Below are 72,089 nucleotides of genomic sequence, written 5' to 3' on the forward strand. Positions count from 1 at the left end.
CCCGCCATATTCGACTGAAAAAACAGACGTGAATCCGCAACGCCCTGTTTCCAGCCGATAGCTAAGAACCTTTTTAGGTTTTTTTTCAACAAAAAACATAAGGGTCGAATGACGCCTGAAATAAACAGCTGGTCAGGCCATACCATACCATACGCTCACCAAGCTCAGACGCTGGCATGTCGTCTCGGCGCAACGTGTGACAAGTCCCAGCGGAATAAATGCAGGCTATGTAAGTGAGTACAAGCTCCAAAACTCATGTTTTTCGATTCGCATGTTCGATTAATTGCGATTATTTACCTTATACATATTCATTTATATGTACAAATAAATGTATAAATAAATGTACCTGATTTTCTAAGCTTTGAGATTGTTTCGAAATTATTTTCGCGGTTCCAAAATTTCTTGTTGTATCCTATTTACATGTAACATGTACTTATTTCCATCAAAATTTCTGTATTCAATGCTTCCTGTAACTTGAAAATGAATGTTGTTACATTCGAAACGTCGTTAATAAATTGATAACAACTGATCAGAGTGTGGCAAGACCGGCTCGGCGCTCCGGAGGGGGGTGGGCCTGGGCGGCACTCAGTCGAGTGACGTTGTGGTGATCATCATCACGATTCAGTATAAATTATCTGATAACAAAACGAGTCTTTATCAAATCACAAACAATAATCGATGGATATTTAGTCTGAATTCATGGCTACGAATTTTTTGCTATCAAAGAACTCAATTCGATGATAGGCAATGAAATTCTGTTTTTATATTCTTTATGCTGGTTACGCTGGTAACGCTCCTGTTTATTCACTAATTATTATTAATCATTTAATTGCTGTGCTCGTTAAATTTGGAGAGAACCCCAACCCCTAATTCAGCATCTCCCTTCCTAGAGGCAGAAGCCGCAGGTGATGCGCTGCAAGGCTCAATTATGTTTATTTTAATTCAAAATTAATTATATAACCGCTTTTGGTCCAACGTAATTTACGCTCATAGCATTTTATTTCTGAGCCTTAGTCCTTGAATTTCTACTCATATAATAGTACTTGTTCAACCTATAAAAAGCATGTTGGATACTCAGATTTTTTTGCTGAATTTTGATCTCAAATATACATATTGGTCGCTATAATTTTGAAACCTCGTCATAGGTTCAGCAAATTTAGGTAGAAACCTTCATTGCTTGACCTGTCAAACACATTAATTTTGAACTCATGATATTAGATTCCACGAATGTTGAACCAAAACATGTTCAACTTATGCTTAAGTGATCAAAATTATTTTGAATAAATATCTGGCTAAACTTCAACATGCATGAAATCTTCAATATATGCACAAGTTTTTTTCCATTTAATATCTTATCTTAATACATAGTATTCATGAATTGCGTCATTGCATTAATATTATATATTACAACATGACCGTTGTCACGCTCATGAATTGTGGTATTGCAGTGGTATTGTCTGATGATCCAGGGGATATGGCTGAGGATTTTCCACAATACTTCATGTGCTGGAGGGACCATACTTTCAAAACTTGCCAAGTGAACGTAAGTACTTACGCTCTATTTTCTTGTCTATGTTACCGGTCCGCAAACACGCACGACGCCGGCACCATACCGTGCACCGTGTATGAGATGCCACGAACCATGATCCTGCCGCAGTGTATTAATGTCGTAAACGTATTAAAAAGATTTTAAGCACCATGATCCTGCCGCAGTATGTTAATGTCGTGAACGTATTAAAAAGATGGTGCATCATGATCCTGCGGCAGTGTATTAATGTTGTGAACGTATTAAAAATTCGTTGCACCATAATCCTGCGGCAGTGTATTGCAGTCGTGAACGTATCAAAAATAATGCCACGAACCATGATCCTGCCGCAGTGTATTAATGTCGTGAACGTATTAAAAAAATGTTGCATCATGATCCTGCCGCAGTGTATTAATGTCGAGAACGTATTAAAAAAATGGTGCATTATGATTCTGCGGCAGTGTGTTAATGTCGTGAACGAATTAAAAAAATTTTAAGCACCATGATCCTAACGCAGTGTGTTCATGTCGTGAACGTATTAAAAAAATGTTGCATCATGATCCTGCCGCAGTGTATTAATGTCGTGAACGTATAAAAAAAATTTTGCATCATGATCCTGCCGCAGTGTATTAATGTCGTGAACGTATAAAAAAAATTTTGCATCATGATCCTACCGCAGTGTGTTAATGTCGTGAACGTATTAAAAAGATATTAAGCACCATAACCCTAAAGCAGTGTATTAATGTCGTGAACGTATTAAAAAGATTTTAAGCACCATGACCCTAAAGCAGTGTATTAATGTCGTGAACGTATTAAAAAATGGTGCACCATGAGTCAGCAGCAGTGTATTAATGTCGTGAACGTATTAAAAATATTTTAAGAACCATGATTCTGCTGCAGTGTATTGCAGTCGTGAACGTATTAAGAAGATGGTACACCATGATTCTGCCGCAGTGAATTGAAGTAGTGAACGCATAAAAGACTTTTGTGCACCATAATCCTAAAGCAGCGTATTGAAGTCTTGGCGGTATTAATAACATTGTGTACTTTATGATGCTGCCGCCATCACGGCAGTGTATCAAAGTCATGAGCGAATTAAAAGATTGCACGCACAATGATCTTGCGGCCGTGTATTAAAGCCATTAGCGTATTAAAGAGATTGTGCGTATCATGATCCTGCGGCAGTGTATTAAAGGTCATGAGTGTATTAAATTAATTGGCAGAACCGCCAATCGATGTTACCGCCACCACCGCAGTGTTTTAAACTCAAGAACCTACTTATGTGATTGTTTTACATGCTACACAAGCTAGCTTTTGATTATGAAAAAATTAAAAAAAATTTCCTTTTAAGGTGTGAGTTGAAATTCAATGCCTGTACCATGGGCAATGTGCATGATCAACGCAATACTGTGATAACAAATATTCTTAATTAAAAAATCGAGCAAATTCAAAATACTCATGAATAATATTGAAGATCATCAGACGTTATTCACCTAAACTGGTCCCTGCCGTTGGTGGTCTCCTGCTTGAGGGAGAGTATGACAGGACCTAAGTCATCGTCCTGGGTAAAATAGTTCCAATGTTCACTGCCGTAGAAGTAACGCTCGTAAGTCTCCTGCTCAATGCTAGTGAGCTCGAACTGCCCGTTGCGCTCCCACTGCTCCTGGATCGACGTCTTTTGTTTCGATGGCTCGTTGATGAGTGGGACTTGACCTCCGGGGTAAACCTGAGGTGATTGATAATTATGATTAATATCTGAGGGGATCGATGATTAATGCCAGAAAAAAATCGATGATTAAAACTTGAATGAATCAATGATTAACTGATACCCGAGGGGAAGAATGTTTAGCACCTTAATATGAACACATAAAGATATCGATTATTAATTAAGACCGTAATATATCAATTAATGATTAAGTCTCTCGGTTATGCCAGCGGCAGTGGTGAGTGATGCTAGTGAATGCACTCAAACATATAAACTAGGAACCAAATAGGGACGATAATCACTATTTTAAATCTAAATAAACTTAGGAAAGTTCAATAGGCATCTCAACTGTAATCGGTAACGATCTGTACATGAAAGTTACCCATGGCAGTCAAGAAACTTTCACTAATCACGATAAATACAGGATGATTCACGGAAATTTTCTACATTTGACAGATGTTATGGGAAAAAGGCGTAGAGTATTTCATACAAAATGCCAGGTCATGAAGTTTTGTGTCCCGCCTAATCAGTCAGTTGCCACGATGCATTGGACAAGTGAGCAGCGTGCATTTGCTGTCGAGGCGTACTTTGTCAATGGCCGTTCCATTATCGTTACCCAATGAGCATTCCGTACTCTACTAGCTCGCCCGAACCCCCGATTTGGCTCCGTATAATTTTTTATGTGGTTATCTTCAATCAGTTGTTAACAATGACTGTCCAAGAACCCTACCTCATTTGAAGAACAACATACGCCAAGCCATCGCCAACATACCCGTCAATATGCTTTAACGCGTTGAACGGAACTTCAAAAAATTGATTAACTGAATGCATTCACTGACAATGGAGGCCGTCATTTGAGCGGTGCATTTTTAAAACTAAATTATAAAAAAATTCAGGTGAGGCCTTTTCAATAAAATTTATATTGTAATGATATCTTTACTAGTTTTTCTTTTATTGATATTTAAAATCAGGAAGTTTCAGTGAATCACCCTGTATCTGAACAAGACACTCTTTATACTATATGACCATAATGAAAAACTCAATCAAGATGTCTGATCTGTATCTTCTAGAACACGTGATCATCAATAAACAGACACTTATTAAGATATGGATATCTGAACAGAAGAACAATCTGGTGCCTGTGGCTGTCAAGGCAATCTCTAATCGAAATGTTTGACTTGTACAAAGTGTATCTTCTGAAATATATGATCGTCGAAGCTGTCACTAGCCAAGATGTCTGACCTGGGCATTCTGGTCCATATATGTTCGTCAAGACAATCAATAATAAAGGTGTCTGACCTGGACATTCTGGTCCATATGTTCGTCAAGACAATCAATAATAAAGATGTCTGACCTGGACATTCTGGTCCATATGGTCGGGCTGGTCGGAGTGGCATGACGCGACCTCGTAGTCGCCACTCTCGGGCTCGGACTCGTCCCAAATGGTGTCGTCGGGCAGCGCATGGCCGGAACACTCAATCCAGTAGCCCGGGGTGGGGATCAGGTTGTGGGGGTAGCCCGAGCAGAACTCGTCTGCAGAGCACAAAATGAGGAACACATTTATCAAATGCACAACGGGACCGCAGAACACAAACGGGAACTCGGTCGCCAAACGCAGAACTCGTTTTGAAACAAGAAGCAGGATAGACTTGGAAAGTAAAATGACCGGAACTTGTTCGCGAAAAGCAGAGGTTGTCTTGAAACAAGAAACATGTACGTGCCTGTAAAAGAGAATCTTATCAAAAATACTCGCCGTGTGCGGGTAACGGATATGAAGAAGCTAAAATACCAATAGAACGTTTTGTACAAAATATCAAAGCAAAAGGTCAGCCGCGATGAAAAATTTTTGAATTATACGTATTCTAATTGACATATGCTAACCGAACAATGATGAATTCACACATTACGAAAAAATTTAAACTCAGCATGATACAATGACAGCCAATAATTTGCTAATCCTATTCCTCCAAACAGCAAGACCCAGGGCTCCACCCACCGGCACAGGCCTGCGGGGGCAGAGGGAAGATGAGGGTCGTGGAGGACTTTCTTCTGGCGACGGCGCATCCGAGACTCTGGGGCTTGAAGGACCGAAGCTGATGCAGGAAGTCCGAGGTCTCCATGAGGGCCACATCGGCGAAGTGCAGGTCGCACAAGAAGTGGTTTTTGTAGCGACGCGCCCGCTTCTGGTTCGGTCCCGTCAGGTTGATGCCACACGAGTTGCACCGAAGACACTCTTCGTGGTAGTTGTTGTTGTCGTATAGGGAGCCTTCTGCGGACACGGGCAAAAGAATTTTTTACTGCACCAAAATTATCTTATTCTAGACAATGCGATGGAAGTTTAGACATGCAAAGCAATAAATAAAGGTATCGACTGTTGTCGGACGCGAATACTTCTGTTGGCACATACATGAAAAGGCAGTTAACAGTATTTGAGAAAGAAATATAACTGGTTATTTTACATGGCAGCACACAGTAGAGCAATGCTAAATATCTTAGACATAAATACACGCATAAATTTTGGTCAGAAGAAAAACCTGTAGTGTTTACATGTAAGAGAAGTTGTACAAGACAACAGAATAGGGATTGTAACAGTTTCCAAGAAACGACTTCCCTGTAATGACAAATTTGAACCTATTCGTATGAGTAATGTCATGCATTAATAGAACCAATATTCTCGTAAGAAGTAAAAATATAGGAAACGTAATAGTTTAATAATAGTCTGATTATTACGACGTAGTAGTTTAATTATACCTTCAAACCATAGAGCTCATAAACTCTTCTCTCTAACGCCACATATGCTTTGAATTACAGCTGCTATTCTCCATATATATATGAGAAATATTTCCTCTTCCGTAAGTCGGTTCGCTTGCAGTAAATTAAATTAGCAGAATACATGATCTGCTTTACTACGCCACTAAAGCACTTTTCTGATTGATCTCCAATTCAAGGTCATTGGTTTGAAAAAGTAAACGATCGGACAATAAAAGTTTGAATGGAGATGTTCAATTCGTCGTGAAGTTACTGATTACAGCAATAGCCGAAGAATGACCCGATGATCAAACAATAAAAGTTAACATTGAAACGCTCAATTCATCGTAAAGTTTTATAAGAGCCATAATAGCAGGGCAATGACTTGATGATCAAACAATAAAAGTTAACATTGAAACGCTCAATTCATCGCATAGTTTTCTAAGAGCCATAATAGCAGGATACGACCAGATGATCAGACAATAAAAGTTCAAGTTGGAACGCTCTATTCGTCGTCAAGTTATCCACACTGGGCTTATTATCCTCATTAAAACGAATTCAGGTCGAGTTACACTAGGCAATAGGGATAGAACTTTGGAAGAAACAAGTTTATGAACCATTATGCTTTGCCTCAAGGTAAAATACGTTATGATTACTGTGAGAAGGTAAACAAAACGTATTATGGAAAAATATAGTTTTGTTATCCCCCGTTTATGACTAGCGCTTTGGGGACATGTTAGTGCTATACAAGAGAATCCCCTGAGGCTAAAGATAACATTTAGGCTACTGCAGAACTGCACGCGAACTATGTTACGCTACTGCAGCACTGTAAAGTAACTATGCTAGGCTACTGCAGCACTGCGTTTGAACTATGCTAGGCTACTGCAGCACGGCGCATGAACTATGCTAGGCTACTGCAGCACGGCGCATGAACTATGCTAGGCTACTGTAGTACTGCGTATGAACTATGCTAGGCTACTGCAGTACTGCGTATGAACTATGCTAGGCTACTGCAGTACTGCGTATGAACTTTGCTGGGCTACTGCAGTACTGCGTATGAACTTTGCTGGGCTACTGCAGTACTGCGAATGAACTATGCTAGGCTACTGCAGTACTGCGTATGAACTATGCTAGGCTACTGCAGCACTGCGTATGAACTATGCTAGGCTACTGCAGCACTGCGTATGAACTATGCTAGGCTACTGCAGTACTGCGTATGAACTATGCTAGGCTACTGCAGTACTGCGTATGAACTATGCTGAGCTACTGCAGTACTGCGTATGAACAGCCTTATTATTCATACAACCATGGAGATGAGAGAAGCTCTGCTCATTCATTACGCAACTGCAGCGTCTAACATGGAGCATCTCCATTTTTAATTAGAAATGCGATCAAATTAATCGAGGAGAGAATCTATCATATTATTTAGGATCAGATACTTTTACTGAGTAGTTTATTTGGAGTTCAGGGATTAATTACTTAGGATCGGATACTATCACTGAAGTATTCAATGATGGCTTCAAAAACATAAAGAATTTAATTAGATCTCGAACCATCAGTACTGAAACTGAATGCACTTTAAATGCACTTTAATGAATTTTTAAAGTTGAAAAATGCTTAGGCGCTTATGATAACTGAATTCACTTGAATCAATTATATTTTTTAGCCATCAGAGGAAAAGCAGCTTTTTACAAGTATATTGATATAAGTTGGCAGAATTAGCTTGTTCAAACACGAACGATAGATGGCCAGAGGATTTATTGATTTAGATTCAAGGGTCGAACAATATTCTTCACATAACGTTAGTGGACTGAAATTCAGGCTTGAGGAAGTAATTTTAATTCATTAATGACGTTCCGAATGCAGCAATATCATTTTAAAGTTCTAGGACAATTTTTTTTCTTTTTTCTGATCGCTAACTGAGTCTTGTCTAATCGTTAATATCAACCAGCACTTGTTTATTTCTATTCGTTACTTGGTTGACTTTCATCCACTCTATAAATTTCAAAAGTCTTAAAATTTTAAAAGTCTGTATGCACAGAGCACGGGAAAGGTTCTCAAATTCACACAAATTAATGGAAACAAGCTTGTTGTATCAACAAATAATCGACGTTTCAAGCACCCTTGCAATGGAGGCAGCATTAAAGTTTCACTATAATTGTAAAATTTATTAAATGGAAAATTTTTCCATCGAAGTGCTAACACAGCAAAAGAAAATATTTTAACTGGCAATGCACCCGGAAGCACATATGAGTATCAATTTGTATCATATGCACTAATGCACTAAACACTGCAGTTATGCCTGCAGTTATGGCAGTGCACTTGCACCTGCACGCTAAGCCTGCAGTTATGGCAGTGCACTTGCACCTGCACGCTAAGCCTGCAGTTATAGCAATGCACTTGCACCTGCACGCTAAGCCTGCAGTTATAGCAGTGCACTTGCACCTGCACGCTGAGCCTGCAGTTATGGCAGTGCACTTGCACCTGCATGCTAAGCCTGCAGTTATGGCAGTGCACTTGCACCTGCACGCTGAGCCTGCAGTTATGGCAGTATATTTTAAATTAAAGGAGTGGGCATTACACTGAGTAAACACTCTAATTGGAGTATCAACTTCGCTTCCGATCAAAACACGAGTCCGATTTCCTGCCGCATTAATGATCGCGTTCATTACAATTTAATTGGATCAGTTTAGCTCGCATCGAAATTTAAATTAACGTATTTTCTTAAATTCGGATCGACGATTCAGTGTAAATTATTTGATCACAAAATGAGTCTTTATAACATCACAAACAATAGTCGACTGATATTTAGTTTGAATTTATGGCTACGAATTTCTTGCTATCAAAGAACTCAATTTGATGATAGGCAATGAAATTCTGTTTTATATTCTTTATCCTGGTTACGCTGGTAACGTAGGCCGCGTGCTCACGTTACGCTGGTAACGCTCCTGTTTATTCACTAATTTTTATTAATCATTTAACCAAAGTGCTCGTTAAGTTTAAAGAGAACCCCAAACCCGGCCTAATTCAGCATTTCCCTTTCTCGAGGCAGAAGCCGCAGGTGATGCGCTGCGAGGCTCAATTANAGTACACAGAGACTGCGAACGCGCGCTCCTCTCTCGACCACTGCATGGTCGCAACTGAACTGAGTGGACGAAAAACTTCATAGCCCGCGCACCATATTGCGCATGGCGCCACCTTCCAAGGACTAATGGCCGCCACGTGGCGCGCAATTCAAATAAGTAAGTTCCCGCGCCGCACCCTGTATAAGCCCCGGTCGGAATGAGTTGAATCGAGCGTTCGCTAAGAAGCTCATTTCGTCTGCCGCCTGTGACACCGCATTCTTTAGTATAACAAATGCCATTACTTCTGAAGCTTCACAGTAAACGTGTGGTCAGTCGTCTTATGAAATCTTTTGATTTCAACTTGTCGACGCACGGTCATTCGGTTAGCCAGTATTTAGAGATATAGTTTTTAAAATGTGTTATAAGTTGTATAATACTTTCAATAAGTTATGACTTACTGTAATAACTTTCTCATGGGGGTCAGCATTCAAATTATAAGTGACCAATTGTGACTAAGACAAAGTGACGAATAATTTCAATTCAAAAACACATTATGGAAGCGTTTTTCGTCCATGATGTTTACTTCGAACGATTGTTCCGAAATAGCATTAGCATTGTACGTTGTGACGCTCGAGCACGATCAAAATTTTTTTTCCTGACATTTCATGATCTTCCATTTGAAAGAATATCTTCCAAACGAAAAAAAAAACTTCCACAGTTGATATTTTTTCATCTAAAATCCCTTGCTGCAGTAGACGTGCAACATTAACATGTGGCATGTCAGGACACATCAAGGTACATCGTTTGGCTGATATTGCCTCTACTTTAATTCACAAAAAGATAGAATAAGTCGCTAAATAAGAAACTGTATTGCTCGCTAAAGAAATTTTACGTGTCATTTTTTTTCTTTATCCAGAGATTGCCACGCCGATGAAATTGCATTCAAAAATCTAGTGAAATTCTAACGATTCATTCTTGTTCGACAGAAAATATTTTAAATTCGGATGTATTCCGCTAAAATAAAAGGCTGTGTGCTCACGGCCGTGAAGCGGAAGCGATGCTCCCGAAACAACGCCTTCGTGAACTAAAGGCGAGCGCTCACTGCCTGGTGCTCGTGGAATGCAAGCGTCGTCTACCGTGAACAGAATGTGCCATCTTTAACGTGAGCGCCATGAAGCTGGTGCGGGTAATGGGTTCACATAATACCGCATTTCTTCATTATGTTCACTATATTATCTTATAACCGGCGCGATGCTCCATGGAGCTGGTGTGGGTAATGGGATCACATAATATCGCATTTCTTCATTATGTTCACTATATTATCTTATGACCGGCGCGATGCTCCATATGTAGCTGGTGTGGGCAATGGGTTCACCTAATACGACATTCATTAAATAAATATGCACAGGATCTTTTCTTATGACCAGCACGTTGCTTCGTATTCAATGTGTTCCTGGAAAGCATGTTAAAAAATCGATGAATTCAAAGATATAGGCTATAATAATAATCATATTAATAACAGTCATAATAATGATATTAATAGCAGCAGATTAACTTAGCACCGACCGATTCAAACGAACCTGCAGCACCTTGAGCCCTTTTCAACTTGGGCATGCTTAATTTGCGTATAAAAACTCACAAAGCTTTAAGGACGATAAAATTATAAACGATCTTATCTCCTTCAAATTCGCCTCTCATTCCTTTCACATGTACCCTATTCACCCTTCAAATGTACCCCATGCACCCTTCAAATAAACCCCGTGCACCCTTCAAATGTACCCCATGCACCCTTCAAATGTACCCCATGCACCCTTCAAATGTACCACATGTACCCTTCAAATGTACCCCATGCACCCTTCAAATGTACCCCGTGCACCCTTCAAATGTGCCATATGCACCCTTCAAATGTACTCAATGTACCCTTCAAATTTACCCCATGCACCCTTCAAATGTGCCCCATGTACCCTTCAAATGTACCCCATGCACACTTCAAATGTACTCAATGTACCCTTCAAATGCACCCCATACACCCTTCAAATGTACCCCATACACCCTTTATATGAAATTGTTGAGTGATGAATTTATATGATGGAATTGTTTCCCGGGTGTGTAATTGGCACAGACAAAACAAACGCTGCATGCCTTCCCGAAAATTTTTGTAATTGGCACAGACAAAACAAACGCTGCATGCCTTCCCGAAAATTCATATCCATTATTGAATCTTCTTACACTGAAAATTGAACTTGACCGAGACGACTATAGAAAATCAACTCGAAGTTCAATTATTCGCTCAGCTTTATGGCACAATGAATAGTTTATTTCAGCTGTGATACAGAAGATGAAGAAACAGTTGCGTATATACACGAAGGCATGCGGAAAATGATTACTGTATACAGAACTGAGTTTAGAATTGCCGCGGTATACAAGAAAGTGTGTAAAAAAAGCGCTTACAAGACTGCGTGTACAGGACTGTATGAATACGACTGTCATCATTTGAGACTTTGTGACTTTCATCGTAGAGTCTTTTCTAAAAAATTCAGAAGTAATTAAAACATAAAGCCTTATTGCTGCTGAGGAACACAAGAGCTACAAAAAAACTCTGAATCCATCCGTGCTACACGACACAGAATGGCGCGCGTCAAAATTCCTCTCGCATTAATTTGACATTCTTCACTTCAATTTAAATTTCAGTGCACGTCCACAGCAAGTGCTTCCAGTTGAAATTTCTCAAGCGCAAAATACGAAACTTAAGGACATTTGCGTAAAAACATTGTTTGTGGTAAAACGGCACTGAAATGTACTAATGTTCTGTCGTGAAGACGAAACGATAAAATGAAGTAAAGATCGTTATGGTGGTTGTACGAAATAACGTCAGGAAGACGAAACCTTAATAAATTATTTTTAGTTTTAGTTAATTAATACACACAATTTGCCACAACAAATTTTAATGCTTGCAAGCCATGAGCAAATTAAACCGTAAGATGTAACATTTTGCCCTTGTTATACAACTTCTAACACATTTAAAATAAAATAGTCTCTATATACCAGCTGATATAATGACTTTTCGTCCGGAAGCTGAAACAAAATGTTTTTTAAAGACGAATGAATATACACCGAGAGGAATCTTTAAAATTAATGTCATTATGTGGGCAAGAAAACGCGGACAGACGAGATGAGCTTCAGAGCGAACGTTCGATTCAACTCGTATGTTGATACCAAGCCACTGGAGTACCGCAATGCGTGGAGACATTAACACGTTTTCACTATCAATCAATAAATAAATTAAACGTAAACATGTGCGCATGTTCAACAGTCGGTTATGTAAACAGTAATGTTATGGCTGTGACTAAATAGTTCGTGCTTCGTTTACCCCTGGTAAGGTGACCACCTCTTTCAGGGGTAAACGGAGCGTGCTTGTTGCAATAGTGAAACGTTTCATGGTTGTTGCTACTGTAAAACAGATGCATGATAATTTAGAGAGGCAAAACAGTGAATGATGTTGGCAGTGGTAAACCGTTGTATGATCTTTGCCAGCGGTAGAAAAGTGTTTTGCTGTCAGTGGTTAAACGATGCACTTCTGATGTCATGGGTAAACGAAGCATATTTATTTTCAACTGTTAATGGTGCGTGTTTATTGCCTAATAAATAAGGAAAACACAAGCATTGGCCACAAATAAAAGAGGCATTGCAGCGAGTACCTTAGCTGTTGCCAGCAGCATGGAAGCAAGTGCATGGGGCTTTTGCCATCTGAATGACTATGTAGACTATAGACTATAGATTATAGACTATAGACTATAGACTATAGACTATAGACTATAGACTATACACAATAGACTATAGACTATAGAGGCTAGCGGTTCAGCAGCGGCAGCAGCGATGCCATCATTAAGGTAGTGGCAGCCGCAGACTCGACTGTTCTTGACAGCAAACAGAAATAAATGATCGTCGAAAACAAGAGCAGCTGGAGCTGCGAGAACTGAAGTCATGGACGTCGAGCACTGAAAAACTGCACATTTTTATAAAATTGTCAACTTTTAGGTATAACGGCCATGTCGTAAAAATTTGCAATTACTTTTACAAATTTTTAATGAAATAAAATAACGTTCTTCAATCGCAGTCCACTGATCTAAAATACTGTAGTTCAGCATTGGTTGTATCCAAGGCAGTAAATTTCATGGTGCTAAATATGTTTGAATTTCTAGCTCTCGTACCACTAACTTGAATTGCATACAATTATGCTTCAATTAAGGATGTGCAAGGCATGTCAGCGAGTAATTTATTTAAATAGATGAAATTTATTTATTTATTTAGATGGAATTTATTTAATAGATGGAAAGTTTTCAGGGTGGACCAATTTATCAAATTTCAACAACAGTCACTGCGTTGGGCGAGTAAATGCTCAGCGCATCTATGAATCATCAAAATTTAGCATCTCTAAGTAAAATCTCCTACCCATAATATCAAACCTTCATCCTATTACTTCAAACTTCTTACTTATATCAGCAAACACCCTAACCATATCAACAAACATCCTAACCATATCAGCAAACACCCTAACAATATCAACAAACATCCTAACCATATCAGCAAACACCCTAACCATTTGAACAAATTAACATCCATCCTCCCATATCAACAAACCTACTACCTACAGCAACAAACCTCTCACTAACATCAACAAACATCCTACCTGCGTCAATTTGACCCACCTGAAGAACCCGAATCAAAATTAACTTTAAGCTTGCTGAGCAAAATGTTATATATATTTCAGTAACCGTAATTGATCAATGCCGTTCATGCCGTTCAGTCAATTGGTGAAGTGAAATTTTTATAATGCCAAAACTTTGATAGTGTAGATCCCATCAAACTTTCCGAAATTTGAGCTCGTTATAGGTATTAACACACTTCTAAAATCCAGCTAAATATTCTTTGTCGTCATGTTTTAATTATTATTAGTAAGAAAAGGTTGAGATTTCACGATATAATCTTTAACCATACAACAAAAGTCCTGTCACTCACCATGTTTGCAACGCTCGGTGCAGGTATCAGGCCTGAATGTGGAAGAAGAGCAAACCGGAACTCGTGACGGTGATAACCTTCACTTCAACATTATAATATTCAAGTCCATGGGCCAAATCCAAACTACATTTCGATCAAGTAAAATATCACAATTCAGTGAATTTCATTCGTTATCGTCATTGTATTACGTTGCTGATCGTTGAATCGGAAATATGAAATCATTCACAAAAATTGTATACTAATCAATCATCTTTCTAAACGACATACGCACTTTAAATTTTACACACAGACACGTCACAAAAATGTGAAACTCATTCTTTTTCCTTATTAAACTTTGTTCGTCAACTCGCAGCTCATTAATCTGATAACTCGGAGACATTTTACAGAGTTTGACAGCAGCTTCTCATTGCTAGCCAGTCAAACAAGTCTTTTTGAGTATGCAAAATGGGATAAAATTTCCATATAGTGATTAATTATCACCCACTCAAAAGGAACTCATCAAAGGACTCATTAATTACCAAAAATAAATATCAGTTGAAGTGTATATTAAACATTCACCTTTAATTTATATGTATATATCAAAGAAGGTGACGCCGAGGAATATTAAACATCAAAGGTTTTTCTACTTCACGAAGAAACATCAAAGTATAATATAGAAAACGATTAAATTCATCTTCGCTCTTTACGTTTAGGCAATGTGAAGTAGCAGTCGAGGTCTTTTTACCACGTTTCCTTTACGAGAAAATTTCAATTGCATTTAATTAATCGAGAAAGTTAAATCCTTAATATCACGTTGATATATATGATATATGCTGCCCGTCATGTTTTTGAGCAAACAACTTATGAAGATACTTAAAGTTTCTAATCCTTTTCAGCAGGCGCATTAAAGTTTAACCAAACTCCATCTAACGCAAATCTTGCCTTGACTTTCATCAGAATTAGAAAAAAAGACAAACAAAGTTTGCTCGAAGCTATCAATGTTTCAAATTATTATGAGCTAAAATTATGTAAGTGAACATAATTACAAATTAATTAATAGAGAATCAATAGAAATAACAGCCTCTTAATGACCGTTGTGTTGACAATCAATCAAATATTTCATTGAAACGCCCTTGGAATCAAAATACATGAAAGTTTTTACTGAAATATGCACGAATGATGAGAAAATGCGGTAGCCTTATTTTTCGTTAAATAAATGCTACTTTTTTTTTAATTTCAATAAGGCACACGCGCTCACGTACGAGGCAGTTCAATGCCAAAAAATCCCCATTTTGCAAACCCTTCAAACATATACGAGGAAAAATTCGCGTACACTCAAAAATAAGATCATTAGTAGCGATCAAGAAAAACTCTCTCAAGTCATGCAGCTAAGCAACCCGAAGCGATATATAAACAAAACCTCGTCTTGTCTGGCTGCAAACAATTCCAGAGATACTATCGGTCGTGAGTTCAGATGCAAGTGACCAATCCAACATCAAACGTAAATTATTGAACGTTCCGGAAACTGAACAAACTTAAAAATAATAGCACATATAACATTTCAGAATTCTATTATCTGGAGTAGAATTCCAGAATTATCTGGAATTCTACTCGCTGCAACGCGTAGCAACCGACCCACTGAAACGAAGCGCAAGGATCCATAAGATTATCCTGCAAAACTGCCTGTATAAAATTAATCGCAGCAAACCATGTCAGGAATCTTGCATTAAACCACTGTAAGGTGAAGCGCAGTGACCCATGAGGTTAACACGTGAACCAGTAAGTATACAGTAAAACGCAGCAATTAATCCACGTGTAGAATCCTACATAAAACTGCTACTATAAGGTGATGCGCAGCAATCCATGTCTGTAATCTTACACAAAACAACTAGCATAAAATGAAGAGCAGCACTCCGCGTACGTCAGGAATCTTGTATGAAACAGCAGTACAAAGTAAAGAGCAGCAATCCGCGTACGTCAGGAATCTTGTATGAAACAGCAGTACAAAGTAATGCGCAACAATCCGCGTACGTCAGGAATCTTGTATGAAANGATCACTCCTGTCTCTTATACACATCTATGTCAGTAATCTTGCACAAAACAACCGGCATAATGTGAAGTGAAGCACTCCGCGTACGTCAGGAATCTTGTATGAAACAGCAGTACAAAGTAAAGAGCAACAATCCGTGACGGTAATCTGTTAGGACTGCCACTGTAGCGTGAAGCGCAGCGGCTCCCTACAGTCCATAATACAGACAGACGCAGGTCAATATTCGTCGGCCTAAAGGCGGTGTTGTGTGGCGATGGACATGAACGGCTTTCCTTTGTACAATGCGACGGGTGGTAAACACGCGCGCGAGCTAAAAATACAAATCCATACAAACTCTTCTCGATATATTGAAGCTGTCAGGCAAAGAACACACGCCGGGACTTCGTGAGAACATTGATAAATATTGGTATTGCATCTATGGCTACCCGTTTTAATGGCTAAAATAAAGCCGCGGTAATTCGAAAATGTATTGCCGGTTAGAAATCGGGAAGAGGAAGATAATACACGATACGTTTCATATGTTACATCGTTGTTTCCTATCGAAGTTTGATAAATATATTAATTTATTCCCGTAGTGCTATTTCTTCCCCACGGGTCACATTTTATGACCCATTTCATGCTTTACACCGCATGACATTGATTGAACAGCAATGTTTACAATTTGATGGGTGTTCCCAAGTTGTTTTCCCTCCGCAGCTGGATTTTTAGTGGGTACAGATGACTTGCTTTCATTGCAGTCATTGCCGGGGCAATGACTGTAAATTAATGTCAAGGGTAAGGCCAAGGGTCAGGGTGAAATTTCGGAAATAGTGGTTTATATATTGAATATCAATCTAGCTTGGGAACTGCCTATCAGTTCCAAAATTTCAACTCTATATAAAAGTAAAATCTGTTTTTATATTATTAGATACAATACGCTACGTGCAATTGTTCATTTATTACTACTGCATTCTATTCTGCCCGGCAAGGATATAAATTGATTGTTTTTATACACTGCGTGCGCGACGGGTAATCTTTAGTTGTTACGTCACTTTAATAACAGCACGGCAAATATGCATATATTATTTGTTTTCACTTGTACTGCCAGCTCGCCAAGGTTTCTGACGTCGCGTTCACGGTAAATGACGTCGCGTTCACGGTGAATGACGTCGCGTTCATGATGAATGAAGGGCGTCCTTCAAGAACGCCGATGTGCCCAGCGATTGTCAAATTTCGGGGCAGAGGACTCGTGTCCCGCGGGCAGCACAGCGTTTCTCGCGTATTCGACCTCACCCTGCTTAGGTTCACCGCGCTGCATCACAATCTTTAACAACCGTACCATTATTCCACATATTTATCCATGATCCAAAGCACTGCGCTTCTAAAACAATGAATGTAATGCCAGCACTACGACCGATTAGGAGAGAAGTTCAGGAACGCAGCACTCACACTCCTTCCTCACCGACGTGCGCGAGGCGACTATCGACCAGAGAAGGACATAACTCTAACGTTACATAGAATTTAAAAGCACAAACGATGGAATTTTAATATTTTATAATATTAACAGGTAATTACATTGTGCAAAGACAACACAAACAATTATTTAATAGTGATTTATGAATATTACCCCAAATTTAAAGGGTTCCATTCATATCGTGACGCATTGATTCACAAACCCAGAGAGGGTCTGGGCACGATTACGTACCAGAAGAAGTACAATCGTACTAGAAAGAACGCCATCGTACTGAAGGCAGAGCAGATGGCACTGAAATTGCACTAGAAGTATGAGGGTGCTTGAGAACCCTCGTGCAGCGGTACAAGTAATCTTCTCGTAAGTTCTTACGCGGGACCAAAATTCTGAGCTACCGGAGGCGTAGTAAAATTTTTTTCATACAGTTTTCATTCCAATTTACATATGCTAGATAATACATTTATTAGTATTCATTATATTTTTAAAATAATAATAATTTTTCAGTGAGCTGATGGTTACTTTACTACATAGGAAATTTAAATATGTTAACGACGTTTTTGCAACCAGATTCATGAACAAGTTACAAAAGACTTGAATTCCGTTTTTTCACAAAGACAAATCCGTTTTTTAGAAATTGATAGCTAGAGTCTCTTCCAATCATAAAGAGGGCTTCTGATTTAGCTGATCGAGGCAAAGCAAGACGATGCTGGTGCAGGCTTGGGACACCACATGACGATGCTGGTGCAGGCTTGGGGCACCGCATGACGATGCTGGTGCAGGCTTGGGGCACCGCATGGTGATGCTGGTGCAAGCTTGGGGCACCGCATGACGATGCCGGTGCATTCTTCCAGTGCCAGCATCATCATAGTCCAAGCGAGGGTAATCTTGCTTAGGCGGTTCATTTTGTATTTAAACAATAGAATGATCATAACGTACCGAATTGCTGAACAATCTAGGGCAAGTTTTTTGGTTAGAAACTGAGTTTGCCTGAGCTCATCGACTCTGGTCCTAAATAAAAGGTCCCAACCTTATGTACACGGGAGTTAATCGTCTCCAGTTATCCCCAATTTACGCCGTTCACGTACTTTTCCTAGTCTTCCATGCGTTCCTTACACGTACATTTTTCTAAATCTCGCAATTAAACTATTTTGTGATTTACTAATGAATTTATTTACACTCGAATCTTCATTACTATATTAAAATTTATTCCGAAAATCTTATTCACGAACTGCTATCGCCAGCAAAAAACGTGGTATGATTCATTTAACAAAACTAACACGACTATTATTAAATTTAATTTATTATCAAGATTAGTTAATTAGTATAAAATAAAGTCCATTTCCAGCTCAAGAATTAATTCTATATAAAAAAATCAATTTCTCTTGCTATCCTAGTCTAAGAAGTATTATTATTGTTTAAATAAGTATACTTATATCTTTGCACGTAAGAATAAAAAATAAAATAAATTCGATATAATTTTCATTAATTATGAAGCATATCTGAAAATATTAGAGCCACGAGTTGCACAGTACCCAATCTAGGTATACTGAACACACTGATCATTTTGATCACTCTGAGCACTATGATCGCTCTGAGCACTCTGATCGCTCAGAGCACACTGAGCACACTAATCACTCTGATCACTCAGAGCACACTGATCACCCTGAGTACTCTGATCACTCAGAGCACACTGATCACTCTGAGCACTCTGATCACTCAGAGCACACTGATCACTCTGAGCACTCTGATCATTGGATTATTCGAATGTTTATTCATGAGTAAGCTCGGCGATAGTTTTTTTAGACGAATTGAAATTTATATTACTGAATTTCATAGGATATTTTGTTCCCGAGCATTTTCTAGAGTTCGTAATTCTGTTTCAGTAATTGCCAGTATTTTATGTAGACAACGCTCAGGGCTCCGTCTTAGGTGAGACTTGACTGAGAATATTTCAATCAGATCTCGGTCCTCCATTGTTACAAATTTCTCATTCAAGTCTCACTGTAATATCAGAGTAAATCACCTGTGCATTTTCGATGTTCAATAGTGATGGGTCGTAAATCCCGCTCAGAAGTGTCTCAGAGTTCAGCAAGAGATCCATTGCAGAAATTTCTATGAGATCCGTCCGAGCTACCGCGCACGAATGTCTGAGTCATCCGCCTAAGCTCACTGTGCAGTCTAACATTAGCGAACTATCGATGTTAAGGTATCAGTAGAATTCTTTCAACTCACCGCATTTTACGTTTTATGAGAAACTCGTATATCAAAATATAAAAATTGGTTAAATTTTTTCAAATTGGTCACAAATCGACTTCGTACTCCAACATTGTTTGCCTAGAATAATCAATAATGCAGTACTATTATCAATAATGTCATTGGTAATGAATTCGATATTAAGCTCCTGACATTCCTTCATAGTGCCAGTAATTGAAGAGTGAGCATGGATTAACTAAGTACATTTTAGACAGTAACTAAACGGTTACAGGCCACACACCCCATACAAACTGAATAATTAAGTAGTATATCCTCAAAATTTAGTTTTCTCTGAAATGGAAAACTTTCTATGAAAGAAAATTTCACGCAGGCATACTGTTTAGGAAAAATTTAGGCCACAAATCCAGTAACTTCGTCGAGAAAACACGTGTCTCGGTAAGAGGCTTTAAAATTATTGTATACTTCCGTTTTCGCTTCGCTTCAGAACAAGTTGTCAAATTTGTGTGGGGCAGACTGGGTCTAACTTTCTAAGTCGCACAGGAACAACCATGGTTGAACCTATTATAGTTCAACCACCAGAGAACAACGTACTGAGATAAATATTATTTCCCCTATTTTAAAAGGCTCGATTTATCTCAATGTACGTTAGTATGGTGAACACAATTTTAGCGACCAATAGAATATGTTGACTCTGAAAACGCATGTCGCTATGATCTATTATTGCGTAACAAAGTGGAACTTATTACTGCATTCTTCCTTTTGCTTCAGTGCATATCAATTTTGCCAGTGTAATTTTTTACACATAAAAATTGCAAATTCAAAATCCTTTCAAATATTGCACGAAAACCCATTTTGTACTAGTTTCTCGGAATATTTCATAATAATTTTCATTACAATCGTACCAATTTTAACTTCAATATTTTTTTAACAGGTTCTTAGAAAATATTGGTGAACGGCAGCTGGCCTCCAGCAATGAAGAAGTCGCAGATTGTGCGAAAATAATAATTGTACAAGATGCTATTTCAAACGAAGAAAACAAACTGTCATTAACCTGTTGGGCGTTTAAATTAATATAGGAGATCAGGAAATTAATTTCACGACTTATATCGTTATTGCTGCCATTTTATGCAAACCGCTTATGAATTGGAAGGGACCTTTCACAAGCTCTTGTTGGTGATATCCACCTAACCTCGAAATTATTCTTTTAAAGCTACCAGCAATTCTCACGGTATGGCGCATTTGTGAGTCGGTGAAAAACATTAAAGTATTGAAGTTTGCCCCAAAACAAAAGTTTGCCTCATCTTTCATCCTTTTCGTCACCGCACATGGGCATCAAAACGTTTTCGATGTGGAAATTAGAAATGGGCACGCATGCGTGCATGAAAACGAAACAATCGCAACAGAAGTTACCAGATGTTACAATGTTAACTTTTTTTCCTCATTACAGTGTTTGTTTTTCGGATAAATTCACTAGATCCGAAAAATTAAGCGCACATCTATAAAAACTTATCAATAGTGTTAGTCCATACTAGGTGACATTTTTTAACATGGTTAAGTCAAACTGCGATATTCGAATTTTGTCCTTTTTTTGACTCGAACTCGACGTGTTATTAAGTCGATAACAATTGATTGGTTTTTCGTAATCGAGATCTATATACTGAGAAAAATCAATGGATTAAAATGTTCTAATAGCGACACGCTTCCTTTCCACAACACGAACAAAAAGCGTACGTAACACTGGTACGCTCCTTGTGCAAGATCTCGAAAACCCACACATGCACAAAGAATGAATCACGATTGAACAAAGTCTCACTCATTTAGCTGAGTGTAGATATTAGAACAATTTATTATCCTAGATATTGAAGTTGTACATTGTGTGGCCCAGAAATAAAAAGAGAAAATCCCCTTTCCGCACATGAAACAAATAAGAAGAAACATTCAAGCTTTTAACCATCCACACCAGTCACAAGTTGTACGATCACAGGCTCAGAGGCAGAGAAGGTAGTAGGAGTGAAGGTTTTATGGGATAAGTAGTGAGGGTTTAATGGGATGAGGAGGAGTGAGAGTTTAATGGGATGAGAGGAGTGAGGGTTTTATGGGATAAGGAGGAGTGAGGGCTTAATGGGATGAGGAGGAGTGAGGGTTTTATGGGATAAGGAGGAGTGAGGGCTTAATGGGATGAGGAGGAGTGAGGGTTTTATGGGATGAGAGGAGTGCGGGTTTTACATATATAGGAGGAGTGAGGGTTTTATGGGATGAGGAGGAGTGAGGGTTTTAAGGGATAATAATGATTTAGTGTTTTATGAGATAAGGATAAGTCAGGGTTTAAGGGAAAAGAAGGCAGGGGATTTTAATGGACAAAAATAAGTGATTATTTTAAAGGATAAGAAGGAGTGAAGGTTTAAAAGGATAAAAAGGGGTTGGGTTTTCGGGGACAAGAAATGAAAGCTTTAGGGGATTAGGAGGGTTGAGGGTTTTAATTATGCGAAGGCTGATGCAAGCAGTTGATAATAATCTGCAACACAGTGAAAGGAATATTGGCTCAGACAAGTGAATTCATGGGCCGCAGATGATATGTTTAAAATTAAATTTTATTCAAATTGACTTTCTTCGAATGGCTGTGAACTGAGTCCGCTGACTCGGTTAAACGGTTTTAAGTTAAGGAGGACTCCAATAAAAACTTTATATTGGCTATTTTTTATTTCAAATTCGTCAAATGATTTAAATGATCCCATTTAAACAGGAAACGTAATTATTTATTATAAATTAGAATACTAACTTTATGGACGTTTTTCTAGGTCTTCTGATGATATCATCCTACCCGGAAGATTAGCTCGTGACTGGAAAAAAAAACAAATATGGTGAACTCAAATTTAGCGACCAAGTGAATATGTTAGCTCTGAAAACGCATGTGGCTATGATCTGTTATTACGTAAGAAAGTGAAACTTATTACTGCATTCTGCCTTTTCCTGCAGTGCATATCTATTTTGCCAGTGTAATTTTTCACACATAAAAATTTCAAATTTAAAATACATTCAAATATTGCATGAAAAACCTATATTTTTGTACAAGTTTCTCGCAATATATCGCACTAATTTTCATAACAATCGTACCAATTTTAACGTCAATATTTTTTAACGGTTTTTTTTTTAGAAAATATTGCCATTATTGGTGAACGGCAGCTGGCCTCCAGCAATGAAGAGGTCACGGATGGTTCGAAAATTATAATTGTACAAGATGTTATTTCAAACTAAGAAAACAAACTGCCATTAAAATCTGGACGTTAAATTAACATGGGAGATTAGGAAATTCATTTCACTACTCATATCGTTATTGCTGCTATTTTTTGCAAACCGTTCATGAATTGGGAGGGACCGATTACAAGCTTTTTGTTGGTGAAATCCTCTTAACCTCGAAATTATTCTTTTAACACTACATGCAATTCTTACGGTATGGTGCATTTATGAGTAGGTGAAAAACATAAAAATATTGAAGTTTGCCCAAACATATTTATTTCACGCTAAATTAGCATTGACCAAGTCTTCGTTCGGTCGCACCTTCAGATATATTAAAAATAGGTAAAAGAATAAAATTGTTATATGTAAAGATATTTCGCAGTCACGAGATCGGAGATGTACTCTACGCTTGCGTGCTATACCGAAATTAAACACCACGAAAAAAATGCATAGGAAAAATATTGATTGTGTAAAAATATTTTTAAAAATGTACATGAAATTGAGTGCATCGACTATATAATATGGTCAAAATTCATAAAAAAAAAGTATCTTACCTTTGAAGACCTGAAAAAAGATAAGAGCAATTATACCTGGTATATAAGAGCATACTGTCAAAGCTAGTAACTTCCAGGTGCCAGATGTCTTCAAATGCTTGCAACATCTTTATTCAATCAGCCAACAATTGAAATTTTTGCAAGCATAACCCAACACGTGTGCCATCAGAAAATACGATCAACGAAGCCCTTACCATAAAATTTGTTAATTTCGGAAATCCAACATTTTGGCAAAAATATGGTAACACTAACAGTTACGGTACCGTTCAACCGGAAGCCAATCATAGACCATCCTGAAACTGACCAATTGCTAGCAAGGAGTCAGGGTAGGGGCAGGGTTGCCTTGGACACCCCAAATATGTCCGCTACAGAAGCATTATTTCAGGCTAGCGTAAGTCTTTGCTTTTAATAATAATAATAATAACAATAGCGGTTTCAGCGTTTATTAGGCCGTAGGCCTGTCGCCGACTCTGACCGCCCGGCCTCCTTGCCGATTCTGACCAGAAACTGTCGCAAAGAGCTGGGATCGAACCCGCGTCAATATAGGCGACGGAGTTACCGCTTGTTTAATTTCTTTGAGTTCATATGAATTAATTTATATTTAATGTGAGCAATACCGAATGCATTTACTAGTTAAATACAGTTCATACAATGTATAGCGTGAATGCAATTATTTGATTTAGGGCAAAATCGACAAAAATTTTCATTCGAAAATAACGCGATGCACTGCAAAAATAATTATTTTGAGTCAGCTTATAGTTTATGTCGGCATTAAGAAATAAAATTCTCATCCTACCCTGGTATTTGAACGGTAAAATAATTCGATTTAAAAATTAGCCAATCATATATTGTTGGAACTTCTCATATTTTCTATGTTCAAAGTATTTTCCTCCAGTGTAAGTTTGATATTGCTTAAATGAAAATAAATGAAATATGTTTCTCTCTCTTTTTACTGAATGATTATGAAACGCCAATATTGGCCACTTGAAATATTTAGATGTATCACAGAAGAATCGTCATCTTCTTTTATTCAACTTTTTGTGTAATATTTTAAATCTAAAAAGCAAACTGTATAGCTACAAATATTAGTAGTTATCCATTATTTTATCTTGATTTCTAAAATAAAATAAAAAAACACATAAAAGATTTTACGCAAAAAATAAATTTATGAGTCAAACGTCACGAAAAACTCGCCACAGTCAAAGCTTAACAAACTACAAAAATAAATAAATAAATATAAAAACAGTGAAAATTTCAAAAATATTCTGAAAAATAGTTGAGAAGCAAAAACTTACTTGATTTAGAGCGTTCGTTCCCTGATTAGCCAAGATAGGGAAGATGTTCCAACCAATCCACACCCATCGAACAAAACAGAAACAAAAAACGAGCGTTAGAAATTTTTCCCGCGATAGAAGTGAAAATATGAAGCCATAAAGAAAGAGCGTTGTGTTACTAATCAAACTTTGAAAATAGTTGCGGAAGTTCAAAAGAAGTTGGTAAATCTTGCCTACATCTATTGAAAAAAAAGTGTTTTCATTGCCTTATTTGATGCATAAGCAAAGGAATACAATGTTATTTTAAAGATTATTGGATCAGTGACTAGGTATGCGTACGCAAAGAACGACGGCATGTGCTAGATTCATTTTATTACTCATCAGAAAATACAATTTGGCTTTTTATAAGTTTGATCCCTAAGAATAGTTCATTAACACAACGCTCAATCTTCATGCCGTACACTCATTTTACTGTCCGCATTACATGGGCATGCGCCGAACTGCCCTCAGGTTTGTCATCTTAGATATTGATGTGTTTTAGATGATTAGATGACGATTATCATTAATATTAACAAAAAATGTATAAATTGATAATTTTTAACTTCATTTCTCTGGACTGGTCAATTTGGTTTCGTGTGACTGTATATCAAACTTGTTGCGTGGGGAAATTACGTAAATGCCACGATTTGACTAAATTTACTTGCCATTTAGGCTCAGCAACAAACTTCTCGGTAATCAAATCTTCTGAAAATATAATCTACATGACCTTTATTTTCCGATTAATCAGATACTTTATAAGATATCAAGACGCATGCCCATGAATTCAGAACCTTCATTATTGTTGTCATAGTCGGACACAGTCATAGGACCCAGAGCTGAAAAATTTGAGAGCACATCTGCTTGCATTAATACATTTATTCCATCTGCAAACGAAAACAATTGATACCACAGTTTAAGGTAATAGAAAATTTCCCCGAAAATATTAAATCAATCGGAGATTTATGCAAAGGTCAGAGAATAGGAAATGGTTAGAAACGAGTAGCTTTCCGCTAGTAAAATTTATAACCATTCTTATCTCTAAACACCTAATAAGTAGAAAACCAATTAAATAAGAAACCTAATAAGGTAGACACGAATATCACTATCATGAACACAGAACGGAGTGCTGACAAATCTGGAAGAGGAAAATGAAGTATTCGTGTAATATCAGTTATCAGAATGATTTAGAATAGGAAATGTTTGAATTAAAACTAAATGTCTCAAACTAAAATATATGAAAATCTAAAATTACATCCAAATTATTTTTATGAAAGCTAAACAGTTATCGTATAATTGCGTCTGAGACGTTACAATGTTCGTGTTAAAAGCCTACACAAGCCTTTGAATTCACTCAGGTTAGCCACACATAATACAATTTATTTGCGTTTAAAAAGTTTGAATTTTTCTGGCCATGCTGCAAAAAATTCTGAAAGTTATATCGATAGAGAAGACAGAAGTGGGTTCTGGGAATTGTTGGCACATTTAAGCAAGTAACTGAACAGTTCATGCGCGTCACACCGACATATTTAGTTTAATTAAAACCATTTAATTCAGAGTGAGAATTGAGGGAAAGCTAACGGAAGGTGTAGACATTCACACGGAAATCAGAGAACAGCTTGAGGGCTCCTGAGAAGTTCATCACTAGGAGATGATTCCATAGTTCGGTTATTAGTATTCGGTTGAAATTTCCAACTTCATTAATTTGTGTGATAAATTTTTTAGTTAGCAAACGATACTTTGATTCCGAAGGCTTTGAAACAATTTATTGGACAGAAAACCCGTCGTTATCACTAAGCGATGATTTTTAAGGGGCTTAAGTTTATAGTGATATTTCAACTTGGCTATACTTTAACCCTTATCATCTCGGTTGGGGCAAAAATGTCTTTCACTCTACACTACCATTAAGGAAATGAGCAAGCCAAATCTAACAGGCGTGTAATCCATGTTATTTCTCAGTCGCGATTCGCTCCTAATTTTATTACCATAGCGTCATCGATGTCATGACAATTAATTAATATGCCTTGTATATTGTGAAGATTATTGTGGGCCAGCATTGAGCCATTAGTATGTGCCACCACGTAATATGAACCCTCGCACCTGCAAGTAAAGTTATTTGCCTCAAACAATTGCCTGTAGGCTACACTTTTTCCTGATCGTTTGTCAAGTACACCATCATTCATTTATCCTAATCATTTCTCATGCACACCATCATTAAATTACTGAACAAATTTGAGACTCACATTTGTAAATGTTTTGTTTTGAATTTTGCTGAGCTTTATCTTGGAAATACCACAATTAGATTAGTTATATTTTTATGTCGAGCGACTATATTTATGCCGGGCATATATTTCTTACGCTCAAAGTGAAAAGTAACAATAGTTCTAACGAGCTCTAATGGCATGGTTTAAAGTTTAATGGATGCAATTTCAATTTGAAAGGACCTTCGAAAGGGTTTTAATTAAGTATACATGCATTAGTGGCTAGATATAATGTATATTATGTTCTTTCGAGTTTGTCCATCAGCGGGGTTTGGATTACAGTCCAGTGTATATTTATTGTTTAATTTGTTTAAATTTTGCTTCTTTTTTTTTTGTTTATGAAGCAGGCACTACGACGGTGGTTTGCTGCGTCGAAATCTTCTAAATGCTATGGTTCAAATTATGTTCAATACGATTTTTTAAATCGGCCTTGGCATAAAGGGTAAGGGCTAGGAGTACTACGGGAAAAGTGCTCTGATAAAATGTCAAAAATTAAAAATTTGAATTCTGTTACAATCACTAGGTGAAGTTCAAACCGAATATCATTCAACATACTAAGCTTGACGGGTTATAAGAACATTTTAACTGTTCAACCGTCAGTCATTTAACGTGCAGCTGATCTATAACATGTTTACGTCATCACTTCATGGGAGCGTCTTGACAAACGTCACTCCCAAAAGCATTAAATTATGTGCTTTACTTCATCATTCGTGTTTTACTTCTCATCATGACGAAGAACTGATAACTTGAAATTGATTCATTACCACATTACGTAATACATCAATTAATGCAGAAGTAATTGCACTAAGCATCAGACAGAAAATCAAGTGAAATGAAATGCAACTTATATTGTTATAGGTTCATAACCAACATTCATTCTATAGATTTAATAATATCTACCGAAACTTTATTCCCAGATTAAATTATTTTTTTAACAAAACAAAATATAATAATAAATTAAATCTCACCTGTCTGAGTGGAGGTGTCGAAGAAAGCGCACGACGTCTCGATGGTCATGGTAGCCAAGGTTCCGTCGGTGATCTGGGCACAGGAGTCGCGACGTCCTCGAGTCTTTGACATCTCCTCGCTCTGTGTGCTCTGCCTTCTGAAGTTGCGGGCTCTCATGATGTCTTCTGTGGTCGACTGTCGTCTAAATCCAGTTGACTTGAGAATTTCTTCGGTTGTAGACTGTCTGCGCAAACGTCGTTCCTTAGGAGAGTGTTCACGGGATGAACACGTCGAAGAAGAGTCGGGAGATCGTGGAGACCTCGAGGATCTTCTACCACGACCCGCGTACTCGATGGCGGTGGTTGACTGTCGCCTCAAATTTGTGCGGGGTGAAGTTTCACGGGAGTTGGGATCGCTCGGTTCCGGAGACAAACGAGGCCGCGAATCGCGACGAGTTTTCCTGCTTATTGCGATGTTCTCAGCCGCTGCTGAATCAGGTGACAACGAATCACGACGATTCTTTCGCGGCATACCTTCCGGCTCCGAAGCGTCAGGCAAAAGAAAAGGTCTAGAGTCCCGACGTGGGCACTGAATTGGTCCTTCTTCAATGGCCGTAGACTGTCGTCTGAGACTGCGGTATTTAGGAGAAGGCTCCCGACTTCCTCTCGCCGAACCGCGATCGGGCGATGCTTGAGGACGAGAATCTCTCCTGCCACGAGACATTTGCGAATCACGTCGACTCCATGTGGGAGTTGGTGAAGTAGGCACTGGTGAAGTTATGGGTGATCGAGGCTCAACAATTGTTGGCTCGACAACATCAGGGGCTGCACCAGACAACTGCGAGACCAACGACACCCCTGACTCAGCTGACGCTTGAGTAATAACCATAGTTCTGGGGACCAAATCCCTCTCCCGAGGCTCTGGCGAAATAATTCTCGGAGACGCTATGTCAGGTGACACTGTTTTTTCAAACGTCCGAGCATGTCTCGTATACACTTGAGTGGTCGAATCCCTCCGCTCCTTCTTCTCCTGTTCTATTGAATCTCTTCGCCTGCGAATAATATCGCCAACACTCTCACGCTTTGTAAAAAGCTTTGCAATGTCGCTCCTGATATCAGTTCCACTTTGTCTCCGTTTTTTGCAGTCGGTTGATGACTCCCGACGCATTTTGATCTTTGGCACGTCGGTTGTGGCGGTAGAGTCTCGTCGGCCTCCCCAAGGCAAAGACTTGGCGATCTCGGCCAAAGAGTCTCGGTGAACTCTACTCTCTCTGCTCTCCCTACGGGCCAGGCTGCTGCTCGATGTTGAGGTTCCCGTCGACCGATTCTCTGTGTCACGACGACCCCAGTCGCGCAAAATATCCGTTAATTGAGCAATAGACGACCTTCTCCTTCGAGAAGTGGGAGGGGATGTTTCCTGTACCTCCGTCGGAGGATCAATGGTTGTAATCTGGGCCGACGAATCCCGGCGCCCAGTCCGTGGGACTCTGGGCGCCGAGTCGTCACTTTGAATGTCATCCCAGCCATTGCCTCCCTCCCATAGCAGTCCCACCTGATGGCTCAGGATGGGCAAGTTGCACACGAAACAGATCACAGACATGGTTCTGATGGGAGAAAAGACAAAACACCGCGGGTAAGTCATGCTATATTAACCGTTGAAAATATAATATGAAAGCAGATTGATCAAGCCATGCAGGAAAGAGAATAAATTGAATTAGGTTTGACTCATTTCAAGAAAATCACCCAAAAATACACCGTTAACTAAAATAATTTTTTAACACAATCGTATCATCTGTAAGAAAAAAAATATTCTTTGAAAGCAGGAAACAAATTTATTCTTATTTATGAAGTAAAGTAATCTGTGAGAATAACTTTCAAGCAAAACAAGAGATGGCTGATTTGTTTAAGAACGTGAATTTTATATTAAACTCTCGTGATGAGTTTGTCACGAGAAAAGTTCCTTGGAAAAGTCACACATGAAGACTTCGAAATTTTTTGAATTCTTACAATGTTATGATCATGAAGAAATGACACTGATCATGCTCATCAAATTATGTCAAAAAAAATATTACAGTTTTTTCTATTTATTCGAACTTTCAATCAAGTTTAAAATATTTGAGTTGTTAACTCATCTTATGAACATAAATATCTAGCTCATTTTTTCAGCTGGAACTATTTTTAAGTATATGGAATGAAATTTTGAGATATATCATAGTTTTTCTATTTAATTATTTAGAGAATTGTGGTCAATTGAATAATAATGATTTCAATTGATTAATCTGATAATAATTATCAATTTGAAAATAATGAAGAACTTTTGCGTTCTTATAATATTGTTAACACTAGCTGATGAAACACTGGTGTTAACACAAGTTTAATGGAAAGCACTTTCTGGCCTCAAACTACGATATAGTTCAAGAAATTTTGCTACACTCGCTCAGCCTGGAGATAAGGAAATTTGAGATAAGATCGTAGTGACTGCCTTCGATAAAGCAAAGGTAAACATGTCAATGGAAGTTAGAACAAATTAAACATTGTTAAATTTATCAACGTCATGTTTAATGTTCATGCAGTCAATTTAGACGTAAAGATTACTGTGCAACTTTTACAGTAAAGGTAATTTAAACCTTTTTTGAGTGCACACAAGATGTAGAACATTCACAGTCTAAAAACAAAATTCCTCTTAGGTAATGTTTCCAAATATAAATCTATTTAGTAAACAGTTTCAGCAAAGACACATTTCAGAGCTCTCATATTATCTATATGAGAGCTCATCAATCTATTTATTGATACTTTTTATAACTAAGATACAAATATGTATTCAAAATCTTCAAATCCTGTAGAACAAACCGACATGCCGTAATTCTAAATTTAAGAGATGCAGTTTAGGCCTACCAGGCAGAAAGTTACAAGAGCTTTATATTCTTTCAATAATCACACCCATATCCTATTGGACAGTAATTTAATCCTTAATTGTCAGCCATTCCGCATTTACCATTTGGTTGCCATTGATGCCAAAAGAAATCCTATATTGTACATAAAGTATTGAACGTCCCATAGGAAAATTCTCGGTATGTTTGCGTCATCTTTCATCCTTTTCGTGGTTATTAGAAATGGGTGCGCATGCGTGTAAACGAACCAATCGTAACAGAAGTTAATAGATGTTACAATGTTAACTTCTTTGACTCATTACAGTGTTTTTTTTTTCGGATAATTCACTGAATCCGAAAAATTAAGCGCACATCTGTAAAGACTTATCAACACTCTGAGTCGATACGAGGTGAAATTTTTAACATGGTAAAGTCAAACTGCTACATTTCAATTCTGTCCGTTTTTTTGGACTCGAACTCGACGTGTACTGGTACGCCCCTTGTGCAAGATCACGACGACCCACATATGCACAAAGAATGAATCACGATTGAACAAAGTCTCACTCATTTAGTTGAGTGTAGATATTAGAATAATTTAATATCCTAGGTATTGATGTTGTACATTGTGTGGCCCAAAAAAAATTGAGAAAATCCCCTTTCCGCACATGAAACAAATAAGAAGAAACATTCAAGCTTTTAACCATCCACACCAGTCACAAGTTGTACGATCATAGGCTCAGAGGCAGAGTAGGTAGGAGGAGTAGAAGTGAAGGTTTTATGGGATAAGGAGGAGTGAAGGTTTTATGGGATAAGGAGGAGTGAAGGTTTCATCGGATAACGAGAAGTGAGGGTTTTATGGGATGAGGAGGAGTGAGGGTTTTATGGGATAAGGAGGAGTGAAGGTTTTATGGGATAAGGAGGAGTGAAGGTTTTATGGGATAAGGAGGAGTGAAGGTTTTATGGGATAAGGAGGAGTGAAGGTTTCATCGGATAACGAGGAGTGAGGGTTTTATGGGATGAGGAGGAGTGAGGGTTTGAGGGGAAAGAAGGCATGGAATTTTAATGGACAAACAGAAGTGATTGTTTGAATAAATAAGAAGGAGGAAGAGTTTTAAAGGATAAGGTGTGAAGGTTTTAATGGATAAAAATCGGTTGGGTTTTAATGGAAAAAAGTGAAAACTTTAAGGAACGAGGAGGAGTGAAAGTTTCAATGAATACGAAGGCTGATACGAGGAATTGATAATAATCTGTAACACAGTGAGAGGGATAGCGGCTCAGGCTAGTAAATTCAAAGATCATAATTTAATAGGGAATTTTATTAAATTTGACTTTATTCGAATGGTTGAGAACTGAGTCAGCTGGCTCAGTTAAACTGTTTTTAATTAAGTTCCACAATTTATATTGATGCAGATCGTTGATAAAAACTGTTTTGTTTATAATTGAATATTTTCCGTTTACTGAAACTTATGAAAATTTTAACGATTGTCGGTTAAAATATAAACATAAGTTCAGTCACTCGATAAATCATCAACAGACCTCAAAAATATTGATCACTTATAAACGGAAAGAAACAGCAGAGCAATTTAATACACATCGTATCGAGGACTCCTATAGAAATGTTATGTTAACTATTTTTTATTTAAAATTTATCAATGATTCAAATGATCTGATTTAAACAGGAAGTATAATTATTGATTTAAAATTAGAATACTAACTTTATGGACGTTTTTCTAGGTCTTCTGATGATATCATCCTACCCGGAAGATTAGCTCGTGACTGGAAAAAAAAACAAATGCGAGTTCCCGAGAATTTGGTCAATCGAATAAAGCTGAATTTAAATTCGAACAAATAGATTGATTAGGACTAGACGACCTTGCACTGGATGACCTCCATTCAAATTAGACTGGTAATTCCAGAATAAGTAGGATTTGTTTGCCGGTTCCTATATATATAAATAGTTAAGCAATTTGTTATATAAATAGTCACAGTAGCATATTTATCAAAAGACTCGGTCTCGAGCTATAATTGTGACATCCATAATCTACGCTAATTGAGGTTTGGGCTCCGAAATAAGCTTGCAATTTATTAATATCAAACTAAAGTAATAGGCGGGAGAATAAGCCAGGTTTAAGATTCTGCATCATTTAAAAATGTTAAATTTTCTAGCATTGAATTAGATAGTAATTTCAGAATACGAAGCACAAGAAAGTAAGATTTTTCTTAAAAATCAAATTTGTATGGTTTAATATACGCGAAAGTTGGCTTCAACTGAAAATTCAAAGAACATACTTTTTGCGCCTTTCAAAATTACCACAAACCATATTTAATACCAATCCAATACCTATAGCAACATTTATTTTGTAGCGATCAATTTTGGTACCTGATTGGTACGGAACTTCGAAGGTTTTTATACAACAAAGAACAATTCTATACTATTGTTGCATCTATATTTCTGTACTTATTAGCAAAAATCATGTCGAGATATTTTTTAATCTTATCATGTTATGAAGAAATTTCTGGTCATTGTAGATTTTGATAATTATATTTGGTATTTAACTTTAGAGCTGTTTTCCACACACGCTAGCATCTTAAATGACCATTGCAGATTATTTGCTTCTAAATTGAATGGTCAATCTTTTCAAAATGTTTTGACATTTTATTCATTTACAGAAATTTTAAATAGAATCTTGCGAGTTTTCGTCATTTTATTTCGCTTTCCGAAAGCGTTTGATGTTAGCGGTTCCCGATGGAAAGCTCTACCAAGCTCGAAGTGTTCCAGCTTTCATGGCTGCTGTAATCTTCCGGATTAAATGACGTACAACGGTTCGCTCAATTTTACTTGTCCCGAAATTATTTAACGTAAATGCAGAATTCATTTTTTTCTTACGTGAGCAAATCTTTTAGCTTAATGTAAAGATTGTGTTATGTTGGCCGTTGGGGTTAAAGCTTTGATGTATTTAACGAAACAAATGAGCATGAATATCAAATAACAGGTGTTACTTATAAACAAATTCAGTAAGAATATTCCACAAACATTTCATTCTCGAAACAATATTGAGGTCTGAAAAATTAAATGTTTTTCTCACTTCAATAAGCTTCATGAAGAAACAATACGAACCTTCCTTTTACAGGTCTTGAAGAGTTAAATGAGAAATTAGAAGTAAATGAGGAAACCCATTTGTATTTTCGAGAGCAATAACTGATGTGTAATAACGAGCGCATAGAAAGTAACGATGTAAATAAGCATCACAAAAAGCTGGAGTATTACGAAAAATATTCTTAAGTGCTCTGCGTAGAAATTGAAGCGATTTGTATTTATTAAGAAAACGAGAACTTTTGGGCAATAACGATAACCTTTGAAGAATAAAGATTTGCGTTTTGGAATATTACATCTTTTTAATGTCAATTTTTCGGCAAAGAAACTTTATTGTAATATAAGGTGGAAGGAGAAAGCATAACGGGAACCAAAAATTAAAATGAAGTTAAATTATGAACAAAGTGCTGTTAAATGTTTTATTGGAATAAAACAAGGCATGTGTAATAAATTAGCACGACTTATTTTATTAACACCAATGAATATGTTCTAAATAATATAAGAAAGACAAAATGCTATAAATAAAAGGCTATTTCTCAATAAACTTGATTGCGTTGCGTTAAATTAGGATAAGGATGGCTATAAAGATTATATATGACATTATGTAGTTAGGTAATTAAGGGTATGTTAGTAAAGTTAGGGTATGCATTTTAGTTGAGATACGTAGTTGAGTTACACCATTTAGTGAAGAAAAGGGTATTTATATTTAATTTACGATATGCAGTTAAGTGAGGATATTATTTAAAAATAATGGATGCCATTGAGGAAGGTAGTGATAAGGAAATCGTGGATTTTAGTTAAGTAAAGGAATCTTCTTAACATAAGGAATATTTTAAAATAAATTAGGTACACGCAGTACAAAGTACACGCAGTTATTTTTTGCCTTATTTTGTGTATATTTTGGCTGGATTGGTGTTAATATCCTGGCTAATGTTACACACGTATCGCTAATTCTAGACGGCTTCTCGCTGTTAGTAAGATTCTTCAATGGTTCTCTACTATTGTAAAACTGCACCTATTGAAAATGAACCTAAGATAAAAAATTCTGTCATTGATTAAGTAGCGAATTTTGTTAAGTTATGTAATCAAATTTGTAGTCGACTTTGGGAGTGTAGTTAGATAAGGAGGAATGGGCAAAGGATTTGGAGTTACATGGACAATGATCTCAGAGAAACGAATGTCTCATATTGTCTAAATAGTGACACTTTCTTACAGCACGAACAGTGAGAGTGCACGTAGCACTTTTAAGCGCTTTTAAATACCTAGTGCTCGTAGCACTTTTACGATCGTTTAAAAGCCAAACTGGTTTAGAATGACCCACTCAAGGGCAAAAAGTGCATCGCTATTTAGACAAAGTGTCACTCATATCTCTGAGTATAGGAGGGAAATGAGGGACCTAGTGGCAGTGCGTGCGAGAAGCAACACGTCGCTGTCACCTGGAGCTGGTCTCCCATTGCTCGAGTAGAGCAGCGGTCTCTACTTCAATCACAACGATCTATTGCTTCAATCACGACGGTTTTCTCATTCAATCACAACGATCTTCTGCTTCAATCACAACGATCTTCTGCTTCAATCACAACGATCTTCTGCTTCAATCACAACGATCTTCTGCTGCATTCACAACGATCTTCTCCTGCATTCACAACGATCTTCTCCTGCATTCACAACGATCTTCTGCTTCAATCACAACGATCTTCTCCTGCATTCACAACGATCTTATCCTGCATTCACAACGATCTTCTCCTGCATTCACAACGATCTTCTCCTGCATTCACAACGATCTTCTCCTGCATTTACAACGATCTTCTCCTGCATTCACAACGATCTTCTCCTGCATTTACAACGATCTTCTCCTACAATCACTACTCATTTCATAGGAGACAAGCCTTCCGAGAATCACATATGTCGGTCCTCATTCAGACTCGCCGATCACAGCGGCACGCGTAGGCGAAGGTGTAATTGCTTATACTTGTTAAACTTCGTAACACAATTCACTCAAATCGTCGATACAATCATTCAAAGGCAATTCAAATTCAACGCAATCATTTAACTCCAATAGACGAAAACTCCAACGTAGGTGAAAAGTACGTGGAGGGCTAAAACCACCAACCCACCAAAGTCACTTAAACGTCATGCGAGGTCATTTAAACGTCAGTAAAACATGCGTGTCAGTTAAACTAACCAGAAATAAAACCCAAACCGTGGCAAACATTTCAACAATCTCAACAAACGCACTCGTGTATCTATAACCTATTCCATCGCGGAAATATACTCAACTGGGCTCTTATTGTTTATATTTAATAGAGTTTTTTCGATGATAAATTCTTCCGAAAATTGCTTGTCATGTATGATCAAGCTGTAACAAGTGTGCACTGTCTCAATTTGTCACCCATTGTTCAAAAAATGAATTGAATTGGTTAAGGTTTCTTACTGAAATTTATTACTCGTTTAGGTGGGATTGATGGGATCTAATATGCAACATTTACAAGGAACTCACGACGTGGATTTGTACAGCGGAGTCTATCTAGGGATAATTAAAAAATTTCAGGGTATTTACTTAACTACTTCTATGTGACACTAAATGATTCCAATGCTAAAGACTTGATTCAAAATTTAATATATACACATAATTTTATTTAAAATCATGTCTAATCCGTATTGGCTGAAGTGGTCGGAAAACTTTCAGAAGAGCTGGAAATGCTTAGGCCTAGGTTACAAACGCTTCCATAGAGAGGCACCTCGAAACTATGTTTGGAAAATATCTATATCACAGACTATTTCAGATGATGCGGGTTTCAGATCTATTATTCAAAAAGATAACATTTTTAACGGTAGGGACGATGTGTATTCAACAATTCACATTGAGATATTTAAAACCGTAAAAATGTATTAGTGGCAAAATTCTTAACTAAAAATAAAATTACAGTAACTCAAATGTATACCCAGGATACCCTCTACTAAAACCTAACGCTTACCTAGACTAGACCTCCGCCGGTTGAGGTTGTAAACGATCACATTGGGCTCAGTGGCAGCCCTGCGAACGAAGGGGTGTCGGCGAACAGGCCCAGGATTTCCAGTCGAAGAAGTAGAGACCGGAGGTCGGACTGCTGACACTGGCTTCGGAATAACAACCCTACTTCCACTCGCTGCAGGATCTTCAGATTCAAGTTTATCTTCGTCAGGCTTACGGAAAAACCAACGTCTTCCCCAGCCGATGCGGGAGGCTAGCTCTGCACCGCTCCGGAAAGCTGACGATGCGACCAGCCCCCCTACGGGTAGCGCGGTGCCTTGCTGACCGACTGGCACCTCGCCACCCGTGGCCGCTCTCTTGGCCTCTTGCAGGGCGACAACTGCTACCTGCAGCCGTGCAATCCCAGGTATCTGTCCCTCATACCTTAGCACGAGAAACCGTGTAGCTTTTCAATTGAGTTTTTATTTCAGTAGTCCGTTGTTTACAAAAATGGTTTTCATATTTCCAAGTATGATGCCAAAGAAAAAAATCATTGAGGTTTCGTGCATCAAATATTTATTTTGTCGTGCGAATCTCCAAGTTCAGTCGAATAAGCTAAGTTCTAGTTTCAATGTCCAATAAGGTTGCCTGGCATTCATGAACAACATTCTTAGTTGACTCGAGTTAAAGTAAAGGTAAGCCTCGAGCGCAACTCCACCTACAGCGTTCAATTTTCGGTCCTCTTTTACTTAGCACTTTTGAGTTTTGCGAACGCCTTCACACAATGTGAGATTGGAGAATTATTCTCTTGCATTTTTTTGCAGGCCAGGCATCAGATTCATAATTCTTTGAGCCATCAATCAAGGTCGTTACGAACTCAATTCTTCATAGTGTGCTTCATTGTGCCTCATTTCAAACGTAGACTCAATCGGTTCTTCGACCTTCACGCATAATAAATTTCATGATATTGAATATCCAGAAGTTGAATCATTCGTAGCATCCATCTTCTTCATTTCTGAAAGAAAGAATAAACCCTTGAGACAATAAATAAGAATATGCAGCATAAGTGTTTTTTACCTGATATGATGTGTTATAATGAAATTCATATTTATAAATTCACCAGGAATAACAATGAGAAGTAACATGACATGTCTCTTGTTCACTACACACTTCGATGAGAGAAATTGCAAGCTGGCTGAGTGACATGGCGTCGTAAGTCGCAATACCCGTGTTGTGAGTCGCAATGCCAGCCGTCGTAAGTCGCAATTCCCGCATCGTAAGTCGCTATTCCTGCCGTCGTAAGTCACAATGCCAGCCGTCGTAAGTCGCAATGCCAGCCGTCGTAAGTCCCAATGCCTAACTTCGTAAGTCACATTGCCAGCCGTCGTAAGTCCCAATGCCTAACTTCGTAAGTCCCAATGCCAGACTTCGTAAGTCGCAATGCCTAACTTCGTAAGTCACATTGCCAGCCGTCGTAAGTCCCAATGTCTAACTTCGTAAGTCCCAATGCCAGACTTCGTAAGTCGCAATGCCTTACTTCGTAAGTCCCAATGCCAGCCATCGTGAGTCGCAATGCCAGCCATCGTGAGTCGCAATGCCAGCCATCGTGAGTCGCAATGCCAGCAATTTACGACTCACTTGTATTCATGGCCGCTACTTCCATATTTTTTTCTGGGACACGGGCACAGCATCACCCATTGAATATTTTCTGCGTTTGGAATTGAAAATAAAACTTCAAAAAGATCGGCCTTTCTTCTGCTCTTCATCAACTGATCATTAATGATAAACTGATTTTTCGAAATGTTTGTTGTGCAGCGATTTTTATGGTGAGAAAAATTCAGAGAACGATAAAAATCGAATTTTTAAAAAGAGAGCTAAGCTTATTGCTGTGAATGTTATAAAATTATATTAATAAATTCATATGGTAGTTAGATCGAAGGTCTAATTTAGAGAAATTTACACATATAGGTAAAACGAAATGAAAATTTTGTCGTTTCAAAGTGATTAAGTTTTCTGGTACACGCACCCATACAGGCATTTTGGTTCACATCCCAGGCAGTCTCGCTATTAATTTGTTTTCAAGTGTGAACTATGTGAAAAAATTAGGTCATTCTTTTTCATTTTGAAGGGGTTTGATTAGAATCACTTCAACGAGTGCAAATGCATAATTTTACTTGTTGATCGTCGGTATTTAATATTATACTCAAAATTACGCCTCAAAATTTAAGAGAAAACAAACAGCTAAAAAATTCACCATTTCTTTAGCGAGAAAATGTTTCGGAGTCCAGCTCCATCGTCAGTTCGAAATCCTAGAACACAAGCACAAACAATTAGCAAAGTGATATTTACATTGAAGATATTAAAACATAAATCGTCTAATGAAAAGCAATAAAAATGAAGTAAACATGAGCAGAAGGAACAATCTATTTTCAGTTTTGAGGGGGCATCAACTGTAGGCGGCATTTTAATTAGGATTCTGTTTAAAAATTTTTGTGAGGGCACTTTTAAATTCTCAGCTCAAAACACCGGTTGTGGAGACTAAAACTCTAAAATCACTATCGGACACCGGGACGTTGCACTGCTCAACATGAAAACAGGAATGAGGGGGATGCTTTGCTGAATTAGGGATGAAACCTGCTGAATGAGAGGGATGCTCACACAGGTTTCTTTAGGCTTGGCACAAGCTTTTGTACGCCATCGCTAATGAAGCTTGTCGCCTTATTAGATAACCTGATTAGAAAATTTCGTAAGGTACATTTCGTGAGACAACAGGAAACTTTTCAGGACATAATAGTGAATCGTCTGTCCTCTCTCACTTTACAGTCAAGTTTTTAAATCAGATCATGGTTAATGATTAGAGGTCTCCCCGTTCTTCCATCGTCATGAATGTTTGTGAGGCCACCTTTAAAGGTGGCCTATTCAATTCACAACCTATTTCCGTGCCATTCCATCGTTCACAACATTTTCTTCATACACTTATTTGGTTTAGCTTCGGATACCAAATGTTTCGAAGCCTTGAGCACAGATAAACGAACGAACTTCGCAGTCGGCTGGATTTTTCAATAGTTGAGGGCGTTCTAAAATCACTTAAACTGATATAGACTCGATCGGATGGTTCCGTAATGGCGTCTGTGGCTTCTCAATATATGTAGCTACTCGGCGCATATGCTCTAAGCTACGCAGAGCTGCAGCAACGTTATTTAAAAATGTAATCACTCAAAAAATAACTCAAAGAACGCTTCGTGTATTTGAATCACAGAAAAACTGGCTTTGTCCGAGCAAAATTTATGCTGGGCTCCAATTCAATTTGTTTGCAAATTTCCTGCGGGACAAGTTCACGGCGTCAAACGGTGGTCCGGTGGACCATTGATCGGAATTGACAAACAACGCGTGACAGTGACGTCGGAAAATACGACCACGCCGGATTCGAGGTGCTCATAATTGCGTGAAACAAGGCGAGACTATAAGTAATTTACGGACAAATTTGTGTTGGAGCAAGACAGTGGAGCTGTAGGAAGTGAGTGAGATGCAGACTCACATGTGTTATAAAACTGGAAACGCTGCAGCGGATGATGTAGAAAAGATAGATCAAACCACGACAATACGTAATATGCAGCGAAAAATGTGCCAGTGCAAGATTTCCTTAGGGATGCGGTATAGTCTTATCTCACTGGTAAGAGTTCATTGTAGGCATCAGCTGAATTTCCACAGTTCTTTTGATAAAATCATAACGTCTGAATTCACATAGAGATGTACAAGAAGTAAAGGAAATAAAAGGAAAATCGAAACAAATAAAAAAAAAGGTATACTAGGAAAATAAACATACGAATAGTGTAGAAAATTGAGGGCAGAAAAATTAATGAAAATTTAACTAAAGAAATAATTCGGAAAAATGAATCGTGAAAAATAGAAGCATTACAAATGCAATCAAAAACGATCAGTTAGAAAATTAATTAATGGTAACCGCACAAATTTGAATGAAGGTGATGAGGAGCCTGTTGAGTGATTGTAAGGAATCGTTTGGTGAAAATGTACTTTTCAGCGAATAAAAATTCCTCATAAAATAAAATAAAATTACCTACATGAAACAACAGTTACGTACACCACAAAATCTATCCCAAAAAAATTAAATATTATATTTCTTACTGGGTCTAATAAAATGTTCATTAAAGAAATTAATCGAGGAGAGTTACGGGACTTTAAATTCAGTGGCAGGGAAGCGTTCGGTGCAGCGAACCGCGCGCAGCCGCCGCCTCTTCTGGGCGCACAACTTTACTGTATTGATCCTGGCGTGTTGCGCCTTGTGTCAACTGTTGCGCCTTGTGTCAACTGGTGCGCCTTGTGTCAACTGTTGCGCCTTGTGTCAACTGTTGCGCCTTGTGTCAACTGTTGCGCCTTGTGTCAACTGTTGCGCCATGTGTCAACTGTTGCGCATCGTGTCAACTGTTGCACCTTGTGTCAAATGTTGCGCCTTGTGTCAACTGTTGCGCCTCGTGTCAACTGTTGCGCCTTGTGTCAACTGTTGCGCCTTGTATCAACTGTTGCGCCTTGTGTCAGCTGTTGCGCCTTGTGTCAACTGTTGCGCATCGTGTCAACTGTTGCATCCTGTGTCAACTGTTGCACCCTGCGTCAACTGTTGCACCCTGCGTCAACTGTTGCACCCTGTGTCAACTGTCCTGCCTCGTATCAACTGTTGCGCCATGTGTAAACTGTTGCGCATCATGTCAACTGTTGCAATGTTCTCCTTTAAGTCCCTCAAGGCCGCTTCATTCACTTGGCGCGCTGGGATGCATTCACGGTTGCTTCGCTGGCAAAAATCCAAGCAAATCCAGATATTCAATGTATTGATTACAAGCAAATCCAGACATTCAATGTATTAATTTAACAGCTGCAAATCCAAAAATTTTAAACCTATTTGAGAGTGATATGCCTAAACTTTTTTAGCTTCATCTTATGATGAATTTAAATCCCAAATCATTAAACTACGTACTGGTTTCTTGCTGCGTTGAGCGTGTTGTCGCTGTGTTAATATTGCTAGTCACTGATTAATATAAAATATTGTCACTGAAAAATAATAATATGGTCACTAAAAAATAATAACATAGTCGCTGAAAAATAATAAATCATAGTCAAAATTCTACTTTTTCGATCAAAAATATCGGTGAAGCTCACTGGCCAGCTGAGAAATGCTTGCTCGAAGTCGAAGTAGTTGTTCCATATGTTTAATTTCACGAAATAACTTGGCGTCGAAAAATTACGCATTATTCATAAAACGGCGTCATGAATAATGAAATGTTCTCCTTCCAGCGCAAAAAAGTATTATGTTAATGTTGATTGATTATTGAATTGGATCTGGATTATTTTTTTCAATCAAATATTAGTCATAAAGTTCTCCTTAAATTTAGTAATCTGATTCTCGGATGTGAAGTTTCTTAACGAGTCTTTGATTAGGATTATCATGAATAAACTCCAACGCGGGGCGAGTTTTTACGACAGATCTCTTTGGATAACTCCACTGAACATTGTACTACATGGAAGGCGGTAAGAATTTAGCTTACTATACTACTATACTATACTAACTACACTACTAACTACACTACTAACTATAGCTGTGTTACGTAACACGGTTATAGTTACGTATGACTACGTAACTATGGTTTTATTTTTTCAAGTTCTCCAACGTGACTTGTGGGATTACTAAACAGGCGAATGAACACTAAAAATACAAAATTCAGTTGTATAATTTCTAGTATAAACTCAAAATTAAACAGCTGAATACAACTAGTTCTACCATTTATGACACGTTTAAGTACAATATTTCTAACGTGATCAAGAAACAAGCTATTGATTAGATTTAACAGCATTAAAACAGGCCCCAAACCTCGCTATTAACCCTTGCAATCTAAGACATGTTTTCTACCGTACGTTGAAGAATTTCTAACTGAATAGCGAAATTTATTTTAATAAGAAGATGCCACGCAGTTAGCCACACTTCCATCATGCCACAGCTCGAGGTTGCGCCGAAGCTCCATTGCAGTTGTTTGCTGAACAGAGCCGCACTAAATGGGCACTAAATGGACTACTCACACCGCCATCATCTCAGGTACTTTGAAGACTGTAACGCACTAAATGGGCTCTAAATGGACTACTCACACCGCCATCATCTCAGGTACTTTGAAGACTGTAATGCAATAAATGGGTTCTAAATGGACTGCTCGCACCGCTATCATCTCAGGTACTTTGAAGACTGTAACGCACTAAATGGGCTCTAAATGGACTGCTCGCGCCGTCATCATCTCAATCTTCTCTGTATTACTCTCTTTAATTATTATGAAGAGACATCCGTAAATCATTTGTCTTGAGAAGATCTTCATCTATGAATATTATTTAATATTTCTAATTATACAGTTCCAATAATAATTCAAAATTTCCATAGAGCTAAGTGATTTAATTTATTTATTATTATTATTATTATTTCTTATCTGGGATCCGAGAAGACAGAACTCGATGTTCAATTATAGCAAGTAATTTCAAAATGTTAACAATAACAAATATAACAAAATTATTGCATATATGATTTTAACAAAATTCTAACAATTATAATTATGAAAAAATTCTAACAATTATAATTATAACAAATTTATAGCAATAATAATCATAATAAAATTATAACAATAACAAATATAACAAAATTACGGCATTTATGATTTTAACAAAATTCTAACAATTATAATTATGACAAAATTATAACATTTATATATATAACAAAATTATTACAATTTTAATTATAAAAAAATTATTAAAACAATAATTATAAAAAATTATAACAATTATATATACAAAAAATTATTACAATTTATCTAAATAAGGCATTCCTCTGTCAATTTAACGAAGAAGACAATGAATATTAACAGAGCCGCTTAACGAACAGGCTGTCTAAAAAAATACAAATGTCTGTTCGAAATATCAATTTTTTGATTACTACAAATATTTGATTTATTCCAAAATGAATTTTCTAAATCCCTTTCGTTAAAAATCAGACAAATTTCAAGGGCATTAACTTATTCGTTGAATTTCTTTGCGTTATTCACACAACGAAAGCGCGTCAAAATTTATACAACTAAATATTCTTCAGTCACATTACTCCCTGGATGATCGAAAGTGACATCAAATGTCACATATATACTGACAAGGCCTTTAAGGTCACGCTGTTTCTGATCCTAATTTCATATTTACACGTCATGTCATGAATAATCTTTCCCTTATTCTGTTATCGGACCTACGAATGAGATAAGATTTTAGCAGAAACTAAAATTCTATATCAAAGTTCGGTTACGCATTTACACATAACTTCACATTCGATGCATCTCAGAAACAAATAATTTCAATTCTCCTATGGTGACTTGGTCAAATGAACTTTCAATAAGTTTGTCTCGGAGATTTAAATGTATAAGATGGGATTTGAATTTTATTTTCTCATACTACCAGTAAATGTAAATAGATTTGAATTTCCTTTAAATCTTCCTCGTAAAAATCCAGATACACCTCATGAGAAATGTCTAAAATATTAAGGACCAAATTTGAGTCACGCCATACCAAGTTAGACGCATTACACAGTGTCAATAAATAAAAAGATCACACGCGAAAAGATCATACAAGTCATGTATATATCGAATACAGTTACATTCTCATATATAAAATCCAAAGACCTAAGAAGTCATGCGGATAATGCCAGAGATTTGACATGCAATACATCGCATCGTCTGTCGCTGCCTACGCTGCCTCCAGCGATCGCCAGAAATAGCTTTCGTGGGGGCAGCCTTTGTAATCTTCATACGAACTTATGAGGGAGGCATCTCATAAATCCGAGGGTTGTTAGGAACAGTGTTCATTGAGCTTATGAGGGAGGCATCTCATAAATCCGAGGGTTGTTAGGAACAGTGTTCATTGAGCTTATGAGGCATGCATCTCATAAATCCGAGGGTTGTTAGGAACAGTGTTCATTGAGCTTATGAGGGATGCATCTCATAAATCCGAGTGTTGTTAGGAACAGTGTTCATTGAGCTTATGAGGGATGCATCTCATAAATCTGAGGGGAGTTTGAAACTTTTGTTCATTGATCGAGCTAGTAGGTAGTCATTTGCATTGACTTGATGGAATGAAATAAGCAGGTTCCCCTCATAATATCGCTTGCAGAACCAGAGGTTGAACTTTAACGATTGGAAGCCAGGCATCGAAAGCTTCATAGCTAGCAAGGGAAATACTAGCTTCAGGCATTGCAAGCTATCTGTAGAGCAAAGCACTTCTTTTTTACTTAACATTGTTGAATAAAACAATATTTTGGAGAAATTTTCTTTTAATTTCGGTGCTAATTTGTTCCTGAATAAACAACAACGCACGTTATGTGACAAGAAAACAAGTATTGAAATAAGTTATAAAATGTGTGTCATGATAACAAGTACAATGATAATTAAAATGAGTCTTGATTCAAATTTGGGTCAATATAAACAATATGATTTAAAATAACCTTTAAAAACGATTGGAAGCCAGGCATCGAAAGCTTCATAACTAGCAAAGGAAATACTGGCTTCAGATATTGCAAGCTGGCTGTAGAGCAAAGTATTTCCTTTTTACTTAACATTGTTGAATAAAACAATATTTTGGAGAAATTTTCTTTTAATTTCGGTGCTAATTTGTTCCTGAACAAACAACAACGCGCGTAATGTGACAAGAAAACAAGTATTGATATAAGTTATAAAATGTGTGTCATGATAAAAAATATCAACCATGATAACTAACATGAGTATGATAAAAATGTGGGTCATGATAACAAGTACAATGATAATTAAAATGAGTCATGATTCAAATTTGGGTCAAGATAAACAATAAAATTTAAAATAACCTATTAAATGGGACTATTTTGCATTTCACGAATACAACCCTGCAGTTAAAATGGAATCAAATTTTCATTTTTGAATGCCAAGAAATTAGCATTAAATACATGCATATTACCATGGACTAATTCATGCACCAGCTTAGGGCCATCACTAGATGCGGCGGCGATATCTGCATACTTATGAAATATTATTTTAAATCAAACTTTTTCGGGTGATCATCCTCCAAGAAATAAAAATAGTACGCGTTTGGTTCTTTCGAAACATTTTCTATCGAAGGAGAACTATTTTAGCTACTGAATCTTAAGAACATCAGCAAGTGATTATGAAATGGATGCAGTCAGGTATTGTGGCTATTGAACAAAATTGTTAAAATATATTTGAGACTACGTAACCTGTATGATATTGAATCGCTGTTGCACTGCTAACAGTTAATTACACGTTCTGTTCTGTTGATTAAACCTTGTTTCGATGTTCTTTCCGTGTCGGGCTGAAGTTGACTTTCAATGAAGGATTATGGGAGAGTCTAAAATTTTCTGCAGTGAATACAGGATATTTTTCATAATTATCATAAATCTAAAAGTTGTCTTTGCCGCAGCTGCGTCATGAAAATTTACAAATGAAGATGAAAATTATCTGGCATTAATGCGGGATATCGACGTGCGAGCTAACATCTTTTGAGTCAAATTGTAGAGAGACGAAGACAGCGACGTACAATGCGCCCTCAAAACTTGAGCAAGTTAAAGATAATCATTGTTGATTTCTCCCTTGATCAGCACAAATATTTTATGAGCTAAGTAATGTAATTTTTATTTTTCCCGGTTGTTTTAACAAGCATTTTCTACGATTGCACGTTACCGAATTGCCTTATTAAAGAGAAGCGATCCTAGCGCTATACAAATCGCGGACAGTTTTTTTTCTTCACTTCACATGAACTCCATCTTGTCTCTTATACACATCTAGATGTGTATAAGAGACAGGCCCGNTAGTGACATGTTGGTCATAGTGACATGTTGGTCATAGTGACATGTTGGTCATAGTGACCTGTTGGTCATAGTGACATGTTGGTCACAGTGACCTGTTGGTCATAGTGACATGTTGGTCATAGTGACCTGTTGGTCATAGTGACATGTTGGTCATAGAGATCTTCAGAGTTACCCGTTGGTCATAGTGACCTGTTTCTTATAATGACCTGTTGGTCAAAGCGATCTCATGGGCATATTAACTTGTTGGTCATAGCGACGCAAATGAACTTCATAAGCTGTAGTTATAGTAACTTGTTGGTCACAATCATTGATTTGAGCGTACTTCTTCTGTTGCCATCAGATTATGGATTCATGAAGAAAATCATTGAGAACATTTGTATAACCTGCTAGAGGATCAAAGTTTAGTCTACGGAAACCATTCATAATATTCAACTATTACTATGGGACAAAAGTCCAGGGAAACAAGTCGTAACATTTAACTATCTCGGATGCTAGCACTTGAGGGAATGCAACGGTTATCAAGCATTTATGAGCAACTTTTGAATGCAATAACACGATTTTTCTCAAAAATGACTTACTAAAAATTTCGTTCGTAAAAAGCCATATAAAAATAGTCAATAATATATTAATGCCACACAAACTTCTTTCATAATACGGGCAGAGTTCTTTGGAATCATTTGAAGACGCAAAATAATGTTAAATATTTAAGAAAATTCGATTTTGGATTCTATCCACGCAAATCTGCGTAAATTCGAAGACTAACTAAACTATAAAGCAGTTATTGAAACTCCTCATATTGACTCAAACATTGACCTGTTCCACTACAGTGGTAAAAATTTCTGAAACCGTTTCGTGAACGAAACAAACTGAAACAGATTGAGGATTAGATCGCGTATCGACATTATATATAATCTAAGTTATTTAACTGCAATATCAATTGTATATTATTGAAAAATTTATGCTGATGACACAATACACAATATGTGAAGAAAATATTAATGCCTAAATGTATTTTATGTGACGAGGCTGCATTTCTCATAATACGAGCATCGCTCAATATCTGTTCCTGCCAGGGCCGTATTATCAAAACTTCGTAAGTACGCAAAATCGACTTACGAGTAGCGTTGCTATGACAACGTAATACTAGCGGTGGTATTATAAAAACATTTGCACGGCTTAGACTTGCGTTTTAGCTTAGACTTGCGTACGAAAGTTTTGATAATGCCAAAATTAGGGTATATTTACGTACCACAGAACTTTTTTGTCGTAAGTACAAAAAGTTACGAAGTTTTGATAATCCGGCCCCACTGGAATCCACGCCACCCGCGGCATTCTAAGCTATGGAAGGGCTAACCCCACCTTAGCAATTTTCCTGCAACTCTAAATTGGTGCATCGAAATATTCAATACTTTGCTCCAGGGTGTCGTTTAAGGTTATGCTCGTCCATTAGAAGTCGTTATTCATTCATTCGTAATTCGCCACAAATAGCATGACACTTGAATGCAGTTGAGTTTATTAATTTTTCCGGGATCGCCGGTATTTAAATTCTGATTTTAGGCAAAGGCATCATTTAATTCCTATTTTTTTCTGTTCGGTTAAAGTGGATCAGTTCAATAGACTTAATTTTCACTGAGCGTGTAATTAATAACAAAAGAATAAAACTATTTATGTATGCATTTATGAATTTAAATAACTTCATATTCAAACTCCCGGCACCGCTTGAACTGCAGCATTTAATGTACACGATAGCTTATCATGTGAACGACTATACAGCCTCCTTATCGTGAAACGATCGATATACAAAACACGGCAGAACTCCGGTACGGGTAGTTACCTCCTCCAAAAAATCCTTTATGCAAGATGATATCTTTAAGAACACACTTACTTTTCGTTGCATAATCAGGGGCGCTTCTATCTCTGTATCGAACAATTGAAAGTTTGACACCTTTATTTGCATTGAAGTGCAAAAACGTCAAAAAGAATACTCGTATATGATCTAAATATCGCTGTAAATTTTTTCTATAAATAAATTTTCCGAATTCGCACAGTTTACGTCAATTGATTTTTGAAATAAAGGCGAAATTTAATTTTTCATTTCGACATTTTACGAATTGTAAGGTACAATAATTCTTTTATTTCTTAAGAGAAAAACCAAAAACGCTCCGTAGCTATCGTTCAAATCAGTGCCGAAGCAAAGTTGCTTATTTCAGTCCGTTTTGCAATTAGGAAAATTACACGCATTAAATTATATAAGTTACCTAGCAAATGCAACAATGTCAAAAATTAACTGTTTAAATCGAACGTTATACGTGCCATTCATCAATCGGTCCCTCTCCTCCAATAGCTCGAGGTTCATCGTACAAAGCGCGGGACGATCGCCTTATTCGAGTTTGGCTCAGCGATTGAATTAAATGCAACTAGACTTAATTTCCATAATTCTCTGGGAACACTTGGGTCCAAATTTCCATTTTATTGACATGGAAATTTGGAATAAAATTTCTGTCTTTTTGACGGAGAAATTTGGTTCTGAATTTACATTTTATTGACATAGAAGATCGGTTCTTCGCTCGACGCTGGAATTTAGTGCTCGTCCTTATATCAACGATATAATTTGAGTTCTTAAGTCACTCTTTGACTATAAATTGAGCATCGTTTACAGTTATTCTTTGAACTTCTATGTAATCATTTAAATGATTCAATGCTTTATTTATGAGATCATATAATTTACACTATATCACTATAAACTTTTGAAAAGTTTATGACGAGGATCTTGAATCATTCGTCATCTGGCTACCTTAGCGAGACCTTAAAAATTATTGTTTCAAATTATTGGAAGACGGACATCAAGGCTTTTTATTAAACATGCCAGCTTTTGACTAATTTTGTTTTTCAATTCATTGCTGAACTGACTTAGAACATTGCTTAAAATGACTGATTAAAAAAATTTCTTTATCATGAATATGATTCTTCATTCCTCCTCCGAAGTGATGAAATACGAAATCAAAATGTATAAACGTAAAACTTCAAAATATGAAACGAAATGTAAAACTTCACTACATTTAGTCAAAATTATGGGTTTCCCTCAAAAAAGTGCAACAGTAATCAAGTTATAACATCCTTCCAAAATCACTAAGCACCTGTTCAATTCAGCCTTACCTCATGCAATGTGTTGGCAATACAAATAGTCATTACCTTCCGCCTCTCCTGGTTATTAACATCGTAAGGTCACAACAATTTAACTAAAGGCCCTGGTACGCTCTATCCCCCTACCTTTAACGCAATATTAGAGGCAATCCCGGCTCGCAATAACGCCGATCTGTCGTGTCTGATTCGCACAGAGCCTCTGAGAGCGGCAATTAGTACAGGCTCATATGCCAGGGCCCGAGATCGATGGTGGCGGGATTAAGTTGTTGCTGTTGTTCCTTGACGCAATTATTGGGGAGCGGCGGTCCCTCCTGACGGTCGAGCAGTTCCCTCCTGACGGTCGAAAAACTCCCTCCTATCGGTCGTAATGCTCCCTCCTGACGATCGAGAGTGCTCTTGACAGGGAGTGCTCATGACAATCTGAGCACTCCCTCCTAACGGTCGTAATGCTCCCTCCTGACGGCCGAGAGTGCTCTTGACAGGGAGTGCTCTTGACAGGGAGTGCTCATGACAATCTGAGAACTCCCTCCTGACGGTCGAGAGTGCTCTTGACAGAGAGTGCTCTTGACAGGGAGTGCTCATGACAATCTGAGCACTCCCTCCTGACGGTCTTAATGCTCCCTCCTGACGGCCAAGGTGTCTGGTGTCAGGATTGTTAGGCAAAGCTGGCGACGTCTTGGAGACAACAGTATTGACTGAGACGAAAATTATTGATCTTTGGTCGCATATGTTTGGGATATGTATATGTGACCCACATTAATAATAGTGCATAAGAAAACCCGTTGGTGCAAACTTTTTGAACCCCCTCATACAGATGGCGCACGAACATATCTGTTATCGCATATTCGTGCGCCATCTGTATCGCATTTCGAACATGACCTACGAGACATATGACGTTAAATCAACGTTGAGTTAAACGTTTTTGCTCGAGCAAACGTCTAATCAACGCAGTTTCAACGTTTTCTGCATAGTGCATAAAGAAGGTGTGCATAAATGCACGAAAAATGAGATGTTGAAAGAGTATAATTAAGTAAGCGAAAAATAATATAAAGTAGATATGGAAAGAAAGTTCTTGGCTGAATGAAGTGAAGAAAGTATTTCCCGGAAAATAATTAAAGTATCAAGGCGCACGAATAATGACAAGGTCTCAAAAACTCAAACACACAAATCGCATCTGCATTAAACTTATTAATTTTCTGTGCAAATACTGGTATGTGGATTTCGTTGGTAAATCGTATCAGAAAATCGATTGCTAGGATTATTATGGATTTAGGATTATCGAAAATCGATTGTTAGGACACTCGTACCATTTATAAGAACAGATAATCGATCTGGTATATTGGAAGCAAGCGGCGGATAACTTGCAACTTGCATAAAGAACGACGCCTAGCTGTGGCAGGGCATCGGTTTATGATAGGGAAACAACATAGGAACGGGAAAACATTCTTTCCCATGCAGAATATTGTCCAGAAAGTGTTCTTTTCAGAACTCAGATTCCAATTTCCTTCGAAAAGCAGCCCATCGTTCATCAATGCCGAATCCGATGAAAACAAACTTCGTCAATTTGCATCCAGGCGTTGGGTATCTTCATCGAAAGATCTCCAAAAAAATTATTGTTGCTGTAGCCGTCGTTTCTGCATCTTGAAATTTTCCATGTTCACAGGAATTTGTACAATTATCAATTGCACATTCGACTTCTACTTTTCCTATATCATTTTTGTAGACCTAAATACTGAAGCCTGCAGTACCCGAGCTAATCTGTTCGTTTGATTTGTCTTTCTGAGTTGATTTATTATCTTGGTTTATTAATATTGATTATCTTGCCGATTGATCTCTCATTATTATTTCAAATTTTATATACTTATTTTACTTTTTTATATATTCATCAGATATATTTTTGTCATCTTTTTCTATAAATAGTGCGTTATGGAATATTAGTTTTTATCCTGCCATGAAGGAGAGTTATAGGATATCACAGTAACAGTTCCTAAAGGACTTGAACACGAAAATGTCCTTTGCAGTTACGGATAAACACTGTATAAGATAGAGTAAATTTGATTGCGCAATCGACACTGTAATGTCGATTGCGCAATCAAATTTTCATCCGAATTACTTTAGGAGCGTTCGCCTCCAGCTGTGGAAAACAAGTTATAAAATTTTGCTGGAGCTTACTTGCTTAAAATGCATATAAAGAGCATACAGCATCACACAGCATCACACAGCATCATACATTATTATGCAACATCACATAGCATCTTATAGCATCGTACATCATTATACAGCATCACACAGCAGAATACAACATCATATAGCACCATACATCATTACACAGCATCATTCAGCATCACTCTGCATCATTCAGCAGCACACAGTATCATTCAGCCTGATGAACAGCATCACACGGCAGCATACAGTATCACACAGCATCAAATAGCATCATACAGCAGAATACAGCTTGATCATACAGCACCCACCATACAGCAGAATTAAGCATTATAAAGCAGAATACAGCATCATACATTATTAGACAGCATAATTCGGAAAAATAGAGCATATTGCAATATTATACAGCATCATACAGCATAATATAGCACCATACAGCAAAATATAGCATCATACAGCAGAATACAGTATCATACAGCACCATAAACTGCATCACACAGCAGCATAAAGCAGCATATAGCATCACAAAGTATCTTGCAGCGTCATACCGCATCGTACAGCAACAAACAACATATTACAAAATCGCCTGAATGGCAGATGGCGGAATGACGAACGAGTCTCGCAACGAAGATGTAAATGGGTTTGCGGAGCATTAAAATTTAACAAAAATGTTGCTATTGTTCAATGCAAAATTTTCCAATGCTGTACACATGTTTAGCGAGTTCTCATGGAAGCCCAACTGTCGAATTTTACCAGTATAGATTTTTTCTATGATTTTTAGGGTGCTGCGGTCGTCAGAAGCGATCTTTTTCCAGTATGACATGCATATTAGTATGTCATTTTTAACGCATTGATGGCCATTTAAAGTGAATTAACAGTTTACTTTTAAAATTTGAATTACCAATAATATATTTTTCATTTTCATCAACGTAATTAATATGGGAAATGTCCTCGTTTTATAATGAGCTAGCATTATCTGCTCTAAAATAAAATGTTGATTCCCGCAAAGGGCAAGAAATCGTTGTGCTCGTTTCTTTTCATAAATTCTTTGGTCAAATAATTTACTCTATGCAACCGAGACAGTAGTCGAAAAAAAGTGTGGTCAACCATCATAGAAATATTGGAAGCCGGAAACTCAGAATTCCCTCCCATGGCATGAGCATCAACGATGGTTATGAATAATTTTTGCTAGTCAATAATTGGCTGAAATAATGCAGAGACGTCTGTGATTGGCGGGATCCGCGTGCAGAGAGTCTGTAATTGGTTAGGGGAGATTGCGGTACAGTACTTGTAAAATATTTCATGAAAAATAATAGACTTTCTTGGTTACATGTAGTCACTGGTTTCTAAAACATTCATTTTAAAAGTATAAACTTCTAGTACGTTGGCTTCGAAAACACACGGGCCAATTATTTTTTTCCGCCACGCCTTACTACCGGTCTGTGCCATCAAATTAATGAATCTGTTTTCAAAATTTGAGCGAAAGGAAATTCACTTTTTGGAAGCGCTTCCGCCAGCGGATGTGCACGATTTCCTCGCTTAACGTTAACAAGATTTTAAAAATCTATGAATACGAAGCCACGTGCCCCGACAAAATATCATGGATTTTGTGACCTATTTAAGAAAATTGATTAAAGATAAACGAAATATATGAAATGATCTATGCTCTAGATATCATTAGACCGTCGTAAAATGTGCTATAATGATTAAAAAATTTCAATTTTTTCCTAATAACTTTTGAAAACATGGATTAGGCACTTTGAAATTTGTACCCAACCTTTAGGCTTTTACTGTTCTACAGATTAAATGCAGTCACACTGCCAGATCAATTGTTGGATGCATTGACAGTTTCATAGATTGAACATAGACACGTACATTGCAGCTTCCAGTTTTGGGTTATACACAGTCAAGAAGGCACCTAGTCGCGGCTCAATATATACCATATTGCTTGCGCTGGTAATGAGCTTGGTTTGTTTACCAGCGGTTTTGTTACCACTTATTGTGCTTGCCATTATTTTTGTAGGGCACCGCTGTCATACATTTTTTTCTCACGTCATCAAATAGAGTTGCTTGGACAGCAAAGACAGCGTGGCAGCAAAGGGAATGATAATAACTGAAGTTAATATAATATGTTACAAAGAAATAACTGTACAAACAAATAAAATAAAATAACTGTACAAAAAATATCCCTACATGGGATTCATTTATTCATGAAATTAGTTATTAATAAACTTTTGAATGACTCACCAAGCCGGTGCGATGTTGAACGCGATGTCGCTTCGTCCCCCAAGTTGCCGGCTGATCCAAAGTCAGGTCTGCTGAATCAGATGTCAAGACCGGTGTTTCAACTACGTACGTCAGTGCGACGGCTATAAGTTCTTCCAATATGTCAACTGGTGGTATAGTCTACGTAACTGAAGAACGTTCTGTCAACGTGACACTTAAAAGCGTTGGCAAAACTTCCCACACTCTTAAATCTCGCAGCTGCAACAACTGACAATGGACGAGTTGACAGCTGCTTCACTCAACACGAAAATCGACACGAAATATTACGTTTCAATTCACTATCAACACTGGAGTTTACAACTGCACACACAACCAACACTGAAGTCCAAGAAGGAACATTAGCTCTGAACGAATTCTAACGGCTATTATGGATCGCCACTTCAGTCAACTTCAGGTCAGGAAGATCAGCTTGGAAAACGTGTTACCAGCACCACGTCAGCGGCACAAGGCAATATCACAAATGGCCAAGCCTTCTTGCAGCTGAGGATTTAACTTAGAGGCTTAATGGAAATCGTGCTTGGCTCAATGGAGGTCAAGCAATAACGGGAGTCCGTTAATTTGCATGAGGGAAATTTATTTCCTTTCGTCAAGTGACATTTTCATTCTATTTAGCACCCGCCAACACAAATGCATAATCAATTTAATATCATTTTTTTAGTACTTGAGTTCTAAATGGGATGTTTATTCCAATTCTTGCGATGATGATGTCGTCCTGGACTTGAATTGTGGTGCAGAGGTCAATGTGCATGTAAGGCAACGTTGAGGTGTCCGGGACACAAGGCGGCGATTGATCGTCCGAAACACATGGCGTCAATTAATCGAGTGTTTTTGCTCACAGAGAATCCTATGTAAAGAAGATTCAAGGGAGAGAATCTTATACACATTCAGCTTATTCACTATAGATCGTAAGCTAGGACTTATTACTGGTCACGTTAGAATATTATTTCTAGACCGGGACTTCTAGGAGCTAATCTAGGATTCTGAGTGGTTAGGATGGTGGTGTAGGATAACTACAGAAAGGCACATGAACGATTCCATTTATATCTTTAATTTAATCATATCTATAATTAGCTTTAACTGATTGTCAAGCTGCGTTATGCGAAGAATTTCTCTGCAATCAAAAGAACATTGTTAATGGACAGTATGTGTTTTCCAGTATAAATAATTATAACTAATATTGATTAATAAATAATAAGTTTAAGATCGTACAGCCGTAAAGAGTCTAGAGTGGATCATAAGCTGTCGATGCGTAAAAGTATCTCAGTTGATATTCGCATGCACGATAAAAAAATATATAGTATATAGCCTTACGAAAGTAAACTCAGCATAATCTCTAGATAAGGTCGATAATGAGCTGCGTTGGAAATATCATCTTTAATGAAAAATTTTATCCCACACATAAAAGTTATTTTTTTCCTTTTGCATAAATCCGAAATAAATTTGCAATGCAAACCAACAAGTGATTTGAACACTCGCTGAGTGGAAACCTGAGTTTATACTCTTAAAGTTTACCTAGTTTTCACTTACACTATTAATTTTATGTTCAGTCAACAAACCTAAACTCCGAATTAAAATTTAAAAAGATACACAAAGGCTTCAATTTCATTCTAAATAAATTCATTTACATTATTTCACCTGAAGCTTGAATGGCGAAGTCCTAGCATATTATTACTCATAGTTATGTCTCAACTCTCATTCGAACTCTATCATGACAGCCACTCGAATTCTATTATTAAATCCCACTCGAATTCTATTATTAAATCTCACTCAGACTCTATTATTAAATCGTAACGAACTCTATTCCTAACTCCCACTCGGACTAATCTTAACTCCAAGTTTGACACGAACTTGGCAGCTTCGTTAGTGAGGCTCATTACCAGTCAAATTAGATTGTTCTCGCAGCTGCAGACGAGGCTGCAAAGATTCCTTGTGAGGATTTCGAAGATTCCTTGTGAGGGATGCGAAGATTCCTTGTGAGGGATACGAAGATTCCTTGTGAGGGATACGAAGATTCCTAGTGAGGGATACAAAGATTCCTTGTGAGGATTGCGAAGATTCCTTGTGAGGGATTCGAAGATTCTTAGTGAGGGATGCGAAGATTCCTATAGTGAGGGATACGAAGATTCCTTGTGAGGGATACGAATATTCCTTGTGAGGGATACGAAGATTCCTTGTGAGGGGTACGAAGATTCCTTGTGAGGGATACGAAGATTCCTTGTGAGGGATACGAAGATTCCTTGTGAGGATAAGAAGATTCCTAGTGAGGGATACGAAGATTCCTTGTGAGGGATACGGAGATTCCTTGTGAGGGATACGAAGATTGCTTGTGAGGGATACGAAGATTCCTTGTGAGGGATACGAAGATTCCTAGTGAGGGATACGAAGATTCCTAGTGAGGGATACGAAGATTCCTTGTGAGGACCCCAGTCGAGAGTTCTATTCAATCAGGCGAGCGCCCGCCTCACTGCGCGCTCAAACTTACTGCGAATTCGATCGACATGCAACTAAAAATAAGTAAGTAAATCTCAGTTTAGTTTCTGAACGTAGCCGTTATGTTTTTTTCTTTATTACAAATCTTACGTTATGTTGGAAAATCAATGATTGACTGTAAATCCTACTGGATAAAATGTTCTATAAAAACGAATATTCAAACAACTACAAGGAAGTTAATTGCAAATGTTATCATCAAGCAAAAAAAAAATTCTTACTACTATTGAATGATTTTTTTTAATTACGAACTGATTTATGACTTATTGTTTTATGTATATTAGTGTCAGCTGAAAATTAGTAATGGGAAGGAACAAAAGATATATATAATAAGACGTGTTCACTTTGGCGGTAATTTTATATTATGTGAAATATGCAGAGAAAATGGCAGAAAAGGATTCTTCGTAACGGAGTGGGAAGTGGTAGAATGATTGTCAGAGAATACCGTCCGGTGGCTTTTCCGGCAAGGTGATCGAAAAAGAATACGGGTATACAAAGCACCAGCAACGTCGACACATCAGTACTGACTCTACGGTAGTGACTTCGAGCGCTGTGATCACCATTCTGAACTCTGGGTGTTCACAACCCGGCAGGGGCCTATTGGTTTCAACCCGGAATATGCTCACCGGTGAAAATGTAGGGATTTGAAGGAGAGCAAGGGAAGTCGAGGCAGACATTGCAGTTGTGTATTGTTAGACATTGGTCTTGGATGGAAACTTGAGGTCGCCAATGTTAGACAATTACCTTTCTTAGCCATACACCTTACTTAGCTCTATTTTTTAGGACGCCAGGGTGGGACGATGACTTTTTTCAGTTTTAGGTTTACCAATTGTGGACTATAAGCATATCAACTCCGTGGTCATCAGGTAACCTATTGTATATGAGTCTCATACAAGTTTATGCAGCAACAATTTTAAAAACAATGTGGAAGCCGAAAACAACGATCATGACAAAGGCATAAATATAATCACGACATGAAGGCAATCATGGCATCAGCTATACGCAAACCACGCAGTTCCGTTTAAAGTGGAAGGTCATAGAGCGTAAGAGCATTAGGCTTATTGCAGGACTAAAAATTTCCCTGTAAACATATAACTCAAAATGCTTTGAATTACCCGACGCTAAACTGTTAGAGCATTCAACTCTAATTGAGGGCGAGCATTCAGACCTTTGAAAATCCCTCAAAGAGTTCCAGTCCAATTGCAGGATATTTTTAGCCTGGAAAGTCACTAAAATGGTTTAACCCAAATTGCAGCTTGTAAACAGCCTCAAAAAGTCACTCAAAAACTACTCTCATGTCGATTTTGCAAGGATTGCATGAACATCTATTGACCAAATTTTCGAAATAACTATATTTTTTTCAAAAAGGTTAAACTTAGGTAAAACTTCTTTAAAATTTTATTTACAACTATTTGAAACGCTGTTCAAATCCATTCAGAAATAATTCACAACGTCTAATCCTACTTCAATCATATGCATTCATTCAGCGGCCAGGCGGATCGCGGTTTTTCTCAAACGGTTTTTGAGGCTTTCCCTCCAGCGAAGCCGAAGTCTGGCATCGCTGGACGGCAAAAATCCAGATTATCTTCAGTCAGCGTCGTCCCTGTCGCTATCTTTTGTGCTCATTCGTACGTCGGATTATCTTCGTTACTCTGTACGGTTAATGATGATGGGACTAACGCACCGCCCGTCTATATATTAGAGTCTAATATATAGACGGGTGGGGCGTTAGTCCGTCTAATAATTAGACGGACTAGTCCGGACGGTGCGTTAGTCGTCTAATAATTAGACGGACTAGTCCGGGCGGTGCGTTAGTCGTCTAATAATTAGACGGACTAGTCCGGGCGGTGCGTTAGTCGTCTAATAATTAGACGACTCCTCAACTGGGCCCAGAAGAGCTTGCTCTTCTCTTGTGAAGCTGTAAGTCGCTATTTTTCTTTGTGCCGTGTTTCAACGACTGCTTCTTGAAGAGCCTTAAAGATTGCCTTGCTATGTTTTCCAAAATTAATGACATCCATTTAGTTTCACATTGTCTTCAATTTAAATTTAGTGAAAATTTTCTCTCTCCCACTTAGTTGTTCATTTCCCAGGTTCTTTCTTCTAACTGATATTTGATTCTTAACTAATTTAAGTGATAATTGATTTAAGCGATTATTGATAAACGATTAACTAATGGTCCAAACTTATTTAAATGATAATTGATTATCGATTCACTGATAGTTCAAGCTGATTAAAGTGCTAACCGATAAGTGATGATTGATTGATAATATCACATATTACATGGTCTCAACGAATTCAATTTCTAGGTTGGACAGTTTCCAGCTCGACAGTTTCTTTACGTGGGCAGCTTAACGGCTTACTTTTTCTTCTTCAATAAATTGCAAAAAAATAATTAAATACATGCTTTATCGTTGTATATTCTTCTCTTCGTCATGATATTAACTTCGTTAATTTTTTCATATTTTTACCTTTGAAATGGTTGTCCACTTTCCCATTAATTGAAAGCCCCTCCCCACAGAAAAACATGATATTTACGATATTTTCGCTTTGTTCGCTGAATTAATTGTGTTATGTCGAGATTATTTGAATGGTGACATAATTCTATAACGACTGCGTTAATTATTTGTTAATAAATTTATGAAACGAAACAAGTGTAGGTTCTTCGTTCTTTAATAAAAGTGCACGACGGTCGTCAGAGTATCAGGCGACAGCAAGGCAAAAGTTTCACTGCTGCGTGTGGATTGCATGAACATCAATTGACCCAGTTTTCGAAATAAGTACATATTTTCAAAAAGTTAAAACTTATTTATAAGTTCTTTAAAATTTTACTGACAACTATTTGAGACATTGACAGACGAGCGTCAGCCATTCTTCATGAACCTCGACTTCTGCAGCAATAAAACTGCCACAGCCTACAGCACAGAAGCCGCATTTAGTGTGAAAGTGAGTGCATGGAAATGTTAGAGTACGTAAAGAAATTTAATGGTATATAGTAGTATACATAGGTGTATATGTATCATATATAAGTATATTGCTATAGCAAAGCACTAGTACTATCCTAGCTCAAGCAATAAATTGGTCGAGACAATGCATGCTGTAGAAATTCAGTTGCTATTTCAGTTGCTATTTCAGTTGCTATGATATAGCTATACAAATGCAGTTGTCGCGGCATAGACAAAACGATAAGGTTTTTCGTGGCATGTGTAAAACTACAAAAAAATTATTACATACATGCTTTACCGTTCTGTATTCTTCTCCTCGCCATGGTATTAACTTTGTAGAATTGGTTCATATATTTACTTTCAAATAATGGTCCACTTTCCCATTAATTGAAAGCCCCCCCCCCCCAAAAAAAAATATATTCCCGATATTTTTACTCTGTCTGCTGAATAAATTGTGTTATGTTGAGATTATTTGAATGATGACATAATTCTTTAACGACTGAGTTAATTGTGGATTGAGTGTGGATTGCATGAACATCTATTGACCCAGTTCTCGAAATAAGTATATATTTTCAAAAAGGTAAAACTTATTTATAAGTTCTTTAAGATTTTACTGATAACTATTTGAGACATTGACAGACGAGCGTCAGCCATTCTTCATGAACCTTGACTTCTGCAGCAATAAAACTGCCACAGCCTACAGCACGGAAGCGGCATTCAGTGCGCCAGTGAGTGCGTGGAAATGTAAGAATACCTAAATAAATATAATGGTATATAGTGGTATACATAAGTGTATATGCATCATATATAAGTATAAACTATAGCAAAGCACTATTTCTATCCTAGCTCAGGCTATAAATTGGTCGAGACAATGTTGTAGAAATTCAGTTGCTATGATATAGCTACACGAATGCAGTTGTCGCGGCATAGACAAACGATAATGTTTTTCGTGGCATATGTAAAGCTTTACAATAATTTGCTAGGACATACCCAGAACAAAGTTGGGGAGTAGCTCAAGCAATTCAGCAAATGAGGCATAACTATAAAAATACAGTTGTTATAATGCATGTCTAAAGCAACATAATGACTGGGGCATAGCTATATAGCATTGCAATTATTAGGGCAACAGTATAGTTTATGGATTATAGCTATTGCAATATAGGTGTTGTGGCATAGCTACAGTAATTCAGTTGTTGTGGGCATAACTTGAGCCATGCAGTTGCTTGGGCATCGGAGCCCAGATTTTAATTAATTAATAACTAAAACATGGCAATTATTCGAGCACAGCTAAAGCGATACAGTTTTAAAGTTATCGCTTTTAAACCTATATTTCACAAACTAAGTCGCTAACTCTTTAACGTTGCCATCCAAAGATGCCAAATCAATTTGTTATATGATGCCCCAGTTTTTTTTTTTTTTTGTAACAATTAATGCTCAAGTTTCTCTCAAATTTAGTTACTTGGCTTGAACCAAATAAAAAAGTTTTGGACACGCGCCAAAGTTTTGCAGAAGTTGCCAAAGTTCTACGACTCTTAACTCTAAATTGGTAAAATTTAGAGCAATCAAGTTTGGAAACTTGATCAACCAAAGTTTTGCAGTGAATAACCCAACTTTATGTAAAGTTAAGTACTTAGTAGTTTCAGTGCCCAGTTGATTCTTTTAAGTTCTGCCAATTTAGGCACCAAAGTTTTATTACTTGAACCACTCAAGTTTTCCCAGTTGAGTATCAAAGTTTTACCGCTAGTAATATCCAAGTTTCATGCCACGATGAACTCAAGTTTCAAGTCATTGTTGGCATGAAGAGTTTCAGGCGACGCCCTAGCTCCGGTCGTCTTTAAAAGCTCTTTTTCCTGGCAGCGTTTGAAGCTGAACACTCGGGTGTTCATTGAGATGAACACTCAGGAGTTCACTAGATGAACACTCAGGAGTTCACTGAGATGAACACTCAGGAGTTCACTGAGATGAACACTCAGGAGTTCACTGAGATGAACACTCAGGAGTTCACTGAGATGAACACTCAGGAGTTCACTGAGATGAACACTCAGGAGTTCACTGAGATGAACACTCAGGAGTTCACNTGTTGCTTTCACGTTAACTGCTGTTGATGACGCATTAACTGCTGTTGCTTGCACATTAACTGCTGTTGATGACGCGTTAACTGCTGTTGCTTTCACGTTAACTGCTATTGATGACGCATTAACTGCTGTTGCTTGCACATTAACTGCTGTTGATGACACAGTAACTGCTGGGGATGACACATTAACTGCTGTTGATGACACATTAACTGCTCTTGATGACACGTTTACTGCTATTTTTTACACATTAACTGCTGCTGATGACACATTTACTGATGTTGATGGCCCATTAACTGCTGTTGTTTGTACCTTAACTGTTGTTACTTGCACATTTACAGCTTTTACTGGAAAGTTAACTGCTTATGATGACCCATTTACTGCTGTTGCTTGCCCATTAACTGCTGTTGATAGGACATTAACTTCTATTGCTGGCGCGTTAACTGCTGATGTTACTCATTAACTGTTGTTACAGGCACATTAACTACTGGTCATGGTAGATTAACTGCTAGTGGCCCAATAACTGATAGTGCTGACTCATTAACTGCTAGTACTAGCGTATTAACTGCGGATGCGGACACATTAACTGTTTGAGCTGGCACATTGAGTGTTGGTGCCGGCACATTATACCTGCTAGTGTTGGCATCTTAACTGCTAGTTTTTACTCATTAACTGCTTGTAATGGTACATTAACTGCGGTTTCGTAATGAGACTGGTTCTAAGACTTGCCATAATCTAAATAAGCAACACTTTTGTTCATGAAAATTTGATGTGCTCGCCCAAATATACAATCTTGAACTTCACTTGAAGAAAGTAGTAAGATAAATGCACATTTAAATTAAAAAATATATAAAATATCTCAGTGCTTCCGTAAACTTATAACTCAACTTTGATTCAATTTTAAACTTTTTTAAACCAGATTGAAGCGATTCTAAGGCAGTCTAAATATAAGAGCATTGTATTGAAGCTCACGGATATGAAATTCAAGTAACTTCAAGCCTGGAAATTATCATGAAAACTTATATTGTACACAGGGCGTCTGATGACAACATGGATGACTTGGAAATCACACGCAATTTTGAACAAGTGATAGAATCGAAAGAACGGATGATACTGAAATTTTGTGTTAAACTTAAACTGTGAATGGGAAAGTGAGTGAGAGGTGAATGATGGCAGTGGAGTTAACGAGATCACGAAGAATAGTTAAATGGGATATATAAAATCCGTAAAATGTACTCAGGAGCTGTCATTCTAGTCATGTTCTGCACTCCGTATGTTGGTGGTCATGTTCTGCACTCCGTATGTTGTCATGTTCTGCTTTCTGTATGTTGTCATGTCCTGCACTCCATATGTTGCCACGTTTTGCACTCCGTATGTTGGTGGTCATGTTCTGCACTCCGTATGTTGCCATGTTCTGCACTCCGTATGTTGGTGGTCATGTTCTGCACTCCGTATGTTGGTGGTCATGTTCTGCACTTCATATGTTGGGTTTGGCCTTAATTAAAAATTATCGCAGCGACGCTGGGGTTTAATCGCCGAACGCGGACCGAGCAGCGCGCAGCACGTACACCCTCCCTCGCCGACGGCCCGTGGGCACCTGAACCACGCGCATGTCAATGACTGGCACACACCTGTAGCTCTTCCAGCCCCTCTCTATCTCTCCCTCCCTCTAACTCTCTCTCTCTCTCTCTCCCTCTCCTTCCATTTCCCTCACTTTCTCTCTCACCCTTTGTTTATGCGTTTAACACCCCTCAACCCTACTAAATCCATAAAAGAACCCTGTAGGGTTAAGGGGGAGACCCAGGGATATTCTAGGAACCCCAACCCTGTTGTCAACATTATCAGCACGTCAACATATGAAATCGACCGAAGAAATTTATGCGGATATCAGGACGAAGACCACGCGGATATTTGGACGAAGGCCACGCAGGTATCCGGACGAAAGCTAAGCGGATATCGGGAGGAAAGCCATTGAGATATCGGAACGGAGGCCATGTAGATATTAAGGCGAAGGTCAACCGGATATCTGGATAAAAGTCACGTGGATATTGGGAAGTAAACCACGCGAATATCAGGACGAAGGCCACGAGAATCAAAGCCTACTTCATCACGCGCCCCGGCGGCGGCCCACAGCGGCGCGGCCTGCAATTAGCAGCGAGGCCGTGGCCACACGAAGGGACCATGCAGCCAATATTGGCCCAATGCGTTAAGGTCTTGGTTGAACAGCTGCCCCGCTGCCAATATTGGCCCAATGCGTTAAGGTCTTGGTTGAACAGCTGTCCCGCTGCCNCTCATAAAATATCCCTCTCGAATAAATCCCTCGGAAAATATCCCTCCCGAATAAATCCCTCATAAAATATCCCTCCCGAATAAATCCCTCATAAAATATCCCTCTCGAATAAATCCCTCGGAAAATATCCCTCCCGAATAAATCCCTCATAAAATATCCCTCCCGAATAAATCCCTCATAAAATATCCCTCTCGAATAAATCCCTCGGAAAATATCCCTCCCGAATAAATCCCTCATAAAATATCCCTCCCGAATAAATCCCTCATAAAATATCCCTCTCGAATAAATCCCTCGGAAAATATCCCTCCCGAATAAATCCCTCATAAAATATCCCTCCCGAATAAATCCCTCATAAAATATCCCTCTCGAATAAATCCCTCGGAAAATATCCCTCCCGAATAAATCCCTCATAAAATATCCCTCCCGAATAAATCCCTCATAAAATATCCCTCTCGAATAAATCCCTCGGAAAATATCCCTCCCGAATAAATCCCTCATAAAATATCCCTCCCGAATAAATCCCTCATAAAATATCCCTCTCGAATAAATCCCTCGGAAAATATCCCTCCCGAATAAATCCCTCATAAAATATCCCTCCCGAATAAATCCCTCATAAAATATCCCTCTCGAATAAATCCCTCGGAAAATATCCCTCCCGAATAAATCCCTCATAAAATATCCCTCCCGAATAAATCCCTCATAAAATATCCCTCTCGAATAAATCCCTCGGAAAATATCCCTCCCGAATAAATCCCTCATAAAATATCCCTCCCGAATAAATCCCTCATAAAATATCCCTCTCGAATAAATCCCTCAGAAAATCCGCGCCCCGAGGGCACCGCTTGGGGGGCAGTAAATCAGAAGCGATGCAGATGCCACAAAGAAAATCAAGGGACGCATATAACCAACGATGAAGTTTAAGACTCATAATATTTATGCTAATATTTATTTATACTCGTATACTATAACCTTGTGGCGTTTAATGGCGACTCTGAATCTCATTTTTGTGATCACAAATCCCCTTGCGTCATCGTAACGCAGCGTCGTTACCGAGAGGATAATAATTCCCGGCGCCTCGGGGACTGAATGTTGAATGCTTGCTGCGACTTTTTCATATTATTTAAAGTGATCATATTTCACTTAAACTAGAAATTAATAATAATTTAGTTTCAAATGATCAAAAAAACGAGGAACACGTTTTATTATCACTAAGCGCCACGAGCCTCCAGCCGGCAGGTGGAGTGCCTGTATCCTACTGCCGTCAGGATCAGGAATTCCGCTGGTACAATTACCCGAGAAGGACGCATTAGGGTTTGAAGGATCAAAGGATCAAGTCATTAAGGGGATTAAGGCTGGCCAATAAGGTAATAAGGCAGGTCATTAAGGGGAGTAAGGCAGGTCATTAAGGGTATTAAGGCAGGTCATTAGGGATTAAGGCAGGTCATTAGGGATTAAGGCAGGTCATTAAGGGTATTAAGGCAGGTCATTAAGGGTATTAACTATTAAGGCAGGTCATTAAGGGTATTAAGGCAGGTCATTAAGGGTACACTGAAATTGAGGAAAATTGACTAAAGTCAGCGTATTAAGTAATTTTATTGAACTCTATGCATCTTGAAAAGGACTTTCATGACTTCCGACCCAATTTCCTCCCATGCATCTTGCACTCCAGCGCAACTTCATGTCTGTTGACAATCACGTATATAATTTAGAAGACTAAACAGATTGAATATGGACAATTTAGATTCACAATATATAATTTAACTTAAAATTCCAAATTTAATAATGTCAGATTATTTGAGACGTTAAAGCATTTTATTTATAGGAACGTGCTCAGATGATTGGAAACTTGTTCCATACTGAATGAGAACAATTGCACTCCTGGAGTAATACCTCGATCTCACCTTTTGAGGTTTTCAGTGCGAAGATCGTTGATTTTTGCGGATCCATGGATCCCCCCAACACCAACCGCCAAGCTAAGAAAGCCGTTCTGCCCCACGAGCTGCTCGCAAAATGCTGCTCGTCCAGTTGCTTAGTGTTCTTAGTATTGTTTCGGACGTAGCAGTCCCAGGCCACGATGGATCGCCCCCTCTGACTATCGCACATCCGCCCCCATTTGGGCCACCTGATGTACGATTGGGCCCCATACGTGGGCAGAGAGTTCAGAGAATTAAGGCAAGGCGTGAATGAGCGTGTGCATGAATAAATATAATGCATATAATATAATAAATACATATATAAGGTATAATAAATATAATAGTGGTCCCAGGAATAAAAATTCTGCGCTGAAGTGCTGTACGAGCTTTAAGGCAAGCGCAGACTGAGTGCATGGTCAGACCTACATGGTGCTGCGTCTAAAGATCTACTGGCCAGCTGCAGCAGTTCGGCCCAGTATTTCCAACTCTTTCAATGACTTTCAAGCTATAACCTGGCATTTTTCGGCAAAAATACGATAAATATACAAATTTTGTATCTGAAAGATCATTTTATATAAATTTTTTCTTTCCCGCTAAAGGTAACTTTTTCCACTGTATGCGTTGAAAATGAGCTATAAATTTTGCGGGTAAATAGCTGAATTGGCAATATTTAACTTCAGTCTAGCCTAATACAAAAAATGACTACAACATTCGGGAACATGCTGTAGGTACGGTAAGCTGGAGTACATTGAATTTCGAAGTCTAATTTTTTTCTAATTTAGATTTCAATTTAGAACATGTTCGTAAATTGCAAGGCAATATTATTACTTAGAAATTGTATGGCAAATTAAGAGTTCTTGAAAAAACTATGGGAAAGCCTGGTTATCAGAAAAATATTTCTTCAAGAGATGTTTCCCCAGGATACACCATAACGTCCTGCACGTTATCAGGAGAATTATTTCCCCATGAATAATGGGTAATGAATATAGCCTTGACTGTCGTGTTTTTCAATAAAAATTCATTATGCAGTCATTGGTTTTTTCTATTTTCTGGCAATGCAAGCGGAACCATGCAGTTTAAACTCGGTATTTTTAATATGATCGATCACAAATATTCTCTTTCCTTAAACAACATAAAAATATAACACAGTTCTCACTGCAGTGAGTGACAGAGAGCGCATTTTCTCGTCGACGAAAACATGAAGTCACGGACGGACAGACGGACGGACAGACGGACATGGCGAGCACAATAGTGCATTTTTTCATAAATGAGAAAATGCGCTAAAAAGTGTGTGAATTCTTCGGTTAATGCTAACCATCGAATTATTTAAACATAACCGATGATTAAAACGACAACGTCGGTGTATACGAGCAAAAGACAACCCAGTATTTTAGAAAAAAAACTGACTTTAAGCTCGCCATGTCTATGAAACCATCAACTCTTGATTCAGAATTTTGGTTCCATCATCAACTGATAACTAAGAATGAATGTTCTACTTGTCGAACCTGACGCCTCCAATTCAGCGGCCGGCCACCACAATCATTCCAGTGATTGACGGTTCGTTTCGGTATTGTGACCGGACGTTCTCTTTCTTATCGTACATGACGGCCATTTTAATAGGGTGGAACGCCAGCCCCACTGATTTTTAATAAGCACTTTAATAGGCGGGGGCGGGGTAGTTAGGTTATACATGATTATCATTATCATTGCCTTGCACTATGTTAAATGATTGGCAATAATAGGCACTGTTTTTCTATCTCATCAAGGGTGGTTTTAAACTTTTTATTTATTCTGAACAAATTAGGACACTCCAAAACAAGCACGTTACACGACACATTGCAACAAAATGTACAAGGCATGAACTGTACAAGCCCAGTCAGGGAGAGCGGACACTGCGGGACTAAAGCCGAGCAAAAATCGGTATTAAATAGCACTATAAAATCCAGCCAAATAACAGCACCGATCAGCTCGCAAGACACAACTCTTTTAACGAAAATTTAATTGAATTGTTTTAACGAAATTAACTCTACGCCTCGCTCCGAGACAAACTTCCCGATAATAGGTGTTAAAAACAAATCGCGCAGCGATCGTCATGAGCATTCCCTATTACAAATAAACACATTTTGTAGTAAGTATAAGAAACTAAAATCAAATTAACAAAAAAGTAACATAAGAGTGATAACGATTTTCTGTCGTCATAATTAAAATTTATTGAAACCCTGAATTTATAATCATTCAATTGCTTTCGTGTAATCGTTTCTATTACAAGTAGAAAATCGTGGTCTATCTATTTTCAGGTCGAGTTTTTGAATCGGGTTGGGGAAGGTTCTATGAATTCCTCTAGATTCAGGATTCATCTCGATTCAAGATTCATCTCGATTCAAGATTCATCTCGATTCAAGATTCATCTCGATTCAAGATTCATCTCGATTCAAGATTTATCTCGATTCAAGATTCATCTCGATTCAAGATTCATATTGATTCAAGATTTATCTCGATTCAAGATTCATCTCGATTCAAGATTCATCTCGATTCAAGATTCATCTCGATTCAAGATTCATCTCGATTCAAGATTGTCAAGTTGTGTCCGTATTTTAGTTCCAGTAGCGAGTTTTTGCCCATATCAGGGAGTAATTTTGTTGAGATGTACAATTTAATTTTGCCATTCATCGTTAAGAAAAAAATTCAGGAGTAAAGATTTATTTCCAGTGACCGAAAAGAATGCGGTAACAAGGGATCATGAACCCCCAGCTGTAAAAGTTCAGTAATAATTGTCAATAAATTTAAGGTGGATCCTTAATCAAAAACGTTAATTATGAAAATTGAATAGAAATTTTTTAAACGTTGAAAAATCCAGGCGCTTGNTTTCGATTTCTATATCGATTAACTTTGACCGAAGTAAAAAATTTAAACTTAGGTACAAATGCATACGGGCTGTGCGCAACTCATATGATTTTGTAATGACGTCCAATTCCAAATTAGACTCAGTAATTGAAAACCGAACACTGATACTACGTTTGACATCAGACATCATGTCCCTTCTTGTTGACCAATGCTTTATTTTTATTGCCTTCTTTAGCACTTCAATTTTTTTCCTCCCCATAGTTACACTGTTTTCAGCAGTCCCGTATTACCACTGTTTTCGACTGTCCCACAGTAGCCCTAGCTGTTTTCCTCAGTCCAGCAGTACCTAGCTCTATTTTCGTCCGTCCCGCAGTCCCGGAATATAAGAATGCCCATAGAATGTTGGTTTGTGAGGTGCAGCGCGTGCATCACTCGAACGGGAAATGTTTGTGCTGAAGGAGCGCACACTTCGGCGTTCCGATAACATTTCTGACGTGTGTAGGAATGACAAATGAAGTTCCTTTTAATTTTATATGCACCCGTTGAGTGCAACCTTCGTCATGCGATACTGTACCTGAAGATAGTTGTGTGTTATTTGCTACAATTCTTGCTGATAGACTAAAATCTAGTCGCTCATTTTAATTCCTTGGCATTGATCATTATGAATATGAAGTTTTGTTAATATTAACCATATCAGACAACATAAACTATACTACAATGTATTTAGTCCCCAGTGAAGCACTGTACCAGAAAATTCTTTAATGCTTGTGAATTTTTCAATATATGTGTTGAAATCTAAACACTTAGAGAATAAGAAAGCTTCCATGATATAGCAAATAATATTTACAACATTAAATAACAAAGGGTGGGAAGCTGCGTGCTCCAGCGGAGGGAAATTACGTGAGCTTCAAGGCGCCGCTCACGGCCGGTAATCCTGCGAAGCTGAGAATATTCTGGACGGCGGGCGACCCTGAACCTCAGAGTGCCGCCCACCCGCCCTCTGTGCCATCCGTCCACCCACCCACAGTACCCTGTGCCACCCGCACACACGCCCACAGTACCCTGTGCCACCCACCCGGCGATGCATGTTCGCCGATGACGATACCGAAGAAAATTACTACTTCTTCACGTGATTTGCTGAAATATCATCATTATTATTATCATTTCATTATTATTATCATTCATTATTAATTATGTGATGATTTATTATTTTTATTATTATCATTATTGTTCTTATTTTTTATCGTTATCGCGGCAACAACAGCGCTGGCGCCTCATTGCCTTCAACGCGCACGTTTTTGTACGCGGCGCGCGTCACGCGGCGGCAAAACGCGTAAGCTTTTCCGCATTCCAGAGGCGGACGAGCAGCGGCGGCCGCAGCCTTGTCGCCAGCCGCGTGTAAAATCCCGACCTTGTTTGGCATGCGAAGACTGGGAGGAATAACGCCTGTTGATATCGTCTTGTTTGGCATGCGAAGACTGGGAGGAATAACGCCTGTTGATATCGTCTTGTTTGGCATGCGAAGACTGGCAGGAATAACGCATGTTGATATCGTCTTGTTTGGCATGCGAAGACTGGCAGGAATAACGCATGTTGATATCGTCTTGTTTGGCATGCGAAGACTGGCAGGAATAACGCATGTTGATATCGTCTTGTTTGGCATGCGAAGACTGGCAGGAATAACGCCTGTTGATATCGTCTTGTTTGGCATGCGAAGACGGGCAGGAATAACGCATGTTGATATCGTCTTGTTTGGCATGCGAAGACTGGGAGGAATAACGCCTGTTGATATCGTCTTGTTTGGCATGCGAAGACGGGCAGGAATAACGCCTGTTGATATCGTCTTGTTTGAGCATACGGATGCGGGCTGCAGTGATCGATATAACCGCTTAAAATTGTGCTATCAAAGAATATATGTACAGCAGTCGATTCTGATAGTATTCCCAGATAATTTGAAAAATTACTTTATCTTTATCGCTTATTGATTGAATTTCAACTTCTTGTTTCCGAGTACAACTGTTGTTAAGCATAGTTAATCATAGCTTTAAGAACACTAGTGAGGTAAGACTATAATAGTCCCTATAAATATTTAACTCCCTCGGAGTTTATCAACCTATTTTTATGATACATTTTAAAGACCAATCAAAGAACCTAATTTAAAAGTATACAAATATTCTCCCCTTAAAGTGCACAAATTTCTCTGCACTCCTGGTAAAACCTACGGAATCGTGATTCATCGCATCGCTGGACCACGATTGCGGAGCACCTACTTTCAAAAAAAGTTAAGAGATCGTAAGTTCATCAACCAATCATTGACGACCGTTCAAGCAATGTCCACCAATCATAGACAAGAAAATGGAGCGTAAGTACTTACGTTCACTTAGCGAGTCATGAAAGTATGGCCCCTGGGCCGTTGAAATTGATTCTGTACTGTTCTAATTCTGGGAAACGTTCCAATTTGCGTACAAACAGTGCAGAACAAGACAGTGCCATATCAAATTAAAGTTATGCTGAGCCACATCGAAGAAGATGAAATCTATTATGCTTATCTATTGTAGGTGAGTTGTTGACTCATGATACAACCTTGCAAATGGGAACGACTTCTTAATTTTTTATGGGCAATAACTCATTCTTTTATGGGCCATGACTCACGCAACGCGTAAGTTGCTGTGCGGTGTGCAAATAACTTTAATATAGTGTAATAAATAACGACGACGAGTGAAAATTATAACGATAACTGTTAATTTGTAACCAAGTTGCGTAACTTTAAAGTGCCTGTAACAATTTTGGAAGCATTGCGACGTTCAAACTAAGTTGTGCCAAGTACTTCACGAGAAAGTTTTAATTCCCTGACCAAAACGTCTGACGAATATATTTTTACACTTTGAAATCATGACTGAATCATATTCATCTTTGATAAATTTAATTATAAACAATAATTGCTTCGATCTATGTTATTTAGCTGGATTGACACTTCATTAATGATCATTTTGAATTTCTTGAAAAATATCACCAAATCACCCTTAGTCCCTAGTTTTTTTATTTTTTTGTATAGAGTATAAAGTTGCAGCGTTTTCATATCTTTCATAT

The 72,089-nt window shown here is 37.9% G+C and overlaps 1 protein-coding gene across 1 annotated transcript; it reads right to left on the reverse strand.

Annotated features, from left to right (window-relative positions):
* Positions 1-1,555: 1,555 nt before the first annotated feature.
* Positions 1,556-29,664, reverse strand: LOC108667481 (serine/arginine repetitive matrix protein 1-like; the record flags this gene model as incomplete). Its single annotated transcript, XM_018154515.1, is given in 5 exon segments — positions 1,556-1,648; positions 3,019-3,251; positions 4,585-4,763; positions 5,227-5,499; positions 28,086-29,664. Coding segments are annotated over 5 exon segments (2,357 nt in total), but the record flags the coding sequence as incomplete, so codon positions are not given.
* Positions 29,665-72,089: the final 42,425 nt, after the last annotated feature.

Source organism: Hyalella azteca, unplaced genomic scaffold, assembly GCF_000764305.2.
Source record: "Hyalella azteca isolate HAZT.00-mixed unplaced genomic scaffold, Hazt_2.0.2 contig15067, whole genome shotgun sequence".
Classification (NCBI taxonomy): Eukaryota; Metazoa; Arthropoda; class Malacostraca; order Amphipoda; family Hyalellidae; genus Hyalella; species Hyalella azteca.